This window comes from Cupressus sempervirens, chromosome 4, assembly GCF_028749045.1.
Source record: "Cupressus sempervirens isolate cs-2001-9-10 chromosome 4, ASM2874904v1, whole genome shotgun sequence".
Classification (NCBI taxonomy): Eukaryota; Viridiplantae; Streptophyta; class Pinopsida; order Cupressales; family Cupressaceae; genus Cupressus; species Cupressus sempervirens.
Window position 1 is genome coordinate 916341834 of NC_143121.1, and position 72089 is coordinate 916413922.

Below are 72089 nucleotides of genomic sequence, written 5' to 3' on the forward strand. Positions count from 1 at the left end.
GTTTTTCTGTTTCTCCTAACTTGCTATTTCACATTGAGTCTTTGGATACACCAAATGAAGTATGGACAAAGCTAGAAACATTATTTGGCACACAAGATTCAATGAGGGGTCATATGTTGGAAAATGAATTAATTAGTTTGAGTCCAGGAAATTTCAACACAATCCAAGATTTCTTCACCAAATTGAAATCACTAAGGTTGCAGTTAAAACAATGTGGAATTGGAAAGAAAGATGAATAACTGATTCTCAATATTCTCTCTAAGCTAAGTTCAAAATATTTTGTGTTTGTCTCTACCTTCTATGCTACTAAGGGTGCACTTGGTACTCAATTCACCATGCCATCTCTAGATGATTTTGCTGTCAATCTCACTCGAGAACAAGACAAGCTAATCCAGATGGGCACTCTTAAGTCCTCTAAGTCACATGCCTGAGCAACCAACCAAGGCACAAAAGAACAAAAAGGACAAAGTAGTAACAACAATAGTAAGGATGAGAAACAGAATAATAGTGAGGAAAAGAAGGATCAGATACCAATTGTTTCAAAAGCAACTATTGATACCTCATCCTCTAAGGGCAATAAGCCTAAGAAAGAAAAGGTTAAATGTGCCTATTGTAAAAGACTCGGTCATGATGAACATAAATGTTTGAAGAAACAAACTGATCACTTGACATACATTCTTAAGAAGAATAATATTAGTATTCCTGAGTATATCAAACAAAGTTCTAATGAAGATTCTAACAAGGCAAAAGAAAACAACAAGGGGAAAGGAAAGGGCAAAGCTCTTGTTGCAGTTGCTTCCTCACCATCCACTTGGGTTCTTGATTTGGGTGCTTCGCACCATATGGCTTCATCTAAGGAAGAACTTGCATCCTTGGAGCCATGTACTATGCCTTCTATTTTGATGGGTGATGACACTCCTATTGAGGTGTATGGGAGAGGGTCTATTGATGTGGGGGATGGCACATTCCATGATGTTCTTTGTGTACCCTCATTATCAACTAATCTCCTATCAATATACCAAATCACTCACATAGGTTTAGGCAAGCAGGTTGAGTTCACTCCTGATTCAGTGGAGATACGTGAGTTGCATAGTGATTCTGTAGTTGCAGTTGGGAGAGCAGATCATCAGTCACGGCTCTATCTATTTTCTCACTTTGTTCCTGATCCTCCTTCATCTATTTTTCTCACTCACTCTAATGATGTGAGTAAATTATGGCATGAGTGGTTTGGCCATCTTAACTTCCACTATTTGCATCAACTCAACCAACAGAGCATGATCACAGGGTTGCGTTCAGTTCAATTCTCAGGAGGTGTTTGCCAAGGATGCATTCTTGGTAAGCATCCTAAGGAAAAGTTTGACAAACATAAGGCATGGAGAGCTTCACAGATACTAGAGTTAGTTCACAGTGATTTGGCTGGTCCATTTCAACATCCTTCTTTTAGCAGGGCCTGATATGTCCTCACATTCATTGATGACCTTTCTCGATATACATGGGTGTACTTTCTCAAATAGAATTCAGAGGTATTTGATCATTTTTAAGACATCAAAAATTTTGTAGAAAAGCAATCTGGGAAAACCATCAAGGTTTTGCGCATAGACAATGGTAGTGAGTATGTCAACCATCGGTTTGAAAGATTTTGCACTTTAGAGGGGATTGATTTACAGCATTTAGTTCCATACAATCCTCAGCAAAATAGTGTTGCAGAACAGAAGAATAGATCCTTGAAAGAAATGGCAAACTGTATGATTCACTCTAGATCTCCTGCACCACAGTATTGGGCAGAAGCCATTAACTGTGCTTGTTATATCCAGAACTGTGTTCCTCATCGAGCCTTGAAGGGAGTTACTCCTTTTGAAGCTTGGAGTGGTCGAAAACCATCAGTTAAGCACTTTCGAGTTTTTGGCTCCCCTACATGGGCCCACATTCCTATAGAGAAATGTAAGGCCTTGGATTTGCAAAGCATACCTTGCATATTTGTAGGTTATCCTGATGGTGTGAAGGGTTATCGGTTGCTCCACCCTACTACACATGAGTTATTCATTGAGAGGAGTGTTCAGTTTGAGGAGGGATCTTCAAGCTCACTTTCTATCACTTCTCCAACTCCTTATACCTTGACATTAGAGTCACTTGGAATACATGACAGATCTTCTGATGAGTCAAATTCACCTAAACAGTCTTCTACCTCTACTTCTGATGCAGAAAGTGATTCAGAGAACTCACCTCCTTCCTCTCCTAGTCATCATTCAAAGGTTAATGATTCCCCTCCAGATTCTCCATCTTCTTGCCCACTTTGGGCTAGATAGACCTTGCAGTCTGCAGGTGATTGGGTTGGAGATCCATCAGACATCAGGCGAACTTGTTCACAATTCTAGGATGCTCTACATGTCTTCATTGCTACTGCCTCAGATCCACAGTCCTTTCATGAGGCTTCTGGTATTTCTGAGTGGGATACAAATATGCAGGAAGAGTATAGTTCCTTGATGAGGAACCACACTTGGGATCTTGTCCCTCTTCCTAAAGGAAGAAAACTTGTTCGATATAAGTAGATCTATTGGACAAAATTTGCAGCAGATGGGTTAGTTGACAAACACAAGGCTCGCTTGGTTGCCAAAGGATTCTCCCAGGTTCCTGGGATTGACTACTCTGAGACTTTTGCACCAGTTGCTCGAATGAATTCCATTCAAATTGTTCTTGCCATTGCTGCAGCTAATCGTTGGGAAGTACATCAGATGGATGTGAAGAGTGCTTTTCTTCATGGTGACCTTCATGAGGAGATCTACATGGAGCAGCCACAGGGCTTCCTTTGGGATTCTTCACTTGTGTGTCATCTTCGAAAGTCTCTCTATGGCCTCAAACAAGCTCCTCAGGCCTGGTATGCCAAGATGGACTCCTTCCTTCTATCAGTTGGGTTCACTCGATGCCATTCTGATCCTAATGTGTACATTTTTCAACAGGGTGATTCACTTCTATTTTTGGTTTTGTATGTTGATGACTTGCTGATCACAGGAAGTTCTTCACCCACCATTAAGGCTGTCAAAGTGGCCCTTTAGGACATTTTTTTGATGACTGACTTGGGCTTATTGCATTACTTTCTCGGGATTGAGATCCTTCAGTCTCCTTCTGGGATCACCATCACACAATCCAAGTATGCTCTAGATTTACTCTCGAGGTTTCATATGGCTGACTGTAAGCTTGCTCTGACTCCCTTCCTTTCTGGAGTCAAACTTGAGGCTCAATGTTCTTATCCACTTATTGATGGGACTTTGTACTGCCAACTTGTTGGGAGTCTCATTTATCTGACTCATATGAGACCTGACATCTCCTATGTTGTAGGCATGGTCTCTCGATTCATGCAGGAGCCCCATGAGTTACACTGGAAAGCAGCCAAGCGGATCCTTCACTAAATTCAAGGTTCTCATAGTTGTGGGATTCACTACGCAGCAGGTATTGAGCTTGATTTGGTGGGCTACATAGATTTAGATTGGGTAGGTGATTCTGAGGATCGCAAGTCTACTTCAGGGTATAGCTTCTCACTTGGGTTAGGTCCTGTTTGTTGGTCGAGAAAAAAGAAGTCTGCTATTGCTCTGTCTTCTACTGAGGCTGAGTATCGGGGGGCTATAAATGCCGCCACTGAGGCCATTTGGATTCAACATCTTCTCACTGAGTTTGGTATCCAGATCAGATGGCCACCAGTCATATTTTGTGACAACCAGAGTGCCATTCAGATCTCACAGAATCCAGTTCATCATCAACGGACCAAACACATAGAGGTCCACATGCACTACATCCAGGAGCTCATCCATGGTCATGTCATTGACCTTCGCTATTGTTCAACTTTTGAGAAAGTTGCTGATATCTTCACCAAACCCTTCACTGAGAGAAAGTTCCTTCATTTGCGAGCTTTGCTGGGGGTGCAAGATGCTTCATCTTTTGGGGGGGCCTCTTCCTCTCATTCGGAGTCCTGACTTTTTGTGGGGGGGTCTCTTTTCTCTCTCTTTTGAGAAATATTATGTACATGGGTACCTCATCAGGCTTGACTTTTCGGGACCCATTTCTACATCCACCTAAGCTTCGCTTATGGGGGGGTGTTAGTGTAGTTTTTTATTTTTCCTATTTTGCTAGGTTTTTCCTACACTTTTTAATAATCTTGCTTAGGTTAATAAAGCATGTCTTATTAGGTGAATGGTTGTGAGGTGTCACCTTCCTACATGTGAGCATCCATTAGCTATCTTGGGAAGATACTTTGCTATCTTTAGTCTGATAGATGGTTGCTCCTCATTGGTTGGTGTTGCCACCTCCTCCCTCTTCCTAGCCTATATAAGCATGCTACCTGGCTTGCATTTGCATCTCTTGTTTCTGCATCCTCTTAATGTTATTTTTCTTCCAGCATTTGCATTAATCTCTTAGAGACTAACTCTATGATGCTATTTTGATTTTGTATCATTTGCATTCATAGTTTAGATATTTACTCTTTGCACTAGTTTTCTGGGTTGTTAATCTTTTTAGATTCTAACATTATAGACTTGAGCCTTCTATTTTCTAGTAGAAGCATGTCTGAAGCCTTGGATTTCATCCTTTCTTTCTAATGATCCTAAGTTAGAGATTCTGTTGGGTAGCTCTCATGTTCCAATGCTCTAAGATTCTTGTTCTTTATTGCTCTCATCCACAGGAATGTGCTTCTAAAATCTGAGGAAAGGGGAAGGATTTTGGGCATAATTTTATGATATTCATCAAATCTTAATATGTCCACTATTCTCCCTTTATATATCTAAAATTTAACATCATAGGTTACTTTGTTGGTTATACATTTTTTGTTAAATTTAGATGGATGATAAAATCTAACATTGATTAGCATCTTTACATTATTAAAGCAATAGAAGGATGCATCAATACCCCTGACCTCTCCTACATCGGATCTGATAGATTTGATAATATCTTCATGACAAAGCTCCAAAGGTAGAGATGGCAAAACAAACCAGGAAGGAAAAAAATAATCTAGGTGCTCTATCTTAAAGTTATGAATCCAACCTAAAAATTTAACACAGTAGCCATGGGAAAAACATTCAGAGACTAAAAGAAACTCCTTTTTAATGGACTCATCAGAACATTGTAAAAATAAGTTATTATCTGAGAAAGAGGTGATACCTAGTCTTCACAATTCTCCTCCAGCCAGTCAGGTAATAGAGGGAAATTTTCCTGTAGTCCATTCCATATGGCAAAGATTCCTCCTTTAAGACATTTATTCTAGATGACTTCGATTTCTTTACTCGAGATTGTGGCCAATTCATTCTCCTTTTGGTGAGATAAGGACCTTCAGGGCAAGCTAGGGTTGAGATGAGGGGATCTGATCTATCCCCTTCGATGTGGAGGGATATAGGAACCTGGGCAATCCGACCTTGATGGTAACCTTCCTACCTGAGGTGTAGTTGGATGAGTGGGATCTAGAGACAAAGACATAGAATTGGAGTTCTCTAAGCGAGCATATTTCGTTAGGTTAAAGATGCAGATCTAGTTGTCTAATTGATCTACGGAGAAGATCTAAAAATTTGGATACTTAATATCTTCAGTGTGGAAACTAGGAATCCTCAAGGTAGGTATCCGAGCATGATTTGTCCTCATTTGATCTTCATTCCCTCTGATGCATTGCTGGTTGTGAGGCTCATCATCGATATCATTAAAAACTTCAAATTTATTTGTTGTATTAACTGCGAATCTGCCATCATATATAGATTGGGAACACTTTTGATGCCTTTTCTGAGCATTGGTTGACCTAGAGTTTTGCTAGTTCAAGCCCTAATCATAGGAATTCCTATTCCACTTCTTTTGCAAGAATTTTCATCGTGACTTTTTCGCAGGCTAAGTGGAAATCAACATTTTTCGTAGAGCTTTTTTTTTATTGCCAATTTTTCCTCAATTAGAACTTTTAATATTTTAATCAATAATAAATTATATTATTATATGTTTTATAATGATAATTGTATTAATAAAAAAATGTTATAATTATATAAATAATTATTAATTATTAATTATTAAATTTATTATAGTTATATTAATAATTCTTAATTATTAAATTTTATTAATCATGTATAATTAATTCAAATCTACAATTTTATTTTATTTATAAATATAATTATTGATATATATTTTATGTTTATATCATATGATAATATTATATTATAAATAAATTATAATATCAATATAATAATAAGTAATAATTTTTTATAAAAGATTATATAATATAAATATATATTATTTTTAAAAATATTTTCATTGGATAATAGAAATTACTTTTTTTTAAATAGAAAAAATAATGATCAATTAAAATAATATTTTATAATATAATATTAAAAAGTATAGAAGACTCATAAATATAATTTGAAATATAACTAACATAACTAAAATGAAATGTTTGTCTTGAATTTAGATGAAAAGACATCAGAAAATTGTGAGAGGATAGATATTCAAATTTTGAAAATCAATGTTACACATATATTAAGATATAATTAGAAATATTAGAATAAAATATTGTTACTTAAAATATGAAATCTTATATAGAACTAATATAATTCTCTTTAGTAAAATTTGCAATTGAATAATTTATATCAAACTTGTACATGTGAAATAAGAAATTTTTAATATTGTTTAATAATTGTTTAATATATACTATGTCATAGAATATTAAACAAAAGAAAAATAAATTATAATAATCATAATAAGTAATTTATAAAAATTCTATAACATGATTTATAATTAATATATTTTATTTTATTTTACAAAAGATTATTCAAAATAAAGATGATTGAATGATACATGAAATACCCAATAACCCAAACACCTAGACTTAATTAATTTGATTCATCTAAATATGAAATCTCTTTCATCTTAATAATAGGTTAATAAAAATTCAATAAACTAGATGATTAATCTAGCATGAAATCATAAATAACTCAAACTTCTAAAGAAAATTATCGATTATATTCACAAAGCAAGCATCTAAGCCTCAATAATCTAGATAATGATTGATCCAAAAATAAAATCAATTTCATTTTGATAATAGATTATTAAAAACCCAATAAACTACACAAATATGAAATCATTTTTGGCCATTATAATTTCAATGATTGCTTCATATTAGTTAGCTAGTTGAAGTATGAGATTTCTTGATTATAATTATTGACAATCTAAAGATCTAAATCTAAATAAACTAGATGATTAATTTAAATATGAAATATCTCTCAAAACATCAATCTCTATGCAATTTTGTGCTCTCTTAGGCCCTATTTTAGCATTCCTTCCCTTTCATGTCTTATATGCTTGATGTAGTTCAATTTTGTATATAATTTTGATTTATCCTTCCTATGTTGGACCTCATATCCCAATTTAGAACAACATTGGAAGGAGAAAGATAACTTGGATGCCCTACCCTTGGCAACAATCCAAATTAGGGCATCATTTTCCTTTATGTTTGCACCTAAATTCAAAGCATGCAATACTATGTTATTTAGTTGATCATATTGCATGATGATGTCATTTTGAGATGACAGTGTGTTTTATGATGATATCTAGTTATCTAGTATTTGGATATATCTCTGATTATGTTATGTGATGGATTTAATGTTATGGGTACTTACTTCATTCCTATGTTGTTAGTCTTTATGTGAACATGAGTGATGTAAATAGATTATTTTGATATAATTAAATAAATGATTAAATTAGTCATTTAATACATTTATTGCTTCGGCTATGTTATTTATATGCAATTGCACTTGATCGTGTTGTTCAGTGTATAGGGTTTATATCCCTGGCAGTGGCACATGGAGTTAGTGGTTCAACCATTCATATTTTACCAATGTCACCCTTGTATGGTCAATGTATCCTTATTTTAATTGTTTAATTAATCCTTTTGGTGATTATTAAATTTGAACTCATTTGCATTATGTGATTAGACCAATTTTTTGTAGCCATTTGTTAGGAGGCTGAGAACTAGTGTTCCCCTCCATTTTTGTTTGTGGGTTCTGCCCAGTTAGTCGAGCATGAGCATTTCCCTATTTTTCAGGATGAGGGTTTGGGGTTTTGTGTTGTCATGCTGGCCATTTTTGCATACAATGCCAAAACTTAATTATTTTTGGATTTTTTAGGTTTTTGTACCCAAAGGCAAAATGGGTTTTAATTTTGAAGTTTTCAAGAATTTGGGAGTTTTCACCTCGTTTTGTGTGCTACCTTGCTCTTGGGTTGTGGACCTGGATTATCCATTTTGATATCAGTCAAACCATTGTTGCACCTTTATGTTTGCATTGGAATGCATGTCGCATCCGTACTCCCAACCTTGTGTTCGGTTGAGTAATTTTACACCTGTTATTATGGTTTCTTTTGGACCTTTGTTCTTGTTTCATGGACACTAGGATTCGTGTAGAATCCATACTCCTAGATTGAGGCCGATTGAGTGAGTTCACATGATGTTTGGTCTTGTTGCATCATTGGAATTTGTGTAGAATCCATACTCCTAGATTGAGGTGGGTTGAGTGATTTCATGATGCATGGCTTTATTGGTTCTTGGGATTCATGTAGAATCCACACTCTTGAGTTGTTTTTGGTTGAGTGTCGTTTTGCACTATGTTCTCATCCTATCCCTATGTTATGATCTTCATGATGGTGGTGTGCCACACATGAGTATATGTGTGTACATTTGTTAGGTTACTTGTGAGGCCCAATCATCCGTGGTACTTTTAGAAGTTATGATCATTAGGGTTGGGTTGGGAATATGTATGCCCTCAGGCACTTGTCATAGGATGAGAATGGGTAGGGTAGGGTAACATATGGAGGGGGATCCTATCTCATAGCCTAAAAATCATGGTGCCATGGGTTGGCAGAGGGAGTTTTAATTAAGTGATAACTAAATAAAATGTGTGAGTGGTAATAAAACTTAAGATAATAAAATTTCATGTGATGGTTCCTAGGGAGTACCTTGAGAGGGAAGTACCTTGTGAGAGTTTCCCAATTCCAAGTGACTCTTCATGATGTTAGCCCCTACTTAGTAGCCCTTTGAGTGTTTGACCAGAACCTATACTACTTGCATTGTCTTAGGTTCTAGGTTATAGCCATCATACTACCTAGCATGAGTATGTATTTGTGGTTGGATCTTTATCCCCATCAGCAGAATGGGTGTGGACTTATGGGTTCCATGTGGTTGAGAGGCGTAGCTATCTATACCACTACTAGGGACCAATGTATAGAGATGCTCTTTTGTCGTAGTGCAATCATTGATGGATGTTTTCTCTTGATACTTCGGGTTCCAGAGTATTCTTTCTTGTGATTTTTTCTTTCATTGGAATGCTTGGATATTATGTTTAGATGATGCTAGTTTATTTGATGGTTTCCTATATTATGATATTTAGCATATGATTAGATGATGTGAATTGCTTTATTAGCATATCTATTGTTTATTGGTTTAGCATGTTAGATTTCTTATTCGTATGATGTTAGCATTTGATAGATGATATGGTTGGCTTGTTAGATTATATAATACTTTACTATTAGCATGTTAGATTTCCTTAATCTTAGGTTGTAGCACATTTTAGTAGAGACGTCCTCATAAGATAACATCAACGATCTACTTGGTAGTTTGGAATATTATGCGTGGGGGATGGCTAGGATCCATGATGGTCTTATGATGCTATTGACAGTTAGGAGGAACCACGTACTTAGTTTGGTTGTTCAGTTATTGTGATGCTATTTTTGTACATTGCAATGTTATTTATGTACATTGTGATGTTACTTCTGTTCGTAGTGATGCTTCTTTTAGTACATTCTTTAGTGCTATGGTTTAGATGGATAGATGTTCCTCTTTCTTGTTGTTTATGCCCTCGAGTGTTCGTTCATCAATTTACATGGATCCAGTACTCCCCAGTGTGGAGGTTTTCATGTTATAATTTTTAGTCTTGTCCTTTTGTTGCATTGTTGTGTTTCCTCACATAGAGAAACAAGGTCTTGTGTGGTATGTTGTGAATCGTCGCATGGTTTGGTGCAAATCCTCATGCAAAGTCATGCACATGCACTTTTTCGTGTGTAATGACGTAAAATCACATGTGAAACTCGAGACCAGTGCACTTCCTCATGTGAGAAATAGGGAGCAGTTAGGCTTGGTCAAGGAAGTTTTGAAAGTTGGTTTTGGACACCTTATTGGATTTCACACCTTTCCAATTCAAAATAGTCTTTCTTAGGGATTTAAAATATATCATTTAAGTATAAGAATTCCTTACTTAAGATATATTTTAATATATGTGACGAGTCTTTTGAGATAGGTTTTAGACCTCTCCAAAATAATATAAAGATTCTAGGAAATTTCAGAGTTTCAAAAATTTCTTCGAGCCCTCATCATGTGCATGGTCATTTTTGGCCTATGTTTGTGTGTGTTAGTTTGGTAGTGGCGTTCAAAGATTGATTGGTTGATGAGATTGTCGTGAAGTCTTCCATTGTGATCTTTGTGACCCCTATATGATGTTGTCATGTGCATTCATACTTGTAAAAAAAAAGTATCTTGGCTTGAATTGAATCTTTGTTCCAAGGATTTCGGGCAGGGCATTACATATTAATTAAGCTAATAGGCTTATTGTGAGAGCTTTGCTCCCAAAATTATTTTTTAACCAAAATTTTGTAAGAATTCATCGATTTTTTCAAATTTCTTATTTCTTTTTTAGTCAAATTTATTCTCAACTAATGAAATCCCACTTTCCTTATGGTTTTCTTTATCCCTCTCCATAATTGCAACTTTCTCATTTTTGTTTAGTGAAAATGTTAGATAGAAGTTTTTTTTGGTTTGCAATCAGCCTTTAGGGACCTCTACTCATTGGGATTTTTAGTTTCCTTATAATAATGGCACTTCATGACTAGGATACACCAACACTGAAGAAGGAGAGTCATCTAAGACTGTAGAAGAAAGAAGTTACAAAGGTAAGAACACAAAACCCACTTGTCAATTTTTTGGTAAAAGGGGAAATACCTCTAATGTGTGCAGGAGCAAGAATGCCAATCAACATGACAAACCTAAAAACATGGCTCACTATCACAAGTGCAACAAGAAAGGTCATCAAGCACATGATTGTAGGACGAGAACCATCAAGACACCAAGATTTGAAGGTCACGGCTACAATTGCAAGAAGTATGGATATAGAGCCTTTGAATTCAGATCCAAGCCTATGTGGACACCAAACCAGCAAGCAAAGAAAAATAGTCATGGACATCACTACAATTGGGACTACAACACTAGGTAGAGCTGTCACTACTATCAAGAATATGGACACATTCCTAAGAACTACATAAGAAAACACTTTAGTAGCAACTACAATAAGTAGTTGAGTCAAACCACTTGTTTTAGTTTCCTAAAGATATGACACATCACCAAGTATTGCCCAACAAGATCAAAGGCACCCAACTCTGAGTTCAACAAAGGAAAAGGGAAAGTTGATCTTGAACACATCAAAGGAGAGATGAATAAGATATGGAAGAAAAGAGATGGAAGTGGCACATTCAATGGAGGGATCACTTCTCCTAAAAGGTCAAGTGGTCACACTTCATCCAACTAAGAAAAAGAAGGTATGAGGAACTGATATACAATGTTTTATCATACATCAGTTCCAAGACAAGTCAATACTACAAAGGATATAAATAGCATGGATAAAGATGCAAGTTTATCCTCAAAAGCTTTCATATTGTTGTCAATTATGAAAAGTTACCTTCAGTTGCCAAGTGAAATCATATTATGTGCCAAGTTATTGGATAGAAGTAGTGGAAGCCAAGTGATTAGTTGATGCCGAGTAAAACTATGCTAGTTGATGCTGAGTAAGGGTAAATCCTTCAGCTATCGAGTAAAAGGAAAATTGCATTAATGTCGAGTAACACATGAAAATACATACAAGCTAAGTTAATAGTTGTATGAGCACTAAGCATTTAATGCTAGGTATTGAAGGGTATTTGTTTGATTTTTTGACCATTTTTCATCATTTGAATGTAGAGCAAAGAACGAGTAGAGCGAAAAAAGTGATTTCAAGCAAAGACAAAATGTTCAAACAAATTTGAGTAGAGATTTAGAGAAATTTCATCGATCTAAAGGTATTTATTTGAGTGTTGAGCTATGCAATGTTTGAATTCGTTAAACCCTAGTTTACAAAAATGGCATCTAGCTCTAGAAACCCCAAGGATAAGGAGTTGTTTGAAATTCAATTAGTTACTAGGGAGGTAAAATAGCTAGAATTCAAACCAATCCCTAAGGTAGCCTACAAGAACGATCCAGCCAGTGCCCTCTCCATCTTTCCCCCTAAAGTAGTCATGGTTCAAGATGTTCGAAAATGCTATAATTGCAAAGTATGTTGGATAGGAGACATGGAGATTAGGGAAGCATATAATAAATTATGTGACAATAGAGTGTTAAAGGAATACAACATAGTTGAGAAAAAGGGACTTACCTGTGCCCTAGACTTCCTTGTAGTCTTTAAAACGGAATGGATTAGACTTGTTCTAAGTAGAATTCATGATGGTTGCTTATGGTTAGAAGGAGGACCAATAAAGATAACCAAGATAATCATTCACCAAGCCATAGGGTATCCAACCCTAGATCGGCCTAAAACCTTAAGAAAAGACTCAAAGGAGATCATTGAAAAGAACACTGGTGCCCAATGGAATAAGAGGGTATGACAATTGAAACAATTAAAGACCCTCTCATAGAATTTTCAATTAGAGTTATCTCTCACAAATTGTATCAATCAAGCAGATTGAATAGTGTGTCCTACATTGCAGTTGATGTAGGATATAAGATTGTGAAGAAGGATCATACATATGACCTAGCTAAGATGCAACTACAATAAATCATGGAGAACTTGGGAGCCATAAGAAGGTCCAAGAGTGCCCAATGCGAATTTGGATCAATTTTGATATGCATATTCTTTTATGTTCAAAATGAATTTCCTTCCTTTGGCAAGATAAGCTGGAAAACAAATAGATCAGCTACTATAAAGATTAATGAATACATAGAGTAGATGGGGGAAAATTTTAAAACAATTTTGACAAGATATTTTGAAGACTTTAAGAAGTCTATGAAACAAAGGCTTAGGATACATGTTTCCTTAGTTGAGAAGCACATCAATGACATCTTTTTTCTAATTGACATTGATTATACATATATTCAAGTTGCAGCACCAAGAGTTAAATGAATAAGGTGACTTGGATATGAAATCAATATTGATGAAGCTTCAGTGGCAATAATAGCTTTACTTGCAAAGGAAGTAGATAAATGTGTTGAACCCTTTCACACTTATGATGTTGTCAAATCCAACATGGAGATGGAATTGAAAACAACATCAGTTTTGAAAAAGAAAGACAAATTAGTAAAGAACCTAAATGCCAGATTTGGTGAAGGAATAGTAGAAGGTGAAGAGGATGATGAAGAAGAAGATGAGGAAGAAGGAGAGCAGGATCAAGGGCCACTTTCATTGACACAAGGCATGGGAGAAGACATAGAAGGTGGTGTCAAGGAAGCACCTACTAAACCTCAGCCAAAGAAAATAAAAGCCTCCACCAAACCAACTACAAAGCCTAAGAAAGTTGCCAAGCCAAGCCCTGCCAAGCCCACAACAAGCAGAAGCACTAGGGCAACCACTTAGCAACTCAAAAAATAAGCCAAGGAGAAGAAGACAATAGAGCAACAAGAGCTAGCAAAGAAAAAGTTGAGAAGAATATATGTTTCTCAACATAACTCTGATGAAGAGAAGATTGAGTCAGAGGACATAAGCCAATTTTGAGGGATAAGTCATTCATCTAAATCTAATTTAGAGAACATTTGTGATAATATTAAGGATAATGTTGACTTTACTAGCTTGAAAAGTGTTGATTTTGGTAAGTTAAGTAGAGAAGAGAAAAACATGGTAGAAGAATATGTCTACACCATGATGTCCAAGTTCAAGACAACTCCACTTGAACTTGACAACTGAATACCAAAAGATCTGTATTCAACTATTGAAAATAAATGGCATTACTGCCTGAGCATGGAAAATGAAATAAGAGAATCTACCTTAGCCAGGGTAATGCTTGAGCTAATGAAAGGTCAGATCATTAAGGCAAGAAAAAAGCATGGGAGTAAATTCTATCCCAAGTATAGAGCCTTCAAAATTCTATAGAATAACATTGCAGATGTTGTAAATAAATCAACAAAGATATGGAAGTTGATATATGGATCAACAATAGTAAAACCAAGAGAAGAGGATCCCCTTGAAGATAAAGACAATGAAGAAGAAGAAGAGAATGAAAAGGAGGAGGAAGTAGAGAAAGGATTAAGGGAAAACACAATGGAGGAGACACAATAAAGGATATATAAAGTGGCAACTACTGAGGAGCAGCAACAAGAATAGAGTGTGCAAGACACACAACTACCACCCTTGAGCCCTCCACAAGATACCACCACATCTACAAATACAATAACTGTAAAGGATGTACCTGAAAACTCTAATCAGAACATCAATTCACTAATTGTAGAGGATCTCAAAAAGATTCTTGAACAAACTACATTGCAAGCACAATTGTATACAAATCCAGTTTTGGTCAGTGTGGAAGAACTACAAAAGGCTATAGCAGATATAACAAAGGATAAGGTGAATCCACAAGAACCACCTTCTCACATCCCTACAACCACAAGTGGACAACCAATAGTGCAAATAGTAGAAGACACATCCGCAAAGGTTGACTCCACAGTTTAAGTCTTGATGATTGAATAAAAGACACAGAGTACAGAGGAGAAAGAGCCTACAAGGGAGAAAATACGACAGATAGATACATCTATCTCTACAACACAAGCACAAGGTGTAGCCCCATAGATCATAGTAATTGATAAGGAAATATCTAAAGAGGACAAGGAAATTCCTAAGGAGAAAGAGCAAGAGGCAATACAAACATTGGTAAATTTGCATACAACAGGGACTCCAACAATGCTTTAGAAGTTGAGCACTATTGGCATGCCACTATAATATCTGCACCAAGCTCAAGCTCAACAAGAGTAGCAAGGGTACTTCACTATGCAGACCCTGCATTATATGAGGACATAATCATCCCCAAGTATGACCATTTTTCATCATTCGAATGCAAAGCAAAGAACGAGTAGAGAGAACAAAGTGATTTCAAGCAAAGACAAAATATTCAAACAAATTTGAGTAGAGATTTAGAGAAATTTCATCGATCTAAAGGTATTTATTTGAGTGTTGAGCTATGCAATGTTTGAATTTGTTAAACCCTAGTTTATGAAAATGGAATCTAGCTCTAGAAACCCCAAGGATAAGGAGTTGTTTGAAGTTCAATTGGTTAGTAGGGAGGTAAAATAGCTAGAATTCAAACCAATTCCTAAGGTAGCCTACAAGAACGATCTAACTAGTTCCCTCTCCATCATTCCCCCTAAAGTAGTCATGGTTCAAGATGGTCAAAAATGCTATAATTTCAAAGTAGATGGGATAGGAGACATGGAGATTAGGGAAGCATATAATAAATTATGTGACAACAAACTGTTGAAGGAAGAATACAACATAGTTGAGAAAAAGGGACTTACCTGTGCCCTAGACTTCCTTGTAGTCTTTAAAATGAAATGGGTTAGACTTGTTCTAAGTAGAATTCATGATGGTTGCTTATGGTTAGAAGGAGGACCAATAAAGATAACCAAGATAATCATTCACCGAGCCATAGGGTATCCAACCCTAGATCGGCCTAAAACCTTAAGAAAAGACTCAAAGGAGATCATTGAAAAGAACACTGGTGCTCAATGGAATAAGAGGGTATGACAATTGAAACAATTAAAGACCCTCTCATAGAATTTTCTATCAGAGTTATCTCTCACAAATTCTATCAATCAAGCAGATTGAATAGTGTGCCCTGCATTGCAGTTGATGTAGGATATAAGATTGTGAAGAAGGATCATACATATGACCTAGCTAAGATGCAACTACAATAAATCATGGAGAACTTGGGAGCCATAAGAAGGTCCAAGAGTGCCCAATGCGAATTTGGATCAATCTTGATATGCATATTCTTTTATGTTCAAAATGAATTTCCTTCCTTTGGAAAGATAGGCTGGAAAGCAAATAGATCAGCTATTATACAAATTAATGAATACATAGAGTAGATGGGGGAAAATTTTGAAACAATTTTGACAAGATATTTTGAATACTTTAAGAATTCTATGAAACAAAGGCTTAGGATACATGTTTCCTTAGTTGAGTAGCACATCAATGACATCTTTTTTCTAATTGACATTGATTATACATATATTCAAATTGCAATGCCAAGAGTTAGATGGCTAAGGTCACTTGGATATGAAATCAATATTGATGAAGCTTCAGTGGCCATAACAGCTTTACTTGCAAAGGAAGTAGATAAACATGTTGAACCCTTTCACACTTATGATGTTGTCAAATCCAACATGGAGATGGAATTGAAAACAACATCAGCTTTGAAAAAGAAAGGCAAATTAGTAAAGAACCCAAAGGCTAGATTTGGTGAAGGAATAGTAGAAGGTGGAGAGGATGATGAAGAAGAAGATGAGGAAGAAGGAGAGTAGGATCAAGGGCCACTTTCCTTGACACAAGGCATGGGAGAAGACATAGAAGGTGGTGCCAAGGAAACACCTACTAAACCTTAGCCAAAGAAAATAAAACCCTCCACCAAACCAACTGCAAAGCCTAAGAAAGTTGCCAAGCCAAACCTTGCCAAGCCCACAACAAGAGCAAGCACTAGGGTGACCACTTAGCAAGTCAAAAAATAGGCCAAGGAGAAGAAGGCAACAAAGAAACAAGAGCTACCAAAGAAAAAATTGAGAAGAATATATGTTTCTCAACATAACTCTAATGAAGAGAAGATTGAGTTAGAGGACATAAGCCAATTCAGAGTGGTAAGTCATGCATCTAAATCTAATTAAGAGAACATTTGTGATAATATTAAGGATAATGTTGACTATACTAGCTTGAAAAGTGTTGATTTTGGTAGGTTGAGTAGAGAAGAGAAAAACATGGTAGAAGAATCTGTCTACACCATGATGTCCAAGTTCAAGACAACTCCACTTGAACTTGACAACTGAATACCAAAAGATTTGTATTCAACTATCGAAAATAAATGGCATTACTACCTGACCATGGAAAAGGAAATAAGAGAATCTACCTTAGCCAGGGTAATTCTTGAGCTAATGAAAGGTTGGATCATTAAGGCAAGCAAAAAGCATGGGAGTAAATTCTGTTCCAAGTATAGAGCCTTCAACATTCTACAGAATAACATTGAAGATGTAAATAAATCAACAAAGATATGGAAGTTGATATATGGATCGATAATAGTAAAACCAAGAAAAGAGGATCTCCTTGAAGATAAAGACAATGAATAAGAAGAAGAGAATGAAAAGGAGGAGGAAGCAGAGAAAGAGTTAAGGGAAAACATAGTGGAGGAGACACAATAAAGGATATATAAAGTGGCAACTACAGAGGAGCCGCAACAAGAATAGAGTTTGCAAGACACACAACTACCACCCTTGAGCCCTCCAAAGGATACCACCACATATACAAATACAATAATTGTAAAGGATGTACCTGACAACTCTAATCAGAACATCAATCCACTAATTGCAAAGGATCTCAAAATGATTCTTGACCAAACTACATTGCAAGCACAATTGTATACAAATCCAGTTTTGGTCAGTGTGGAAGAACTACAAAAGGCTATAGCAGATATAACAAAGGATAAGGTGAATCCACAATAACCACCTTCTCACATCCCTACAACCACGAGTGGACCAACAATAGTGCAAATAGTAGAAGACACATCCACAAAGGTTGACTCCATAGTTCAAGTCTTGATGATTGAATAAAAGACATAGAGTACAGAGGAGAAAGAGCCTACAAGGGAGAAAATAGGATAGATAGATACATCTATCTCTACAACAGAAGTACAAGGTGTAGCCCCATAGATCATAGTAATTGATAAGGAAAGATCTGAAGAGGACAAGGAAATTCCTAAGGAGAAAGAGCAAGAGGCAATACAAACATTGGTAAATTTTCCCACAACAGGGACTCCAACAAGGCTTTAGAAGCTGAGCACTATTGGCATGCCACTATAATATCTACACCAAGCTCATGCTCAACAAAAGTAGCAAGGGTACTTCACTATGGAGACCTTGCATTAGATGAGGACATAGTCATCACCAAGTATGACCATGAAACTATGGACATTGATCAAATCAATGAAGTGCAAGAGGCACTAGAGAGGGAAAAGAAGCAGGAGATACTTAGAAATGAGTCCAAGAACAGGCAAGCTTTACATGAAATTAAGGACATCTTTCTAGATGCCTTCAACTTTCAAACACCTAATGAAACAAGGCCAATTATGGAACAACTTTCAAATATAGTGGACTAGGTGCATAATGAAGACCTTGATACAAATGTCAAACTACTAGAATGGTCAGAAAGGAAATTTCAAAAGAAGGTAAATGAGAAAATCTATACTAAAATTTCACTTTCACAAGTTGAACTAGCTAAGAAAATTGAAAAATTGAAGGAAGTACTTGACAACATTTTCTTGTTGTACACAAAGTAATGTGATCCTTCCATCTTCATACAAGAAACTAGCCAAAGGATTATGAGCTTGGAAAGAGACTTGAAGTTATCTACTATGGAAATACCAAGAGATCTAGCTCAGAGTGAGAAGCATTTTCATACTATGCTTCACACTCAGAAGGAACTAGCTATGTTAACAGAACAGATAGAGAAAGAATGATAGGGCAAGGCATAGATAAAGAGATTCCAGCATGAGAAGTTTTGGATACAGTAGAGGCACATCAACTCAGGGGGAGTTACAAATTTTGAGGTATAAAGTCCTTCACAAAATTTTGAACAAATTTGAAGTTTTGTATATATGCCAAAAAGAATGTATATTATACTCAAAAAGATTAGATTCATCATGTATAGTTAAGTGTTTTTGACACTCATGTCAAAGGGGGAGATTGTTGATCTTAGATTGTATTCAACAATTGAGTGTCAACACACTTAAGAAACTTTCTAAGTTGATGTCAAGTATAATATAGATGTCGAGTAGATAGACAGTGAAAATTCATTGAAATGTTGAATGACTAATAGATGTCAAGAAAGTTTTAACTATTGAGTAAACTATAGGTGCCGAGCAAGATAGAATTTTTATATGTGTCGAGCATCAATAATCAGTAAGTGTCAAGTAATACAGAATCAGCATAAGAGTTTGTGCCCTCACAAACTAATATGTAAACCATTTTTGAGCCGACATATGATAAATCTTGAAGGATTAAAAGATAAGATGAAATCTATTTGATTCCCTATGCAATCAACATGCAATCAATCAGAAAAATGGAAAGATTTGAGCTAGAAAGATGGATGAATCTTAATCGTAGATTCATACCTAACCCTAAGTCATGAAATCGTTTTAAGGAGGTCAAAACCCCATAATTTAGTAATGTATGAGAGAGTATGAGAGAAAGAATAGGAAAGGAGAGGAATAATAGATTGAAAGAGAGTGAAGAACAGAAGGGTGAAGAGTACATTCAAGCTGACTTAGTAAAATAGGGGAATTGTCAGATTAGTTAACAATAGAATAGAGTATCAATACTTCATACAAAATCATATCAGATCAAAGAGGATCATATCAGAATGGGCTGAACATCAATCTGAAATCAGCAATTGAAGATTGTAAGTGATTAGGTCAACACATTCTACTATACTTTCTAGCTATTGTATTAGGAGAATGAAAATCCTATGAAGATAGGTTGGTTTAATAGTCATTTTGTAAATCCTTTAATAGGGAGACATTCCAAGTGAATGTTTTGTAAATTCCACCTCCCCCACCTCCCCGCCTCAAAAGTATACTTCCTACTTGTAAATTCCAACAAGAAGTAGCATATTTTATTCATTTGTATCAATTTGCATTATACTAAGTATCATAGGTCAAGGAAACAATCATGAAGAACACAATGAAATATAGTATTTCACTATTGAGGCCTAAATATTTAAATGAAACAACTATTTTATTATAAAATTTTCTATCATTTACTTTGACATTTTATTGGTGAAACTTATTTAAAATCTAGGAGCTACATGTTGTTTGTCTATCATTAAGTCTAACTCATAGAAACAAGCTGAGAATTTTGGCACACCCATTTTTCTTCAAATTATATTCTTTCTAAATCTATAATATGTGGTATAATGATCATGAGAGATCTATTTATTTTGCATTGGGATCAACAAAACTATTGAAGTGTATTCTTATAGGTAGTGGTGCAATGTTGTACAAAAAACATCTTCAAGATGCTAAACTATAAACCCTCTAACATCATGCTCATTGTTGATATTATAATCAAGTATTAGCCTAAAAATTATAAAACTTACCTCAAAACTTTGATATAAATTAAGTCTCACCATCTTTGGGGAATCATTTACATGTTTAATATCACAATCTGTATATCCACAAAATTGACAATATTGAAGAATGGAAAGAAGATACATTGCACAAATGTCATTTTGGGATCCATTTTAAGTTCTTTGAAAAAAAATTGTTAAAAAAATTGAGACCACCAATTATATTGGTTCACCAAGAACCAACTAAAGGTGTAACTACTTAAGGCTATTATACTAGCAATGAGCTTTAATTTGCACTTCCATACTGATTTGCACCAACATTTGATATCATATAAATGGAATGATTAATAAAATAGCCTCCACATTAATAGGTTGGGTTTAGTATGAAATCGAATGAACTTAGTTTTAAAAAAAGAGGAAATTTTGAGAAAATAATTCAAATCTCTAAGGTAAAATATTACAAATCATTATTCTTTAAAGACAATGAATATAAAGTTCTACTTATTGTACCTATCCATTGTTTTCTCTTTTAATTTTTTTCTTGTTATTTATCTATTTTCTTAACTTTTGTCAATTATTTGTATGCAACATAGTAATTCTACAAATATGTGTCCTTTCTTATTCCTACCCTATATAAACTATTGTTTAAATGAGAGAAACAATGATACTTGTCTAATATCACACACTTTTATTTCACTCTTTAAGTCTTATTATTTCAAATAAATTTATCATATATCATACAAGAGCTGAATTCCTAATATGAAAATTATTTTGTGAATCAAAAGCTACATTTTCAAGATTTTCTACATTGATAAAAGAAATTGAAAATGTGTATTTATCCATCAATAAATTGAAAGGTGGTTAACAAAGATAATTTATAGAAAACATTTGACATATTTTGAAATCTTAGCTGTCATTGAAATAGATCCGATCACTTAATGTGAACCCAAAAGAAACCTCCTAAACTAAATAAACAAAAATATTTTAATGTGTGGTAATCCAACTGCTGCTATATTAGTCAAGTCCAATACAACAACAGAATTTGTTTACAATCGAAAAATCATTCTACAAATGTTAAGATTTCAATTTAATTTTTCTCAATCTAATTAATCATCCGACCAGGTTCTTCTTAGTTGCTAATTAATCCTCCAAAAATAGCGGTACTGAAAAGGAAGTTGTGGATTTTTCATCAACGACAGCAGTAGAAAAAGAAACTTTCCATTGCTGTGATCAAGAGAGGCAACTTACCATTGTTATGAAATGGTCATTTACAAAAAATGAATGTTTGAAATCAAGAACAAACCTTTATTGTAGCATCACATCCTAAAAAAAAAGATCAGGACCTTGTGCAAATTTTAGAATAGGGAAATGGCATTCGCTAAGGAGATAATGAGAAGAGTTGTGGATCTGGTCTGCCATCTTATGAAAGAATTTGTCATCAAATGCTTCAACTATACCTTCAAAAAGAAAATTTTTGAACAAGTTGAGGAAGAAAACAATCTGCAAAATGCAGAACAAGAACAGAGGGAAGAGGATAGGAGAGATTATGCCACCCCTCTTCCTATCAAATTAGCTAAAGAATACATGGCCAAGCAGTGGAATTTTGTAAAGAACCCAACAGAGTTTTGAATGATAGATGAGCCTAAGGTTAGAATTTGTATTTGACAAAAAAAAGATTTACCTCTTTTTTCTTATGATTTTCTCTTTGATTTTGGTTTTCAAGATAATATGTTGTTTATTAACAGGATACTATTTTGGAAAAGAACCCTACAGAGGCTCTAATTGCAAATGAACCAAAGGTAAGAATCTGTTTTCCACCAAACAAAAATTACCAAGTTTTTGATGGTTCTCTTTGATTTGGGTTTTCAAGATAAACTTTTGTTTATTAATGTGATATCATTTTAAGAAAAGAGTAGTTGGTTTTTCAGAGATCCCTTGAGGGGGAGGAATCGACAAAGGGCCAGCTTTTATATCTCATTGGGTAATGCTAATTTTATTTCATTTGATTCAATGAGTTAAAATAGTTAAACTCTGTTGATTCAATCTAATGAATTCGTTATCATTACATGCAGCTAAATCTAGATCTAAATCAGCAGCTCATTTTCAATTGCTATGCCAATCAATTCATAAATTGGAGCGATTGGAGTGGGAGCAGTCACTTTCGAAGAAGAGTGTCAAGCTACATCAAATTTGAATGATAGATCTTCAAATTTCATGTCATTAATGTTCAAAGGTGCTCCTACCTTGGAATTTTCAGACATGTAACTTCAATCTTCATATGATTTTAAATCTCCATTTTTATGAGATATTTCCTATGTATACAATTATAGAGACATGTTAAAAGGCTTGAATTAGCTGATAGAGCCTACTTAACAGACAAAAACTTCTTGTTTTGATCTTTTTCCCTAAATATGAACAATTATAGTATATTTATTTTTCTAATCTTACAATTATCTTGTCTTCTGTAATGGTGGTAATCGAAAAGCTTGGTGTTTAACATTGTTTTGAGTTTCAATAGATGAATTTCCCTGTCCAGCGTGTGTCATCTACTATGAAATTAGTAGCTATAGGTTCCATGTTCAAATCTTCACAATGCTTGTCACTTTTACAATCTTAAAACATATGCACGGGTCAAACACAAGTCGAAGATGATTTTTTTTTTTTTTTTTTTTCCCTTTCTCATTACAAATGAATGTACGTGTTTTTGAGTTTCAAATACTTATTGGGTGTATAAAGGATACAACAAAAGTAAAAAGGAAATCACATGTATAAAGGCTACAATAGAAGTAAAAGGAAATCAAACATTTCATATGTTAATATTGGGTCAAAAAAAATTATTCTAGATAAGAGAATTGGGTTCAAACATTTGTATTTAATGAAATTTGAAATAAAATAAAAAGTAATTAAATAAAATATTTATTTTGAGTTTAGACTTTAAAATTTTATTTTCATTTCTAATAATATTTTTTAATTTTATAATCTTTACATGTATGTATTCATTAAGCATAAATCTTTAAGAAGAGAAATTTTTGAAAATTTAAAAATAAATTTTTAATGCTTATTACACCTATAAACAAGTGTTACATAATGACTTATTCTCTTTAGTTTTTAGTATAAATATAGTTTTAACTGAATCTTATAATAATGGAAGGCAATCAAAATTTTGAGAGAACAAAGTTAACTGATAGAAAGGAATCCTAAGCCACTACCGGAGATCCGGAGGCAAAGGGTAACCGCAAACAGGACCCCAAAAGGGATAAAAAGTTTGCCTATTTGTTCAGAAATACATATCGTGAGAAAAATAGTTTAATTAATTCCTTGACGTGAATCTAATGCTCTAAAAGAATGTTAATTAGTTAACATTTCCAAAATTATCTATATTTTTATTATTTGTTATATATTTATTTATTGATTGATTATTATTTAATTTTTTTACTATTTTTATTTTTATTTTATTAATTTATTTATTTTAATTTAAAAATATGTTGTTTTAATTTGGATTTATTTTATTTTATTTATTAATTCTATAAATAAATGTGTTTCATATATATATATATATATATATATATATATATATATATATATATATATATATATATTCTCTAAATTATATATAAAAACAAATCTTTATATATATAACTATATTTAATAATTATAAAATATATTAATGTTATTAATCTCTAATTATTTGATTATTAAATAATAAAAATTATAAATAATGATTGTTTAGATACTTAATCATTGTAAACATTATAACTAAGAGGTTAGATAAGAAAAATAATTGGGACTTATTTAAAGCATTATAAATTTAAATTTAGCATTATTAGAAAAAAATTATTACTATTTGATAAATTATTTAAAATCTTTATAGGCCTTTTTATATTACATTTTTATATTCGATTATTGTCAAATTAGTTGTTAAAATATAAAATAAACAATAAAACAATTTTATTTTTAATCTAATCTTAAAATTTTATAAGAGAGATTTTTAGTTTTCTATAATTATAAATAGGTATTTAAAATAATATGCTATCTTAACAAATAATATATTGTGACTTGTAGCATTGTAAAGTTAATCTAAATTAAAAATCATGAGTGATTCTCTGTCTACGCCCCTGTTAGCAAGTCCATCAACCAACAAGTTGCCTTCTCAGAAGATGTGACCAATATGGGTTTCCTCAAAAAAATTCCAATAGTATTAGTACTTCATGGAGTTTTGAGTTCAGGACCCAATTAAGGGTCTTTTTTTGTCTAATAGCATTAAGGACGACCTTAGAATCGCCTTTGATGAAGACTCTGGGAAGTCCTAATTTATGATAAAGTTATAGACCTCTCTCAAGTGCTTCTAATTCAGCCATGTTATTAGACGTATGAGGAAGAGGGGAGGCTAATTGGGCTACCTAGTGACCATCCTCATCGTTAATAATGCATCCTACACCAGCTACTCCTGGGTTACCTCTAGCAGCACCATCAAAGTTCAATTTATGCCATCCTAGCGGAGGAGGGGTCCATTTACAATTAGCCCTTGCCTCCTTATTACTAGTTGAATATGCCAAAGGTGGATTGATGAGGCTAGACCAATGTTTTTTCATGAGTCCATCCCAAAATGAGAAGGAACCTTCTTCATGAGGAGTTTTCCTAAGATTAGCGTTTAAAACTTCCACTATTGAAGTTTCTAATTTGAGCAAGAATTTGTCCAAATTTAGCTTCTTATCTTTAAAAATGCAATGGTTTCTTTCCTTCCATAACTCCCAGACTACTATGGACAGGCAAATATTCCATAGTTTGCAATAGACCCCATGGGCCAGGTTCGTAGGCCAAGAGCAAAGGAACCCCTTAAGGAAGTTTGGGAGAGGAGTTGACCACTCAAGACATGTCCTGAGCCATTCCTAGCACTTAAGAGTGAAAGGGCAATTAAGAAAAAGATGATCAACATCTTCACTGTTGTGATTACACATGACACACCAATCGGGGCAAACAATGCCAAATCTCAACAATCTGTCCGCAATCAGTACTCTATTTTGAAGTACTAGCCATAAGAAGAAACCAACCTTGGGGAGGGAGGCGGCATCCCAACATAACATTAAAGGTATCTCTACTGAATTCCATTGCTGAGAGTGGATAATGGCCTTATCTCCCTCATCCAACCATTTCTCCCTAGATTTCTGTCTCCAAAATGTCTCTCCTTTGGAAAGGATAAATTCTTGTTTCATGAGAAGATCTTTTTCCAAGAGATATTTCTCGTAGTTCATACCATACTTTATAATATTCTGATTTAGATTTTTAAGCTTTTCTTCAGTCTCCAATTTCTCTCTAAAAATATTGTTGAAGTGCTCTCTATTCCACTTTAAAATGTTTTCTTTTTCAACTTGAGTTTAGAGATAAAAACAAACATTTTAGAGCCCTCAAAGTTCACTTGGGACCACCATGTCTTAACAAGTTCAAGAAATTTTGGATCATGAAACCACATCTTTTCACACTTGAAGGGGTTTCTGGTGGGTTTAGATGGCTCAAAAATTTCCATACATACCAGGAAATGATCTGATCTTGTGAAAGGTAGAATAGAGGACTTGACGTCCTTATTAAATGTAGAGAGATTGCCTACTAAAAAGAATATGTCAAGCTTTTCTGCAATATAAGCAGTATCTTTTCTTTTGTTGTTCCACGTAAATATACCATTATTAGATAGGATTTCCAGTAGACTATGTTTATCAATCCATAATTTGAAATCTAAAGATGAGGTCGCAAGATGCTATGAACCACCTACTTTTTCATCCAAACTTAAAATAGTGTTGAAATCACCTCCTAATATAATCGAATTATCTTTTTACTCTAATAGAACCGTACTTAATTCTTCCCAAATAGCCTTTTCCCTTTATAAGCTATTAGGCCCGTACACATTGATAAGAGCAAATTTTGTATCTAATTTTAAAATCTGAACACTAGCACACATCCAATTACCGCTATTCACTAGAAACTTCAAAGATACTTTCTTTGAGTTCCATATGATTCCTAAGCCCCCAAAAGCAGCAATTGCTTCTAGGAAGACCGAATTCCAAAAGCCTAACATCTTACTCAATTTAATGCCTTCTATCTTATTTAATTTTGTTTCTTGAATTAAAATTATTTATGAATTAAAACTTTTAAGGTGTTGTTTGATTAATCTTTTTTTGCTAGGGGCATTTAGTCCCCTAGCATTCCAAGTTGTAATCCTCATGGTGCCTTGGGAAGGCACTTCCCCTTCCCCGTATTCAGAAGCTCATCAATTTTTCTCTGTTCCCTAGCAAGACCCTCAGTCTCTCGTAGCTCCTTCAGAGATTTCCTACCCCTTTTTCCTTTAGGCTTGCCATAATTTGGAGAGGTTAGGCCTTTCTAATTCATATGAAGTCCGAGCTCTTGCTGATATACATCCAGATCTTGTGTTGTAGGCGAAGTGCAATCCTCTGTACTTTCAAACTCTTCAAACTTTAATTCCCTGCAAATCTTGTCCCCGAGATCATCCTTCTCTGGATTGTTATGTTCTAATCCTAAAAAAATTCCCTTGCTTGGCCTATCCTTTCCCTAACATATTTTTATCTTGGTCCCAATCTGTATGTCATGTTTCCTTAAACTATCTTCCATCTCAATTTTTAAAATGTCCCTTCTGAGGTCCTCAACCATGTAATCCTCTCCTCCCAATTTGATAATTTTTTGTATCAATTCCTCTTTTTGAGAAGAAATGTTGTTGTCCAAGTTGTCAAAGCCAAAGACTTGTATAAGTTCCTCGGATATTTGATCAAGCTTCTTATCTCTAATCTCTAACATTTTTTGGCTCTAGAGTAGAGTATAAATCCTTGTTTATAAATTGCTGGAAAATTTTGACAATTGATCCTTCTAGATTTCTGTCCTCGAGCTATATTTCTGGCTGATCCTCCATTGTGGTGAAAGCCAAGATGGGATATCCATCAAGTGTCTGCCAGAATTTGGAAGCTCCTCTTATGCCATTATTTTTTATTGTAAGTATCTCTGCCTCGGGGTTTATATCAATTGCTGACTTTTGATGATCTTGGTTTCCTCTTCTTGAGATTGATTCTTTCATCCTCATCTTGGGTGAGGGAAAGAGGAGTTGATTTTCAGCCTCACCTAGATCACAAATATATGTTGCTCTTGAAGCTCTGAGTTGTGACTCTCCTTGTGTATCAAATTGCTTAATCCTATCAAATTCCTTTTGATTCACTTGTATTAAGGAACCAACTATAGAGTCATTTCCAGATTGGTTCTTTCCTTTTCCATCACCAGATTTTTTGCATCTTTTTTTGTGAGCTGAAGGGTCCTTATGTATCATTAATTCCTGCTCTGAATTTATGGAAGCTGAAATACTTACTTTTGAGCCAATGTAAACTTTGTCACTGATTGTTTGCTGCTTTTGCGAGATATCAAGTTTTTCGATCTCATTTCCTCTATTCTCCTTACCCCATCTATCTACGACCTTTTTTCTTCTTTATTTTTTGCCTTTTTGGGGGTATTCCATCCAAGCCCAACTATTATAGACCCGAGCCTTCTATTTTCTAGAAGAACCATGTCTAAAGCCTTAGATTTCATCCTTTCTTTCTGATGATCATGAGTTAGAGGTTTTTTTGGGTAGCTTTGATGTTCCAATGCTCTAAGATTCTTGTTCTTTATTGCTCTCATCCAAGGGAATGTGCTTCTGAAATCTGAAGAAAGGGGAAGGATTTTGGGCATAATTTTATGATATTCATCAAATCTTAATATGTCCACTATTCTCCCTTTATATATCTAAAATTTAATATCATAGGTTGCTTTGCTAGTTATACATTTTTTGTTAAATTTAGATGGATGATTAAATCTAACATTGATCAACACCTTTACATTATTACAGCAATAGAAGGACGCATCAATACCTCTGACCTCTCCTACATCAGATCTGATAGATTTAATAATATCTTCATGACAAAGCTCCAGAGGTAGAGACGGCAAAACAAACCAGGAAGGCAAAAAATAATCTAGCTGTTCTATCTTAAAATTATGAATCCAATCTAAACATTTAACATAGTGGCCATGGAAAAAACATTCAGAGACTGAAAGAAATTCCTTTTTAATGGACTCATCAGAACATTGTAAAAATAAGGTATTATCTAAGAAAGAGGTGATACTTACCTGGTCTTCACAATTCTCCTCCAGCCAATCAAGTAACAGAGGGAAATCGTCCAGTGGTCCATTCCATATGGCAAAGATTCCTCCTTTAAGACATTTATTCCAAACGACTTTGATTTCTTTACTCAAGATTCTAGCCAATTCATTCTCCTTTTGGTGGGATAAGGACCTCTGAGGCGAGCTAGGGTTGAGATGAGGGGATCTGATCTGTCCCCTTTGATGCGGAGGGATATAGGAACCTGGGCAATCTGACCTTGAAGGTAAACTTCCTACCTGAGGTGTAGTCAGATGAGTGGGATCTAGAGATAAAGACACAGAATTGGAGTTCTCCAAGTTAGCATTTTTTGTTAGGTTGAAGATGCGGACCTGGTTGTCAAATTGATTTACAGAGAAGATCTGAAAATTTGGATACTTAATATCTTCAGTGTGGAAACTAGGAATCTTCAAGGTAGGGATTTGAGCATGATTTGTCCTCATTTGATCTTCATTCCCTCTGATGCATTGCTGGCTATGAGGCTCATCATCGATATCATTAAAAACTTCAAATTTATTTATTGTATTAACTACGAATCTGCCATCATATATAGATTGGGAACTCTTTTGATAGCTTTTCTGAGCATTGGTTGACCTAGAGTTTTGCCAGGTCAAGCCCTGATCACAGGAATTCCTATTCCACTTCTTTTGCAAGAATTTTCATCGTGACTTTTTCGTAGACTAAGTGGAAATTGACATTTTTCGCAGAGCTTTTTTTTTTATTGCCAATTTTTCCTAAATTAGAACTTTTAATATTTTAATCAATAATAAATTATATTATTATATGTTTTATAATGATAATTGTATTAATAAAAAAATATTATAATTATATAAATAATTATTAATTATTAATTATTAAATTTATTATAATTATATTAATAATTGTTAATTATTAAATTTTATTAATCATGTATAATTAATTCAAATCTACAGTTTTATTTTATTTATAAATATAATTATTGATATATATTTTCTATTTATATCATATGATAATATTATATTATAAATAAATTATAATATCAATATAATAATAAGTAGTAATATTTCATAAAAGATTATATAATATAAATATATATTATTTTTAAAAATATTTTCTTTAGATAATAGAAATTACTTTTTTTTAAATAGAAAAAATAATGATCAATTAAAATAATATTTTATAATATAATAATAAAAAGTATAGAAGGCTCATAAATATAATTTGAAATATAACTAACATAACTAAAATGAAATTTTTGTCTTGAATTTAGATAAAAAGACATTAGAAAATTGTGAGAGGATAGATATTCAAATTTTGAAAATCAATGTTACACATATATTAAGATATAATTAGAAATATTAGAATAAAATATTGTTACTTAAAATATGAAATCTTATATAGAACTAATATAATTCTCTTTAGTAAAATTTACAATTGAATAATTTATATCAAACTTGTACATGTGAAATAAGAAATTTTTAATATTGTATAATAATTGTTTAATATATACTATGTCATAGAATATTAAACAAAATAAAATAAAATTATAATAATTATAATAAGTAATTTATAAAAAGTCTATAACATGATTTATAATTAATATATTTTATTTTATTTTACAAAAGATTATTCAAAATAAAGATGATTGAATGATACATGAAATACCCAATAACCCAAACACCTAGACTTAATTAATTTGATTCATCTAAATATGAAATCTCTTTCATCTTAATAATAGGTTAATAAAAATTCAATAAACTAGATGATTAATCTAGCATGAAATCATAAATAACTCAAACATCTAAAGAAAATTATCGATTATATTCACAAAGCAAGCATCTAAGCCTCGATAATCTAGATAATGATTGATCCAAATATAAAATCAATTTCATTTTGATAATGGATTATTAAAAACCCAATAAACTACACCACTGATTCAAATATGAAATCATTTTTGGCCATGATCATTTCAATGATTGCTTCATATTAGTTAGCTAGTTGAAGTATGAGATTTCTTGATTATAATTATTGACAATCTAAAGATCTAAATCTAAATAAACTAGATGATTATTTTAAATATGAAATATCTCTCAAAACATCAATCTCTATGCAATTTTGTGCTCTCTTAGGCCCTATTTTAGCATTCCTTCCCTTTCATGTCTTATATGCTTGATGTAGTTCAATTTTGTATATAATTTTGATTTATCCTTCCTATATTGGACCTCATATCCCAATTTAGAACAACATTGGAAGGAGAAAGATAACTTGGATGCCCTACCCTTGGCAACAATCCAATTAGGGCATCATTTTCCTTGATGTTTGCACGTAAATTCAAAACATGCAATACTAAGTTCGTTTGAGTGAGAATTTTAAGCCCTTTGAATCTTTCTCTAATTTTTGCACACCAAAATTCTTGGAGATGTATAAAAGGAACTCTTCTTTACTCATTTTGATATGCACACATAAGAATTAAATCTCTTAACTATAATTTTGCATCTAGCTATTCAAGAGAAAGTTATAAATCATCTAAGGCATTGAAGAAAAACCTAGTAAGTGTAAAGTATATTCCTCTTTCAAATGCACACATGAACTTGTGGATCCTATTTCACCTTGTACCACATACCTCACAAATCTTAATATTAATTGTGAAATATTGTTTGTGAAAAGAAATGGGATATAATATATAATTATAATTTATTACATTTTTTTCATAATATATTATGAATCAAACAAACATGTGAGTATAAGTTTTAATGAAAGCTTAATGAGATCCAAAAAAGAAATTTCTAGATTGATCCAAAAAAAGAGTTTAAATGATGATAGCTTAATCTAAACCTAAATAAATTAGATGATTGATTTGTATATAAAATTTATGTCAAAGATTAAATTTAAAAAAACCTAGACAATTGATCCAAATAAAAATCCTCTATTATAAATATTTAAAAAAATATAACGTATGAGTCTAAATATATTATATGATTATTTTTGTCGAGGGTAAAATTTAAATGATTGATAAAAAAGAAATGTGTTATGATAGATTGTTAAAATTCTAGATATAGGAATAGATTGGTTCAAATATGAAACTTAAGTCAACTTTAATTTTACTAAAATCTAAATGCTTTATCCAAATTTAAAAAATTCTACATGGAAAGCCCAAACATATAAACCTAAATAAATTAGATGGTTGATTCAAATATGACTAATTTTATATTTTAGGAAAAAAGTAATCCCAGAAGAGCAGTGGAAACAGCCTAGGTTTTACTTTCGCAACTGCATTGAAAACATTAATTCTAATAAAATCTTTAGAATTTTTACCTATTCAGTCCAATACAGCATTTAGCAATGAGACTGATTTATCACAAAACCAATTGTATCTATCAAAGAGTTCTCTAACAATTAGTATAGTGATACTGATCTATCATAGAAGTTTCATGAATCAACTTGTTCAAAAATGCAGTGGAAACCTGTGTTTTTAGTTTCACAACAGCATAGAACACAGTCAGATTAAGTTCTAACATGATTCTTTTCTTCGTTATTACATGGAAATGTAATCCCTTAAATGCGAAGGAAAACAAGGAGAGTTACACCAGCTCTTTGCATGCAATTTAAGTACCTCTTTGGCCTTTTGCTTGGTCTTCACACCCCCATCCATCTGCAACACCATGCAAAGCTTTTTCGCACCTCCAAACTGAATCATGTCATGAACAAGAGAAGCACTTGGTGAAAAACTAGAGACCAGCCAGAGGACTCGAACCGCTCTCCTAGTCCCACATTCAGAAACCCTCATTATCTTCTTCGAAACAGCAGCAATACCCATGGCATGCTCAACCATGGCAGCTCTCCCTTCAGCACACTCAACCAATTTATCCAAAACATCCAAGATTTTCTCAGCCTTTCTCCCCTTGGCCTCTGGCAAAAGCTCTATCAGTACAAAAACAAAACCGGCTTCAACTGTCTTGAGTTTATTCTTTCTCGACTCACCACAGATGGCTTTGACAACATCCAAGGCCGCCATTGTTGCCAGGTTAGAGAGCTCATCCCTCAAAATCTCCACCAACCCATGTAAAACACAAATATTCTGCCTAACAATCATTTCCCAATCAACAGTCTGCAATGCAACGTTCTGCAGTAGCATGGCAGCATGCAATCTTGCATGGCTGTTTCCACGTTGCATGATCAAGCCCAATGATCTCATAACCCTAGGATCAGATACCAACCTTGCAGAATCCACTGTTAGAGGGATCAGATGGAGAATCCCCAAAGCTTCTTCACAGATTCTAGGGTTTTCATCACTAGGGTTTTTAGGGTTTTCATCATCTCTTGTATGGAGAAGAGATACAAGAATGGGCCAAGGCCTAGCCGCCAAAATGCATCTTTTGTTCCTCTCACTCTCCCTTGCAAGAAACTGAAGCTTCTTGAGAGCTTGGATTGCCTCCAATGGCGGCTGATCAGATGTGGAGGCTGCCTTTTGGAGGAGATGTGTGAGTTGGAGAGAATCAAGAGGTGGTCTTGGAGTTGGAATCCTGTCCACCCCTTTTGAGCCATTTGCCACACACCAGCCCTGGATAAGGCGGCGCAGGGTATGATTGGCTACGATTTCCTGATTATTATCCACTTCTTGCATGGTTGCAGGGCACGTTCTCTTCTTGCATGTGTAAAGCCAGTGCTCAATGCTCTCCCTGTCGTATGTCATCCCTGTAGATATCGTTACAGGGTCTCTCATCAACTCCATTGATATTGGGCATCTGAAGTAGGAAGGAACTTCTACATTCGGATCCATTCAAACACACCCACCACTCAATATTTCTTCTGTTTGCTTAGAACTTAAAAATTTAATCCTTCCTTGATATAAACCCTAGGAAGAAACCTTCATGTTTGGATCTATCAAAACACACCCACCACTCAAATTTTCTTCTTTTTGCTCAGAACTTGAACAAATTCCTTGCTTGCTATAAACCCTATAAACATTAACTATCAACATTAATTTCTACAAAGCTTAAGAAGGAATTTCCTTTGTTTGACTCCATTAAACACACTTACCACTCAAATTTTCTTCTTTTTGAGTAAAACTTTAAAAAATTCCTTGCTATTTCTGGTTAGAGCTCAAATCTCTTCTAAGCATGATGATAATAAATACACAAATTTTCGATACACTGAATCTGATTTGATGGATCTCAAACATTGCACATCAACTCTGACCTTTCTTTTGAAACACTAGAAGAATCCCATAATCCAAATTGCAGTACGTCTGATAAACGATGGCCCGACTTATTTATATTGTTACTCGAACATTTACATGTCAAGAAAGTAATTATAGAAGCTTGACTTTGGTGGCCACATTGAAGTTATTATAAAGGAATTGGGTTTAAATAAGGAAAAAGTTTTTTTTAAATCTTGTAAAAAACTATATAAATGTGACTTTAGTGGGGACATTGAAGTTCGTATATGGGAATTGGGTTTAATAAGAATAAAGTAAAGGATGCTACGTACAAGAGAATGGCGCCATTTGAATTCCAAATAAATCCAAGTTGACAAAATTGAATTGGCACGTCTTAAATGATATCCACAACATCTCCATTACCCTGCATAAATGGCGGGCGCCATTTGACCTTGAAAGACTCGCTCGTGGCTGACAATTTCACATCCACCCACATGTCATCCACCACTTTTTGACTCAACTAATCTTTCTCTTGCCATTCCATTATTTCAAATTAGGTTGGAATAAATATAAATTTAGTGAGATAAACATAAATTGTCATTTTTATCATCTTTAATTTAAGAATGATTTGTAAAAATTTCATAAATATATTTTATAAAATAATATAAAATTTTAGAAAAATAAATAAATTATTAATATATGTGATTTTGCATATTCGGTATCTTAAATTGATAAAACAAGTTTGAATAATATGTTTTAAAATTCTTGTCTATAATAAACTTTAGAAATTTATTAATAAACTTTAGAAATTTATTAATAAATTTAAGTATCAATAGTTTTATATAAATTTAAGTTAAAGAGAACAAATTTCCACAATCTATTATATTGTACTGATATGTTTCTGGATTCGATTGTGTTAAGATTTTTACCATCAACGTTTCGAATCACACTACGTAGTGTGATTCGAAACGTTGATGGTAAAAATCTTAACACAATCGAATCCAGAAACATATCAGTACAATAAATTTAAGTTGTGAATTCAGAATAATCTAACAAATTTATCATATGAATGGAAAAATGACCAATACAACCATCAAATTCCAAACTTGGTTGAAGTTCAATGATGTGATGGGGCCTTAGTCAAAGAGAACGTTTTGTTAGGGGCAACGTCTTGTTTGAATGGGCATGCAAAATGCAAAATTCTGTGTGGACTTGGACTCCACAAATAATTCATGATTTATGCATGTATCAGCTCAGCCGTATAAATTCCTGTCAAACAACGAGTCAACCCTAACTAGAGTCTTACATACGACAAAATCATTCAGTTTTTGTTGTCTGTATACGCATATGAGTTTGACGTGCAAATATAAAAAGACGCATTATCAAGATTTAGGTTTGACATGCAAATATAATACGACGACGTATTATCGGTATGTGCGTTTAACATGCAAAATATAAAACGACGCATGCTTTGGGTACAGTGAGGGGTGAGCTCCATAATTACGACTGATAACGAAACAAAGGATGCCAAAGTCAAATGTTTTTAACGCTACCTAAGCTTTTTGTAGTTACTATTATTTTTTATATGCTGAGTAGGCCTGCAATTTAATGGTTGGATCATTTCATTTTTTAAGTTTTTATGTATGGACGTAAGGTATGAGGCTTGGAATTTGTCCAACCCTACCTGTCATATGATTTTTTTAATGAGGAGTATATTATTTTTCACATTTACGGTTTGTTACCTATCATTTCAGATGGTCTATCGAATTCAAGGCTTGGGTATGACAACAGGATTTTTAGGTTGAAACTACTTTTGTTTGAGTTGAAGAATGAGAGGCATCTATTTTGACAAACAACAATACTTGATTTTTATAGGTTCATTAAAATCCATTCAGTTTCACCAAATAGACCAAGGATTCATGGACTATTATGCAATTTTAAAGTTAATTACATCTCATATCTTTGTATTGTAATTTGTATAGTATTCCAAATTACTAACATATAAATGAATTTTCCTTTCTAGGAAGTTTCTAACTTTTAGATATAAGGATTTGTTTACAATTGAATAAGTTTGTTCAACTTTGAAACTATTGAAACAATTAGTAGTATAGTGCTCAAAGAAAAATGTGTGGTTGAAAGATGTTCTTCAAAGTCTATTCCATTGTTGACCAAGTTCAAATCAAAGAGGATAGTTCAAACAATTGAGCTTATAACATTACATACAAAAAACTAGGCCTCTAATGTAATGGCTATAGCAAAGAGGCCTTTACAATTAGGCTTCCCAAAATATTGTTGAGGCCAAAATCATTATCAACTAACTCTCAAATAGTGAGAGCATTCTCTTCCTCAACATTTCCATTTGAAGGTTGTTGAGCATGGACTAGATCTAGATGGAAACTAGTAGTCAAGGGACCCTACCAAAATTGGCTAACCAAGAGCACCGTCAAGAGTTAGGAGGTGGCCATGACATTGAGACCAACCATGTGTAGCAGTATCTATGTTTCTCATGAGTTAAGAGCGATGCAACTATAGACCATAAACACTTTTGAAAATCTGGTAATGACCTCCCTAAAATCCTTTAAAAGGATTTTAGAAGATGGAATTTAGCCACAATGCAAGGAGTATGACCCTAGTTATTAAAATATTCATATAAATTTGCTACTTCAAGTGTGAATTTGTAGCTTAGATACCTAAATTCATGGCTTTACAATAGATTAAAAAAGGAAAATTTATTGAATATCATGAAAAATAAACTTTTACCTATCTTTTTGAATGTTAAAGAGAAATTCTCACCTTAGGGAACTTGAGACATAAAGTGATTATTGTATCATGTATGTTCCCCAAGTAAAATAAATAACTAGCATCCAAAGGACCTAGGTGACGAACCAATAAGGTAATAACTACCCCATTCACACAAACAATTGATATAACATCAATAATCATTCAAAAAGTATGTTGATTTTGATTAGATAACTTGACCTTTTTTTTAAATGAAAAGAAACAAAAGTCATGATTTCTCTACTAGTGAGATTTGACAACACTCTAATGCTTTTTTTTAATAAATTAAAGGCTCTAGGTACTTTGGCTAGATAGTGATCTTGACAAGAAAGATAAGAGACCACTAAATATATTTTTATTTGATTGAAGGACCATAACAAAAATCTTTCCCTGTCTAAAGAAACTAAGGTCCAATAGCCTCTCAATAATATCAAATTACTTTATTAAAAAATGTCTAGAATTGGAATTCAATCCCTTGTGGTGAAGAGAGAGCCAAGATCTAGCCCCTTTGAAGCTAATACTCTAGAAAGCGCACATGAGTTGATATAATGTAAAATGAGAGAATTTTTAAGTTTCATTCCCTCTAGAACCTTGGGATTCAATTTAGAACATAGGCATATGCATTATTGTGATGTTGCTATCAGGACTCAATTGTGTAGTTTTTTACTCAAACTCATTTACCCATATTTAATGAGTAGTGGTTTGCATAAACTCGTCTCTCATTAAATATGGGTCAATAAGTTTGGCTCAAAAACTAGACATTTGAATACTGATAGCAATATCACAATTGACTTGCTGTGAAAAAAAATCCTACTTAGATCAATATACATTATTGATTTATTGAAATTAATTTTAAGCATTTGAAATCCTTGTAATGTTAATAAAATTATCAAAAAACATGATTAAATCCTTGATACCCATCACTAAAGCCCTAGACAATGTCTTAGAGTAATTTTTTGATCTTTTAATAAGAGTATTTTGAAAGAACTAAATAAGTAGCATAAACTACTTCAAAAAAAATCTAGAGTTAACTAGCCAAAGAAAAAGCTCCACTAATCTGGCAATTGAGAAAGAGAAAATTGAAAAGAAAATAGAATGGCATGAAAATGGAAGATTTCTCACAATAAATCTATTGAACTAGGAAAATTTATCTTGGATTGGGAAGAATTATTTTCCATTATATGAAAGCTTGAAAGTAATCATTGTTATTAATTATTTCATAATTTTCATTTTGTTTTATTATTATTATTATTTTACAACTAGTATTAGCATAAATGCAAAATTATAAACAGGTTATGAAAGACTATTATTGATTATAAATTGTTAATAATATAACCAAGAATTTATTTATTTAAATTATACATTAAATTTGATTATAATAAATTATATATTTGCTATAAATTTTATTTCATTTTAAATATCTATGAGAAATACTTAATCAAAATATCAAAAAAAATTCAGTAATAGATAAGAGAAGGCATCATATTTCAAATGTATCTATAACTATTGTTCTTCTATATTCTAAAATTACTTATTAATTTGCATGCTTAGACAAATCATTTGAGTCAATATTCATACTATCTTTGACTTTTGAACCTCTCATTATACATTTCTTAATTTATTAGGGATTTTAAAACCATGTCAAAGACAAAAAAATTATGTTATTTTTATACTCAAAGTTATTTATTACATTTATTAATTAAAAAAATAGTTATGATATTTTTAGTTGTATATTGTCATTTATCTTGGTTAAATATACTAGCAGTTGTGTGTTTATGTAAGTGCAATGATTAGCCAATTGTGGTGATGTGCCAACAAAGAAGAGGTATTATGTTGCTTTAGAGAGGAATAGGTAGAAATTAATTCTTAATTATTGACTATATACATGTACATGTGATACATGATGTTGAGTTTACATATTAAGAACCATTAGAAAATAAGCAATGATTCTAGAAACAGAACAAGTAAAGTCAATTTTGTGAGGATAACATAGTATTCTTAAAAATGCAAATATGATATTTAAGAAGTACAATTATAAATAATCTTGTTATTAGACATGATATAACATAACAATAAGTTGTGTAAATCTTCTTTAGTGTTGTAGTTTTTATTGTTGAAAACTGTGATTTGTAGCACATGAGATCGTATGTAAAAACTTGTAGTATCAAGTGGATGTGGTATACTATGATATGCATAAGTACATTAAAATTATGTTATGTAAATAGAAGGTTTTGTAGAAATGTTTATATGTATGAAGAAAACATACATGGGTGAATGCACCAAGTTGTGGTGCCAAAAAGATGACACCCTATTATTTTTTCAAAATTTCCTATAGCGTGCATGCACTATGGCCTAGCTTGTGGAGCCCAGGAGCATGCACACACTATGTGAAGTTTGATAAAAGGCCTGCAAACCTATGACCCATATCATTTTCTCCCATTTATTTTGTTGGTTTCCTTCTCTTACCCCAACAACACACACACACATTTTATACAAGGTGAAGGCTTTGCTTGTTGTCCTCCTCAAAATACCTCCTCATCACCAGAGATCAAGGTTGAGTTCATCGAGTATGTCGTTTAACCTTATTTTTGTATTGTTTTGTATGTTTTAGCAGTATTTTATATGATTTTTTAGTTTTGTTCAAATTTGTTTAGTTTTTTAAAAATGCAATTGGTTTCTTACTAGGAAATATGAATAATCAACCACCAAATCCCCATCCTTGTCAACAAAATCCTCCACAAAATCAAAATGAAAACCCTCCACAAGATCAAAATGAAAACTCTCCACAAGATCAAAATTAAAACCCTCGTGAGGAAGAGAAAGAACCTTTGCAACCTCCACTGATTGAAAGACCTCCTTCTGGAACCCAAGACAATATATGAATGAGATAGAAAGAGGGAAAACTCAATTGGAAGCAATCATTTTTTGGTTAAAAGCTTGCAGAAAAATAATCCTACAAGAGAACAATCGGCATCCTCCCTTGAGCCATTGTGAGTTAGGTAGCTTTTATTAGTGGTCAATCAAATATTTGGCATGTTAGGAGAGAAGAAAAGAGAAGATATTATGCAAAATATGAAGATGTAAAAAATAAGGAAGTAACAAAATATGATATATGTACATTGTTTAAAAAGTCAAGATAAGGAGAAATTGCTAAAGCTACAACTAAAAGGTTCCCCATCCACTGGTGCATCCATGATGATACTAGAAATAAATTTTGGGATAGATAGTGGATATTCTTTGATGTCCATCCCTACAAAAATCATGAGGTTTCAATATATTTCTTAAGGAAATTGCATTGTGAATGTGTCCTTGGGTAGATCCTCAATTACTTGGACATGTTGGATTCTCATGGTAGAGGTGGGGGATCATTATTTGAGAGGCCAAGGGCACATTGTGACCCTAATGGCATAGTTAGGGCACTTTTTGTCAAGCCATAGGGTGAGCATGTCATTATTCCTTTAGTTGTGAAGGAACATGCAAAGGCCGGTACTCTAGGTACTATCAATGCTTTGACATAGACCTTCATTCATTTCTCTAGTCCATTAGTTGAGGAGGAGCCTTCTTTGTGTCGTGGTCACATGTGCACATTGATGAGCCTCTAAAAGACCATTATTTTGAGAACCTTTTATCTTGGTTTTAGACAATTATCTTGCAGAAACATTTTATGACTCTATGGTTTAAGCAAAGGAACTTATATTTTCATGAATATATTATCTATATGTTAAGACATGAAGATTGAAGTATAGATAGTTAAGATATGCTATGTTTGCTTGAATCTATGGACTTCTATGGTATAATGAAGCAATAATACATGTTGATAAATGTTTCCTCATCCATGCTATGTTTGGGTAGATTTCTTCCTATAGCCATAGGATTTGTAAAGAGTGATAGTTTGAAAATTATACCTTTTCTAAAATTGATGATGAAATAAATATATATGTATGTGAAAGTCATATGCATTCAATATTTTGTAGGTACGTGTCGTGCATATTCAAAGTCAGCATTTCAATGCTAAGTCAAAGCTGACCAAATTGATGAATCACTACAACAAGCAGATTATTGTGTGATTTATGTTATGGCAGTGCACAAATATAACTCCCTCAACCTGCTATATTCTTGGAGGAGTTAAATCATAGTTAATGATATTTCTATTGTAAAATTTATGAATCTATAATTAATCCTCATTGATGGAGTGATTGTAAAAGTAGGAAGTTGTTGTAGTTTTCCTTTAAATAATGCTTGTTGTAGCTTTGAAAGAAGTTATGTTAGGAGAAAGATAGAATAGATCATTTTTCATAACAACAGTGTGTGATCTTGTTTTAAATTAGATGTAATATCTTACCATGAATGAATAGAATAAAATGTTCAAGTTTCCATCTTCTATCTTGATTGTCTTGTTTGTTCACTCATCTAAGGGGGCCCACTTGGTGAGTGAACTACTTTGTTAGAATAGATTTCATTTCCTTGTTTATTTCTTTGCAAGATAGACTTATGTTGTTCCTATAGCCATTGATAATGGAATCATTGAACTATTCCTGTAACATAGGTGCATAGATAGATTTACTGTTTGCAACATTACTCTAAGATCTCAGATAAGATGTCATTTTAGTTCCTAGCTTAATTCTCCTTCAGCATTCCCTTTCTATTTTAGTTGTAATGACTTAAAGAGGAATCAATGCATATACTTTGCAACCACCCTCTCAAGGTTATACTCCCAGTTTGAAAAAATAAAATGAAGTCAGTATGTTATTCTTAGGAAAACACATGATTCTATCTAATCATGTAGTCAATATGAAAGGATGTCCAATCCTTTGTTACTGAGGTATTAAGCTGATCAACCATTTTTAATGCCATTTTCAAGGAAGGTGTCAATCTAATTCAACCCTAAAGTTATTATGTTAGTTTAGATTTTACACTATTTTGCATGCATAGAAGAAGAGACCTTCTTGGGAGATATCTTCCTTGTAATATTTAGGAAGACATTTTTAATCCTAACCCTGAAGAACCTCACAATGAGAACAAAGAAGAACATTTTGAAAATCCATTCACTGTTGCTCAAGAATGAATACCCTCATCCTTTGATGAATCCTTTCATTTTAATGATCTCTTTGCTGAATCTAAATACCAAGATAATCCACTTTCCCTTTCATCTATCAAGCACAACTACTAGTACCTCCTCCAAGAATGGCTCAACCTCAACCTCAACCAACACTTCCTTTTCCTATCCCTCCTTAGTAGGGTGAGCAAAATTTGAAGAACATGCTGCTATGCTTCCCAAGTTTTATGGCCTAATCATTGAAGACCCTGAAACCTTTCTCTTTGAGTTTGTCATACCATGTAGAAGTTATGAATATAAAACTTATGCCCACAAACTAAAGTTGTTTCCTTCTACCCTCAAAGAATCTACTCTGAGATGGTTCATGGGGTTGGGTGCCAATGTTGTAACAAATTGGCCTGCAATGAGCAACTTGTTTCTCACAAAGTATAAGGAATACTACAGAGGTTGAGATTTATAAGCGAATAACATTTTCAAAATGTCCCAAAAGGATGATGAAACTTTGGAAGATTATCTTTCTTGGTTCATGTTCAAATTGCAACATAATACACAACATCAATTGAATGAGAAATCAAAGAAACATCTTCTTCTAAGAGGTGTAAATGATGAAAGGATTAAAGCACTATATCTTATGGCAGGAGGAGATATGACTCAAAAGACTTAGACTAATAGATAGAGTATATGCCTAAATTTTTCTAGAGCTACTATGAAGAAAGGTAGGGGACTTAGAGATCTACCACATAAGTCCAAAGGTAGCTTAGGATATCCAAGATGGAATTATCCAATTTACTGTCAAATTTAAAGCAAGAAATCATTAATGATGTAGCCACTTAGCTAGACACCATGCAAGCCAAAATAAAGAAGGATGAAGCCAATGCCACTTAGCTAGACACCATGTTCTATAAGTATAGTGGTTGTATCAGCTATTAATAGGTCAATCTTTTGGTGCAATGACAACTCTAGCTTGTAACATTATGTTCTATACTAGATCGGGTCGAGTCATGCATTAGTGTCTAAGAGAGGATGAAACATATGATGTCTTGAAGGCATGTCATGATGAGCCCTATAGAGGTCACTTTATAGCCAAAAGAACAACCTTCAAAATCTTGACAACTAGGTATTATTGGCCAAGCTTGCACAAGGATGCAACCAAATATACGAAGAAATGTGACAAGTGTCAATGAATGGGAAGACCCACTAAATCAAATGAAATATCCTTGTAGCCTCAAGTAGTTGTCACACCCTTTAACAAATGGGGGTTTGAATTTCTAGGACCTATTGAACCTACTTCACAAGGTAAATCCTACATTATGGTTTGCATTAACTATGTAACCAAATAGGTAGAGGCTAAACCCATGAAAGACCCAAGGGATATCAACATGAATTTTTTTTTGTATGAATCCATCTTTGCATAGTTTGACATTCCTAAGGAATTGACATCTGATCAGGGGGCTCAGTTTACATCAAATTTGATTACGATTCTTATGAAGGAGTATACTATCAGGCATGGTAAATCATTGCCTTATCATCCCTAGGCTAATGGTCAAGTAGCAGTTTCTAGTAGAGACCTTGAATCCATTCTCACCAAGACTATAGCACTCCATAGGAAGGATTGGGCCACACGCCTTCCTAAAACTCTTTGGGCTTATAGAACCACCTGGAAGTCCGCAACTAGTTTTACTCCCTTTGAGCTTGTTTATGGTAAGTCCATAGTAATGCCTGTAGAATTTGAATATAAAATATTGAGGACTACCTTGGAGCTCAGGATAGAACTCACTATTGCACAACATGATCAAATCCTGAGTTTAAACAGTCTTGATGAATGAAGGAAATCTACATTGAACAATATTGAGCTCATTCAACACTAGAGAAAATAGTGGCATGATAGGTTTATCATATAGAAAATGTTTGTTTTAGGAGATTGGGCAGTCCTTTATGACTCAAAGTACTAGCATATTCCAGAAAAGTTCTAAACACGTTGGTTAGGACCGTATGAGATTGTTGCCATATTTCCAAATAGTGTAGTTTAGCTATCTACCATTGATCATGTCTACTTCAAGTTACTTTTCAATAGCCATCACCTCAAGATTTACAACAAACTAGTTAGCTGTGAAGAGTTCCTACAACAATTCTAGCACAATGAGGATACTTTAGTTCTTATAGCCAAAGAGTCTGGGTCTCCTACCCTGACTCCTGATACTTCTTGACTCCTTTCAGGGCAGTAATAATAAACACTTTCTTCGCATCCACTCCACTTCACCTTCTCTCTCTCCCCATCTTACCATTCCATCCCATCACTTTGTCAATTCCAATGATCTTTTCTAGAACATCTTTCTTGCAGTAGCTGCCAGCTACCTACCGCATAACTTTGCATGCATTATATGTTATTTTATTTATGTTTTGTTAGGATTTGGTATTGTTTATAATTATTCACTCTTGCATATCCTAGTATACTGGGACCCATGCCTTTTCTTAGTTGGGAGGAGGGAAATATTTTATATTTTCTTTCAAATCAATTTCAAATCGCATGTAACTTCAAAAGTTCATTAAGATGACTAGAAATAATTGCATGCTTAATGTCAGATGTTGATAAATTTTCCTTATGTGATTGTATCATTATGAAATTAAGGACATTAAAAGTAGTTACTTAACTTTTAATGATAATTTGCAATGTGTTCAGGTGACAGCCTATAAACAACCAAAAAATAATGAAATTTGATGCAAGAAGGATATTATGAGATATTGTGCATAAAACTCTCCAAGTACATGTCATTTTTCTAAATTAACCATTTCCAATGTCATAATATTGAAAATTTTGATTCACCAAGCTCTGAAAAATCACATTTTTTGTCACAATTTAGTTGGAATCAACCATGGGTGGAGATCTCCAAAGGAATGAGCCAATTGACCACCGAGTTCTTTTGGGTGATGTAGTCAGTTGTAAAATGTTTAGAAGAAGGGGATGGTTGGATTATTGTCTTAGTTTAAAAGGATTTGATGAAGAGGTCACTCTTCAATTAATGAGCCCCTTAAAGGATGGCATTGCCATAGTTAAAGGCCTAAAAATTGAGTTCATAGAGGAGGTGATAGTCGAGGTCACTAGGTCGCCCTGTGAAGGAAAAAATTAGGAGAAAGAGATTGACCTAAGGATAGCTAGGGCACAATCTAGTGTTCACCAAGACCCTCCACTGGATGTTGATATAAAACAAGATACTACAAGATTATCCTTGCCAATGAATTTTATTCATCTAGAAGTGTTCATCATCCAATACTTAACATGTGAAGGATGCTACACATACCTGCATGCCCTATATTTCAAGATTTTGGCTCACCTATGGCATGAATGTAGATAGGTAAACCTTCCAAATTTCCTATTTAACATTGTTAAGAAGCAAGATAATTTAGTTCAATTAGGAAAGGATCGGTTTGCCTCTCACCATTTCTTAATAAAATTAATCATAGAAAGGGAATTGAATAAGCAAGTAATTAGGTCATGGGAGGAGTTCTTATAGTTAAAAGAAGTAGACACTAGGTTGGTCAGCCCTAAAGACCAGGTTGTTGGATGTAGGGAAAGAACATCCACTAGTTTCTATAAAGTTGTTCCCAGAGCTGAAAATGCTCCTAAAGCCTCTCCCTCTAGTTCCAAACTGACTAAGAAGAGGATTTAGAAAGCTAAATCCTCCATTGCTAGCAAAAACAGAAGCAAAAATGTAGAAATTGCTATTGCTCCTAAGGCCTCATCATCTACTAATAATAGGTCCCCCATTGAGAAAGATAAAGCTAAAATTGTGGAACCTAAAGTAGAAACATTAGAACAACAACTAGATGACGAGAGTAACCTTAATGAAACCTTGCACTCTCAAGAGGAGGAAGAACTAGAAAAACCTCCTAAAGCACCTACAATAGAAATACTTGTAAGCAAGAGGAAACAAAATAATCATCCATGCTTATCAATACCACCCATGAGGTGAAGTATGAGACTCTATGAGTAGGGTTCCTAAAGCCTTTGTTCCCATAGTTACCCCTAAGTTTTTTGAATGTGAAAAGGAATCCTCTCTAGAGGAAAAATTGTGGGAAAATGAACCCAGTGAAAAAGAATGTAGTTTCCAAGAATCTAAAACCTGAAGTTGACTATAGTGTCAACTATGTACTTATTGATAGTGATAAGGAGTCTAGTGAGCTTGAAAGATTTGAGGAGTTTGAGGAAAACCATAATATGCAAGATATTGGTGAAAATTCTACAGAGTTCCCTTTGGAGGATTATCTAGAATTTAGACCCAAAATTAGATCAAGAAGGGTTAGACACATTAGCTACAACAGCCACTAAATCCAGTAGGGAAGAAAATGTGGTGACAAGAGTTGTCATAAGAAAAGAAGAATGCTTCACACCATAGAGTGTCAACAAAACTCCCCATTTGGCACTTGATTGGATAGACCTCTTTAATCAAGAGCCATTACTGCCACCCACTTTGTCTACACCTTTTTCAATAGGAATTAATTTGTTTCAAGAGTTGTTACAAGAAAGAGCTCAATGGAAATTAGAGAAAGAAAAATTAAAATATGTTATCAATGAGCAGAGTTACCAATTGAAACAAAGTTCAAATCAGAATGAAGTCCTTGTTGGATACAATTGGTTAATTGAGTGTTGTCTTTAATGTTACACAAATGTCATATCAGTCATCAAATAGAGTCTACCGAGCTCAGAAGGTAAGCATAGTAGTTTACAGAGTCTATCGAGCGTTGTTGTATATTACACTGTAAAGATAGCTTATACCGAGCTAACTTGGTTAACAAAGGAAGTATAGTACTTACCGAGCTCACTCGATGATCGAAGGAAACTGTGATAGAGTATTTACCGAGTTGGGAAGGTAAGCAAAGAAAAGCTAGTATTTACCGAGTCAGGAAGGTAAACGAAGGATTTAGTATTTACTGAGTCAGGAAGGTAAACGAAGGATTTAGTATTTACTAAGTCAAGAAGGTAAACGAAGGATTTAGTATTTACCGAATCAGGAAGGTAAACGAAGGATTTAGTGTTTACCGAGTCAGGAAGGTAAATGAAGGTTTCAGTGATTACCAAGACAATTTCCATCGAGCTCACTCAGTTATCAATGGAAACTCAGTACTTACCGAGTTCTTCCGGCGATTGAAGGGTTGTCACAGAGTTCACTGTATTAACCAAGCTCAGTCGGTTAACACAGGAATTATTTTCTGAACAGTATTAACCGAGCAGGGTCGGCCAGTAAAGGGATTTGTTAGTTTGTAATGTTAATTATTTCTAGCCGACTATTGTATATTGTTTGATTATTGGTCGGTGATTTGAGCTGACTAAGATAATCTAGAAGGTATATATGGTCACTCAAGTTGCAAATCAAAAAAAAAAAAGAGTGATTATGAAAAAGTTATGAATGCGAATTATAGTATGAAGAAGCAAATGTTGAGAAAAGTCTGATGGAGGATCAGATGTGTTAAAGGAGCTGCAAAGTTGTATTTGATCAATAAGGATCCAGTCAAGCATAACAGAGATATGCAATTAGCAAAGATAAGTTGCACACTATATCAGGTCATTTCATTGTTGCTTTCTAACCATTGTAACAATGAACTCAAAATCTCTTAATAGAGTTGGTTTAACAGCCATTCTATAAATCCTCTAACAAGGTGACAGTTCAGTTGAATTGTTCCAAAGACCTCTAGCAAGGCCACTCCTAACAGGGTGATTAAATCCTCTAACAGGGTCACACCTAACAATGTGTTTTAACCTTTAACAGGGTTGGCTCCTAACAGGGCTCACTTTAGAAGAGTGAAAAACAGTAACTAGTTACATTGGTGGTTTTTCCCATATTGGGTTTCCACGTTAAATCTGGTGTCTCTAGTGTTCATGATTGCTGAATTGTTTTGGTTATCAGTTCTTAATAATTATTAGTATTTGCTGCATTATCAAGTTTCAGTAATCTATAAATAAGATCAAAATTTTAGACATCTAAGGGACTGTGAAATTTTTTTCTGGTAACTGATTCACCCCCTCCCCCTCTCAGTTACTCCATTCTCATTTCCAACAATTGGTATCAGAGCTTTTTGGTGCTTGCAGGAAAGGATTTCAAGGTTCTAAGCCAAAGATCAAGATGTCTTACAAAAGAGAAATTCCAAAACTTAACAGACATAACTTCTCAGCATGGCAAGAATTGATGAAACTTCATCTGGCTACTGTTGGTGATACTGGACTGAAATACCTTGAAGAAAAATATGAAGAACCTTCTGGCACATTGTCAGTTAATGATATTGCTGAAAAGAAGACTCACAACAATATGATGATAGACATAGCATCTGCTCTCAGCTATGAAGAATTTGATGACATTAAGGACTGCAAAACTGCCTTTGACATGTGGAACAAGCTAAAGGAGATCTATGGAGGGGATGATAATGTGAGAAGAGAAAAAGCAGAAAGTCTAAGAGGACAATTTGATCAAATGAGGATGAGAGAGGATGAAAACATTGCAAAGTATGTTGAAAGAGTTAAAGCATGTGTAAGTGCAATCAGGGCAGTTGGAGGTGACATCAAAGGAGAAACAGTTGTAAGCAAAGTTCTCAGAACCTTGCTTCCCATTTATGCAATCAGAGTCTCTGCAATATAGGAAAGAAGGTTTGAAGCAAATCATAAGATAAATCTTGAGGCCATAGTCGGAAGACTAACTGCATTTGAACTAGATAACTTTGACAACTATGTTCCAACCTCCAAAAACATTGAATCAGCATTTCAAGCCAAGCTCTCACTCAAAGAGAAAAGCAAAAAGAAGATAGAATCACAGTCAAAAAGTGAAAATGAATCAAGCCAAAGTTCAGACAGTGATCTCGTAGTGATTGAAGCTCTACTAGCCAAGAAATATTCTAGAGGCAGAGGAAAATACAAAGGTAAAGTTCCTCTAATCTGTTTTTCTTGTGATGAAATTGGTCATATTGCAGCAAGGTGCCCAAACAAGCAAAACAATGATGAAAAGAAAGATCACAAATGGAATGGCAAGAAATACTTTAAATCATCCAAGAACAAAGGTAAGAAATCATGTTTTATGGCTGAAAATTCTAAGGATTCTGATAATAGTGAGGATGAAATTGTTTATATTGTTGTTAAAGATGACTCTGATAGTGATGACGAAGATAAAATGGCTCTTATCTCTCATGTAAGTAAGAATGATACATGGATTATAGATAGCGGTTGCTCACATCATATGACTGGTGATAAAACTAAGTTTGATCAGTTTGAAGACTATGATGGTGGCAGTGTGAGGTTTGGTAATAATGAACCTCATTTCATAAAAGGAAGAGGAAGAATCTATCTATCCAAAGAACTTATATGTAATAATGCCTATTGGGTTGAAGGTCTCAAATATAATTTGCTAAGTGTTGCACAGTTACTAAATACTAGATTCAAGGTAGAATTCATGCATGGAAAGGCGAGACTGTTGAATAAGCAAGGAAAACTGATAGGATCTGGCACCCAAACTAAAGGTAACTTGTTCTATCTAGAACTTGGTGAATGCTCATGTTTTATTTCTCAAATTGAAGAGAGTTGGTTATGGCATAAAAGGTTGTGTCATGTCAATTTTGATAATTTGGTAAAAATAAGAAAATTCAAGAAAGTAAGAGGCATTCCTAACATTAAGAAACCTGAGGTTGGTCTATGCAAGAATTGTCAGATTGGTAAAATGGGAAAAACTAGTTTTAAAGGTAAAAACTATCAGTCTGAAAATATATTAGAAATTGTGCATACTGATTTATGTGGACTCATTGGAATAGAAAGCTATACTAGAGAAAAAAAATTCATTCTTTTTGTTGATGACTATTCAAGAATGATGACTGTCATGTATCTAAGGAATAAATTAGAAGCATTTGAGAAATTCAAATGGTATTTGGAAAGAGTTGAAAAAGAAACAGGGAAAAGGCTGAAATGTTTAAGGTCAGACAGAGGTGGTGAATTCATTTCACATGAATTCAATAACTTCTGCATTGAAAGAGGTATTAAAAGATAGGTTTCAGCACCAGGAACTCCAGAACAAAATGGAATAATTGAAAAAAGAAACAGATCCATTATGGATTGTGCAAGAACCCTGATGATAGAAAAAAACATTGCTATCAAATACTGGAAGGAAGCCATCAGCACTGCAGTTCATACCTTAAATCGAGTACAGTTGAAGAAGGACTCATTCAAGACTCCCTATGAATTATGGCATGGCTACAAACCCAATGTAAGTTATCTGAAAGTATTTGGAAGCAAATTTTATATTTTGTAAGAATCTAGAAAAGGAAAATTTGATGTAAAAGGTGATGAAGGAATATTTTTGGGTTATTCCTGCAAAAGCAAAGCATATAGATGTTTAAATCTATCCACTCACAAAGTCATAGAAAGTGCACATGTGAAAGTTGATGAGTTTGTAGACAAATCAGAAGAAGAAAGAAAAAAGGTACCTAAAGACTACAAGAGATTTGTTTACATTGAGCCTAATACTATACCAAGTATACCATTCACTCAAGAATCTTCAGCTCCTGAGTCTTCAGTAATCGAGTTGCAAATAGTTCAAACCGAGCCACAGCAACATTCAAACACTACCGAGCAAGTGTCTACCAAGTCTGAAGCAACCAAGCCAGAATAGCCTGAATATGAAATTGAAGCACAAGCAGATATCAATGAAACTCATTCAAGAGTTAAAGAACTTGTATTAGCTAAATATGTCAGAAGACATCATACACTAGATCAGATCATTGGAGACAAAGATGAAGGAACCCTCACAAGAAGTAAGTTGAAAAATACTTGTTTACTTACTAATTTTGAACCTAGAAGTACTAAAGATGCATTGGCAAATGATAGTTGGATTGAGGCAATGAATGAGGAAATAGAACAGATAGAGAAGAACAAGACATGGACTCTTGTACGCAGGCCTAAAGATAAGAATATAATAGGAACCAAGTGGGTATTCAGAAACAAGTTGACTGAAGATGGTAAGGTATCCAGAAACAAAGCTAGATTGGTATGCAAAGGATACTCTCAAGAAGAAGGCATAGATTATGGGGAAACTTTTGCTCCTGTTGTAAGATTGGAAGGAGTCTGAACCTTACTTGCATATGCTGCTCACAAAGGATTCAAAGTTTATCAGATGGATGTCAAGTCAGCATTCCTCAATGGAATACTGGATGAAGAGGTTTACATTGAACAACCTGAAGGTTTTGTTGATCCAGATAAAAGGAACATGGTCTGAAAATTACACAAGGCACTGTATGGTCTGAAACAAGCCCCTAGAGCATGGTATGAGAGATTGCATAACTATCTTATTCAGATTGGTTTTCAAAGAACTAATGATAATAGTAGCTTGTATATAAAGGAAGGACTAGATAATAAGATTGTCTTGGCAGAAATATTTGTAGATGATACTGTTTTCATAGGAAATGATGATCTTTGCAAAGAATTTTCAGAACAAATGAACAAAGAATTTGAAATGTCTATGTTTGGTGAAATAAAATTCTTTGTTGGTCTTCAAATTCAACAAAATAAGAATGGAATCTTCATTACTCAATCAAAATACATCAAGGAGATATTGAAAAATTTTGGTATGGAGGACTGCAAACCTATTGGAACTCCTATGTGTACTGGATTGAAACTTACCAAAGATGATGAATCCAAAGAAGTAGACCAAACATTGTATAGATCTATGATTGGAAAGTTGCAGTATATAGTTCATACCAGGCTAGATATTGCTCTTGCAGTTGGTATTGTTGCAAGATTTTCAGCAAAACCAAGAGAAACTCACCTAATGGCAATTAAAAGAATAATGAGATATTTGAAAGGAACTGAAGACTATGGACTATGGTACAAATTTGGAAGTAATTTGGATCTGAAAGTTTTTACTGATGTTGATTGGGCAAGGAATCTTGATGACATAAAAAGCACAAGTGGAGGAGCATTCTTTCTTGGAAAGAGATTGGTTTCTTGGACAAGCAAAAAGTAGAATTGTACATCCCAATCTACAGCAGAGGCAGAGTATGTTGCTGCAGCAGTAAACTATTCCAACATTGTTTGGTTTAAGCAGTTATTACAAGGAATGAAGATGGAAATCAAAGAACCAGTTGTTATGTTCTATGACAATACTAGTGCAATCAATATATCTAAGAATCCAGTGATGCATTCCAAAACCAAGCACATAGCAATAAAATATCATTTTGTCAGAGAATTGGTGCAGGACAAGGAGATTAGACTGGAATATGTGCATACAAAGGAACAAATTGCTGACATATTCACAAAGCCACTACCTAAGGATACATTCTTGTATCTCAGAGGTAAGTTAGGGGTCACTCCCCTATCTGAAGTTCACTAAAATAAAGTTTTAAGTGATGCATCAACCTATGAAAAGTTGAAAATCTATCAAGTTGATGCAGCAGAGTATTGAAGTCATTGCATATGAATCTGTACATAAGGTACATTGTAATCTAGTTGAGAGTACTTTTGGCATACAAGAAGAGCTTTTACTGTGTTGTATTGTCGTTGGCATGTGTTGTCAAAGAGGGAGAGTAAAACTGTAATATCTATTCTGAAATTTGTAAGCATTTGTAGAGGGAGAATAAACTGTCATATCTTTCTGTTATACAATTCCTTCATAGAGGGAGATTACTAAAAGAGGGAGAAGTTTCTATCTAAGAGGGAGAAGTATTATGTTGACATATTGTGCTGCACTATAAGAGAAAGACTTGTTTTCAAATTTCATTCTGCTATGACATGTTGTGTTGCCATCAATGCCAAAGAGGGAGATTGTTGGATACAATTGGTTAATTGAGTGTTGTTTTTAATGTTACACAAATGTCATATCAGTCATCAGACAGAGTCTACCTAGCTTAGAAGGTAAGCATAGTAGTTTACAGAGTCTACCGAGTGTTGTTGTATATTACACTATAAAGATAGCTTCTACCGAGCTAACTTGGTTAACGAAGGAAGTTCAGTACTTACTGAGCTCACTCGGTGATCGAAGGAAACTGTGACAGAGTATTTATCGAGCTGGGAAGGTAAGAAAAGAAAAGCTAGTATTTACCGAGTCAGGAAGGTAAACAAAGGATTTAGTATTTACCAAGTCAGGAAGGTAAACAAAGGATTTAGTATTTACTGAGTCAAGAAGGTAAATGAAGGATTTAGTATTTACCAAATCAGGAAGGTAAACGAAGGATTTAGTGTTTACCGAGTCAGGAAGGTAAATGAAGGTTTCAATGATTACCAAGACAATTTCCACCGAGCTCACTCGGTCATCTATGGAAACTCAGTACTTACCAAATTCTCCCGGCAATTGAAGGGTTGTCACGGAGTTTGTTGTATTAACCGAGCTTAGTCGGTTAACATAGGAATTATTTTCTGAACAATATTAACCGAGCAAGGTCAGCCAGTAAAGGGATTTGCTAGTTTGTAATGTTAATTATTTCTAGCCGACTATTGTATATTGTTTGATTATTGGTCAGTGATTTGAGCCGACTAAGATAATATGGAAGGTATATATGGTAACTCAAGTTGGAAATCAAAAAAAAAAGAGTGATTATGAAAAATTTATGAATGCGAATTATAGTATGAAGAAGCGAATGTTGAGAAAAGTCTGATGGAGGATCAGATGTGTTAAAGGAGCTGCAAAGTTGTATTTGATCAATAAGGATCCAGTCAAGCATAACAAAGATCTGCAATCAGAAAAGATAAGTTGCACACTATATCAGGTCATTTCATTGTTGCTTTCTAACCATTGTAAAAATGAACTCAAAATCTCTTAATAGAGTTGGTTTAACAGCCATTCTATAAATCCTCTAACAAGGTGACAGTTCAGTTGAATTGTTCCAAAGACCTCTAGCAAGGCCACTCCTAACAGGGTGATTAAATCCTCTAACAAGGTCACACCTAACAGTGTGTTTTAACCTTTAACAGGGTTGGCTCCTAACAGGGCTCACTTCAGAAGAGTGAAAAATAGTAACTAGTTACATTGGTGGTTTTTCCCATATTGGGTTTCCACGTTAAATTTGCTGTCTCTAGTGTTCATGATTGCTGAATTTTTTTGGTTATCAGTTCTTAATAATTATTAGTATTTGCTGCATTATCAAGTTTCAGTAATCTGTAACTAAGATCAAAATTTTAGACATCTAAGGGACTGTGAAATGTTTTTGTGGTAACTGATTCACCCCCTCCCCCTCTCAGTTACTCCATTCTCATTTCCAACAGTCCTAAATAGAAGAATTGAGCAGATCACATGATTGATTCCTAAATTAATGAAATGTAGGCCGCCATTGCCACTATATGCCTTATTTCTTAAAGAAAAAATTGAAAATTATAAATTGACTAGAATTATGGAAGGTATTAATCCCTCTATTTCTACCTCACATGAGTTTTATGATGTGTTTCAATCTATTCCCATGGCTTTGAAAAAATTATTGTGTGAATTGTATCTTCATAATCTAGTAGTACCTAATGACATAGAGTGGAACCTAGTCCTGTATGTAGGGGATGTGTAGTTAAGAGCAATGTTGGCATTGATACAAAATGAAATAAGTAGAGAATATTAAGTTGCACCTTACAAGGAGAGTGAAATGACAGTATCATTATTCATGATAGTAGAAGTTCAACAATCTAGATGGACATATAAGGATTGGATTTTTATTTTGGGTAATCTTATAGGACTTGGTAAGGTGTGTTCAGTCAGAGAGTGGACCTTTATAGACTAGGAACAACACTCATCCCAAGATGTTGAGATAGCAATTTGTGCCTCAAGGTAGTGATGGATTATAATGCCACATGATCTAAAAATAAGAGAACTCCGCTCTCACAAAACTTGACTCTTACTACAATTAGGATTCCTTAGTATATTGACTTGGGGAGAAATCAATGCAAACATTGGTTGCTATTAAGGTATCAACCCCTAGTTCTCCTACAACCTCTACTAGTAGAAAATGACAATGCAAAAGATTATAACATGAATGTTGAAGTTTAGAGTTGGAAGAGGCTCAAGAAAAATTATGGTTACTCTGGTTATGTGAAGAATGAGCCAAGAGAAAGGACACCTAGTGACTGGAGAGTGTGGGCCCCGATAAGGAATTTCATGATTATTGAAGATCAACAATAGATCAGTTGGGGGGAATGATAAGCCTCTTAAAATCCATTACTTTGAGAACCTTTTATCTTATTTTTAGACAATTATCTTGCAAAAACATTTTATGACTCTATGGTTTAAGCAAAGGAACTTATGTTTTTATGAATATATTATCTATATGTTAAGACATGAAGATTGAAGTATAGATAGTTCAAATATTCTATGTTTTCTTGAATCTGTGGACTTCTATGGTATAATGAAGGAATAATACATACTGATAAATATTTCATCATCCATGTTATGTTTGGGTAGATTCCTTCTTGTAGCCATAGGATTTGCAAAGAGTGATAGTTTGAACATTATACATTTTCTAACATTGATGATGAAATAAATATATATGTCTATGGAAGTTGTATACATTCAATATTTTATAAGTACTTGTTGTGCATATTCAAAGTTAGCATTTCAATGCTAAGTCAAAGCTGACCACCACAAGAAGAAGATTATTGTGTGATTTTTTTCATGGTAGTGCATTAATACAGCTCCCTCAACTTGTTCTATTCTTGGAGGAGTTAAATTGCAGTTAATGATATTTTTGTTGTAAACTTTATGAATTTGTAATTGATCCTCATTGATGGAGTGATCGTAGAAGTAGGAAGTTGTTGTAGTTTTCCTTTAAATAATGCCCATTGTAGCTTTTAAAGAAGTCTTGTCAAGAAAAAGATAGAATAGGTCATTTTTCATAACAGCAATGTGTGATCTTGTTTCTAATCAAATGTAATCTCTTACTATGAATGAATAGAATACAAAGTTCAAGTTTCCATCTTCTGTATTGAATGTCTTTTCTATTCACTCATCCAAGGGGGTTCGTTTGGTGAGTGAACTACTTTTTTAGAATAGATTTCATTTCCTTATTTGTTTCTTTGCAAGATAAACTTTAGTTGTTCTCATAGCCATTGATAATAGAATCATTGAATTGTTCCTAAAACATAGGTGCATAGATAGATTTATTATTTGCAGCATTACTCTAAGCTCTGAGATAAGATGTCATTTTAGTTCGTAGCTTAAGTCTCCTTTAGAATTCACTTTTTGTTTTAGATGTAATGAATTAAAGAGGAATTAAAGCATATACTTTGCAGCCACCCTCTCAATGTTACACTCCCTAGTTGACAAAATAAAATGAAGTTAGTATGTTATTCTTAGGAAAAAAAATGATTCTATCTTATCATGGAGTCAATGTGAAAGGATGTCCAATCCTTTGTTACTAAGGTATTAAGCTGACCGGCCACACATCATCTAGATCCTTATGCATGTTTGGCAATCACAATGGAGACACTATGGATGATGGGTTAGTCACTGATGACTTCCTAAGCAAGACATTTGGCATCGACACATAGGTAAATTACAATTATAATAAACAAATTTGATCACATTTTTTTATATACATTGAATGACTAATAAATTGGCATGTCTTGAAATTGTTCAAAATTCAAGATAAGAGTGTTGATGGCCCTAGTATAGATTCCTTGGCTCCATTTTATGTCCCATCGATGAGTCGACAAGTATGTATTTATTTAATCATTTTAATTAATACATATATTTGTTAAGTAATCATATGAAGGATTGAGAAAAAATTATCCATGTGCATTAGTTCTCTACTAAACCATCGACATTCACAAGAGACTCTGAGCCTGGGCATGATACGAGCTTCGTAGAGGTACATTTGTTTCATGTTAATTTAATTCATTTAATTTTATTATATTCAATAAAGAAAATGTAAATTGTATTATATGATTTGCAATTTTTGATGTCAAAGACTCCTCCACATCTTCATCAATCCATCGATCATGGAGTTGTTGTCATGATGGCTAGTTCAAAGCCATTGACTGAGGTATGAAAGAGATTTCATAGTTTTAATTTTTATTTATACTAGTTAGTATTAAAATTTGAAATCGTATAAATAAGTATGATTGAGTGGTTATATTGATTGAATTTTTGTACGGCATTGTTACTCCCAATCATCTGCAAGCCTTTGAGGTGGATGTACAAAGTGACTATTTGATGGCTATAAGAAAATAATTAATTTTGTGTGTATATATATTTTATTTCAATGTATAATAATTACTTATTCATATATGATTTTTTTGTATCAACTCTAGTTAGAGAAGGGCCTAAACAAGAGAATGAGTGAGCTTGTGAGGAAGGCCCCATCATCTTCCTCCATGCAACAACCAAAGACCTCTGGGGTTATTTTCCTTCCCCTTGTGGGAAGGAGAAGATATAGGGATGGACACACATATAGGCATTAGTAGATATATATCTTGTATTCTATGTTAGTAGACATATTTAACATATATTTGATGTATACATGACATTATATATTGATGCAGGAGCATCCAGAGGTATAAGGGCAATCCTGTGTCACCCAAAAAAACATGTACTTAGACTTAGTTTCTGTTTCATGTCTTTACATTTTTGGATACCCATTTGGCTCAAATAAAGGTTCCAACTCTCATAGTTCAACTATCAGTGCATTTGAAAATCCTAAAAAAATAGGAGCATGTATTTGGGCCATCATTTCGGTAAACTAGAAGGTGTGAATTGGCCAGATGAATGTAATCATGATTTAGAGCATTCCAAAAAAAGAATCAGGTCAATAGGCCCCACGGTTTGAAAGTTATTGCAGTTTTTCGAGTTTTGGAGACCTCCTAAGAATGCTTCAAAGTCAGGTTTGGGGCATTAAATGACCTTGAAAAGGGTTGAAAAATGGGGTATGAGCAAAGCTTGTCCATAGGGCTATAGAGCGCTTCAGGAGCTTTCCAAAAATGTAAACGGTTCGTCAATCGGAGCTACGGTTCAAAAGTTATGCCTCCCGAAAGTTCGGCTACCGTTTCTGGATTCTTCTAGATTTGCACCGACTTCTAACACAGCTTCTGGAACCTTCTATTTTGTTGGTGGATGCCTACTAGCACTTTCTAGAATGTACTCCTAGTCCTTAACCCTCCGGGGTCTATTTAAGGAGATTTCTAGCATTGTAAAAGGCAGTTGGGAGTGGAGTTTGAGAGGAGGTGCTAAAAGGAGAAATATTCTCCAGATTTATGCTATTGTAAGCCCTTAGGGCATGTTTTGAAGTTTATTTTCTCTGTACTATTTGTACTAGCTTATTTTCTCATCTAATATAATTTTTCCTTTCTGTTGGTTCCATTCTGTTCTTGGGTTGTGTCCCTATCATATATTTGATGTATGACATATATTTGATGCATGACATTATCAGACTTACAACTTTGATGCATTGGTTTGTTCATGTATGACATTACTAGTTATCATAATATATATCTCTTTTTTCTTGTTTATATTTTAAGTATTTCATGTATTTTATTTTAATGTAATTTACATCCGAAATAAGGGTAGGAATCATTATAATAAGCTTTAATAGTATCTTTTGACATGTGAAAATAGTTTGGAGTTTTTGTTGGGTTGAAAATAGTGAAACTTGAATTCTTATTACTATTATACAATTAAAACTAAAATTTGAATCTTCAGTTGGTTGCATTATGTGCAAATGTCTAAGCTTTGTTGGGAGGTCAGTGCCTCTACCCCTCTAGGTTAGTGCCTTTATCCAACATAGACTGGCAGATTTGTGAGATGTGCTTAACCACCTCTCGTGGATCCTTATCTTTGGCTGTTGTAACATTCATTGACAACTCAAGATTTTGGTGTAATGGCAGTAGTGATTCCACCAAGTGGTATCAGAGCATTACATTATAGGTTCAAATCCCTTGGTCAAGCTAAGAGGGGGATTGTTGGGAGGTCAATGCCTCCATCTCCTCTAGGTTGGTGCCTCTGTCTAGCATAGACTGACAGATTTATGACATGTGCTTAACTACCTCTCATGGATCCTTGTCTCTAGCTATTGTAATGTTCATTGATAGCTCAAGCTTTGGTGTAATGGCAACAATCATTCCAACAAGCTTGAATCTTAGTGTCATCATAAACATGTTAAGAGTTTAAATACACTTTATCTTCACAACACGAGAAGACTTGAAATAATGTTTTTAATTTATTCATGGAATTTGATATCAAGATTTATTGATTATCCATCTCTTCGATAGCTTCATTCATTGAAACATATTATATATGCTCTATTAAAAACTTACAATTGGAACAATTGTTGTTTATTCATTGATGTCAAATCTATGGATGAGACATATTGCTACTTAATCTAAATGTCATATCTATTTGGTTTAACAAATAATTCTCTCTACTCTAACAAAATAATTAGAAAAATAATCATTTACTAAATAATCACATATGAACAAATAGTTGCCCAATCTTAGCTCAACTAAAATGTACTTCTAATGGGTAAAAGTACAAACTTGTGTCACCCTTTTGTAAAGGAAAAGGCTAACAAAAGTATAACTGTTTATCTTCAGTGACATAAAACTTGTAGTATTATTCTGAATTTTAAAATGAAGTAAACTAATGAAATTTGTAGAAATATTTGAAGTCTAAAATTATAATTTTTTAATAATTATTTGAAATAAGAAATTATATATTTTCCTAATTTTTATAGATAATTTTTAAGTTGTTGAAAAACGTTGAAATCTAGGGGTTTAGTTCCCACCACAAAACTATATGGAAATAAAATTATTATCATTTAAACTTAGACTATGTTATAGGTAACATATATAGCTAGAATAGTCAAAAATAAAAATTGACTTCAAACATATATTTTCTCTTTTATTGTGATTCAAATTTCAACTCACATGAAATCGATAGTTTTCATCTCCCACCTCATTTTTCAAAACAAATCTATTCTAACTTGAAAAAAAATTATACATTTTAAAAGAGGACTCTCTCCTCTAGAACTTCATATAATTTTTAATTTTTTTTAATATTCTTGTAGAATTTTTTTAATTACAATATACTATATCTAATTAAAACACTTTAAACTCTATATGAAAATATTCTTGACTTTGAGATCTATAAAATGTTGCTTATATTTTACTATAAAAAAAATCATTAAAAATAGTAAGAGTTATTGAAATGCCAAATTTCTGAAATAATTTTATTTCTTTAGTAATTGGATACAAACTAGTACAAAACATGCATTTAATAGACATTTCCAATTGAAAAACTGTGAGACCATATATAACTTAGCTAGAATTAATTTATCTAGATCATATGTTTGAGAAAAAAAAAATTTAGAAAGAAATACTCAAATTTAGTCATTCTGATAAGTCAACCTGAAAGGTGACACAACTTTGTACTTTTACCCTAATATAAAAATTTGAATATTGAAAATTTAGAGAAAATGTAATTAATAGTTATTAATTTAATCTCTACATACTTTGTCTACAATTTTTTAATTTACATACACTAGTTTATACATATAACAAAATCATTTAGTTCATAAATCTACATTTCCTTGAATTGCTTCATAAAATAATTCTCATATTCTATATACTGTTACATTTCACAAACACTTTTTCACCAAGAAATTTCTAATTACAATATTGACAAAAATTTCAACTTGATTATGCTATGATAAAAAAACTTTTAAATAATAAAAGGGAGATTTTCTACAAAATGCAAAAGCATAGACAATACATTTGAGCTACCTAGTCAAATGAATCTCATTATCACCTAGCCACCTCATATTTTGTCATGAATAATTGAATTATTTTATCCACATGTTCACTAGTATTTTTCATAATATGGACTTCGTATTTAAATGTAACCTTAGCTTTCATAGGTCACATACATAGTTCCTTCTAAATAAGTATCATGCCTTTTAGCATTGCTGATTTTGTAATTAATGGTGGTGTAAATAGGGATATTGTGTTATATGTTAAGTTTCAATCAACAAGTATGGTACAACTCTATTTTAATTCCACAATTACAAACCATTTATTCTCACCTCTTAAGGCAATAACTATCCAGCCAGTTAGTTCAACATGGTTGGATGCCATGTCCATACAAACATGCCATCATCGTACTAGTACCGTTCAAGGACAGAAATGAGGGAAAGTACATAACATTTTTTTTAAATTTCAAACTTTTTATGCTTAAGTTTTTGTTCATTCGATGAAAAAAACCATTTCTAATAATTGATACTCATTTTCACATTTGTGTGTATATATATATATATATATTATAAATTAAATAAATGATCATTCTTGAATTTATTCATTTATTTATAGAGAAATATATGTATATCTAATAGTAAAATATGTTATTTTTTCTACAATTTAAATTTTTAAATTAAAAATGTGCGAATTTATAATTAAAAAAATTAATATTATTTCAGTATGAAGGTGAAGGTGAAATGAAGAGTTGAATAGTTAAATTATAGAGAAGTAAGAAAAATATATAATATAAATCTATGATTATTAAAATATATCTACTAATTCATCTATTCTATATTTAATTTTTTTAAATAAAATTAAAATCCATTAAAGAAATACAAGTATAATCTATTGATTATGCATGTGTCATTAGATTATACTTGAAAGGCTTATACATTATACTTAAAATATCAAAATAGATTATAGTTAAATAATAATAATGTAACTTTTTTATAATTGATTTTATTTAATTAGAAAATGTGAAAATTAACTTTTTCAATTATACAAAAGTTTTAAAAAATAATTTGTTTCACTATGAAGGTGAACGTGAAATGAAGAGTTTATGAATTAAAAACTTCAATATTTAAATTATAGAAAAGTAATAAAAAATATATGATATAAATTTGTGCTTGTTAAAATGTATAAAATAAAAAATTACAAATATAATAAATATATCTCGAAAAGTAGTAGCAAAGGAATAACTCGTGGACTAATGTATTTATTCCATATTTATTTTTTATTTGGAAATATTTTTATAGATTATATTTAAAATATAAAAATAGATGCATAATCAAATAGATTATAATATAATGGTAAAAAAAATTATTTTTCTATAATTAAAACATTTTAAATTAGAAAATGTGATATTGACTATTTCAATTATTAAAAAATTTATAACTGAAATGTTCAATTTTCACATTTTCTAATATAAAAATTTGTAATTATAGAAAAAATAACATTTTTTACCATCAAACATAAATATATTTTTCTATACTTTAGCTTATATATTACAAATTAGTTTATATATTACTAGTAGGAAATAATACAGAAGAAAACCTCCAGTCTTGCTCGGGATATATGACCTATATTATAAAATAAAATGGGTATACCCTAGTTTACATGTTTGATTGAAGGGTATTTCCTTCTTGATTGCATGCTATTTTCTTGTCATTCATTGGAACCTTGATGCACTTTGCAATTCTCATATTTTCTCTTCCTTTTGTGATCTAGTTTGCTAGTTTTCTCAAATCCCTGTTATAATCAAAATCTCCAAACTCATGAAAAATGTTAGTTTATTTCATAAATAGGTAGTAACGTTGTTAAATATATCTATTCCAAATTATAACATTAATACTGATTTTTGGTCTTCTTTTCTTAAGAAAGTTTTTTATTTTGAGTTATGAAGGTGATAAAGAGGAAATAAGTGCTAGGTGGACTAAATTTATTGCCCTTTTTAGTTTTGACTTGGATAACTTTCCTTTAATTGTTTATCCTAACCAGTCTTCCCCATCTACTCTTGAATTTTCTTGGGAGTCTACTAGTTTATTTCCTTCTATATATATCTAAGAGTGTGAGTGTGAATTCTAATTTTAAGTTGGTGTTCTAGTTAGGCCTGATTGCATTTAAGATTAGTTGGGAGTCTCCTTCAATTATCAATTTTTTAACTTCCAATCCTAAGCTCATATTTAAGCCTTCTATGAAAGCTTTAGTTTCTGCTATATTGTTGGTCACTTATTTAAGTGTTCTATCTCTCTTAAGAATCCATTCCCTTATGTCTATGGATATGATACAACCTACGCCTTCTTTCCTTGGGTTGCCACAGGAAGCCCCATCGAAGTTCAGTTTGGTCCATCCTGTCAAGGGTCTAATTTGCATTCTTCTCTTGCTTGTTTGTTCTTTTGAGTTATATCAATGGGAGATTAATTAATTTTCTCCAACTTTTGCACATATCTACATCCAAATCCATGAATATTCCTTCTTCTTTAGTTGTGTTCCTAAGATTACTATGCATATCTTATGTGATACTTGCTTCTATTTTATTTAAGAGGGAAAGGATTGTAAGTTTTTCATAGGTAAATAGTCTCATGTTTATTTATTTCCAACATTCTCATAGCAAAATTGAGGGTGACATATATTCTAGAGTTTATTGTATATTCTTTTCTTGCCAAAGTTGGGCCCTATCTTGTGAGAAGCTCCCCTAGGTTGCTTGGTCATGCCATAGCCCAATTTAACTTTTGGCTTAACCATTGCCAACATTTTTCAATGAAGGGACATTGGTATAACAAATGCTCTAATGTTTTAGAGGCATTTTCTTAGAGTGGGCATCTTGTCAGGCCTTCAGAGCCCATTTTAGTGAATTTGTCTACTATGTCTACTATTAATATTTTGTGTTGAGATGTTGGCCAAAGAAATATACCTACCTTTTGGAGACATGTTGGATCCTACCATAGGTTCAGGGGGATGTTTGTATCTTCCTTATTGTTAGGAGCTAATAATCTTGTTGTAACCTTCCTTGACACTATATTGTCCACTCTTAGATGTTCCCTATATCAATTTATCTTCCCTACCTTTATGATTAACTTTGTTAAGGTTAATGAAGTTTCAATAGGATTGTATCTCTTTTCCTCATAGGTTGGTGTCTTCCATTGACTTCCATTCCTATATCACCTCTCCCCCTATTACATTAATTTGTTTATAGTTGTAGACATGTTCACCCCATAGTGAAAATAATTTGTTTTTAGTGTCTGAAGAATGGTTGTAATTCTCAGGTGCTAGTAGACCATCCCATGAGTCTCTCCAAAAGAGGGCTTCATTTCCCTCCCCAATATCCCATGTTAGACTATCATTGATGATTTGGTAGCATTGAATCATGAAGTTCTAGGTTCTAGATCCTTTGGAAGGGTTCCTAGTTATGAAAATGGACAATGGGTCAGAGCTATTTAGGTATTTCTCATATAGAATCTTTTCCTACTTGCTTTCTTTTTCTTAGTGCATTCTCCAAATTAATTTGGCACCCAAGGCTTCATTTTTCCAACTGAGTTTCTTGATTCCAAGACCACCCATCTCCTTTGGTTTGCAAATGTTTTCCAATTTAATTTAGACTTGCTTCTTCTTTTCTTCATCTATCCCTTTCTAGGAGATGTTTCTAAATTTTCAATCTAGTTTCTTCTTCACCCCTTTCGAAAGTGGCATGTAGGACATTTGATAAGTTGGGATTGCTGAGAGTACTGCCTTGATCTTTTTTATTCTACCTAGTTTGGTCAACCTTCTTCCTTTCTAGTTTTATGTTTGTTTCTCTATTCTATCTATGATGGGATTCCAGGATTTTTATTTTATTTTCTTTTGCTCCTTTTTCAAGATAGACTCCTTGATATTTACATGGGAAGGTACCTTGTCCATAACCCATTATGTTGCAGATCTTTCTTTCTAATTCTACGAGTGTGTTTAGGAAGAAGATTTCTTTACCTATTGTCCTGATGCTTCCATACAATTTTGAATAATTTATTTAAGATTTTGGGCTTCCTCTTCTAAGTTTTCCCTCAGGAGGATTGTGTCATCTACAAATTGTTGGTGTGTAATTTTTTGGATGTCTTATGTTACTATTATTCCTTTTATTTTCCCTTCTTCTTGTGCTTTCTTTATTGATCTTCTAAAAGCTTCTACCAAGATAATAAATAAGAAGGGTGATATAGGGTCTCCTTGCCTTATTCCTCTTGATATATTAAAGAAGCCTTCCGAGGTTACATTGATGAGTAGTGAGATTTTAGGGGTGACAATGTAGGTGAAGATTAGGTTTATCCATTGTCAGAAGAAACCAAATGCCTCTAGTGTTTTACATAGGAATCTCCATCTACCTTGTTGCAAGCCTTTTGCATGTCTATTCTCATTAGCATATAGTGATTCTTGTTGATTCGTGTCAAATGAATTTTTTATTGAATAATTATAATCCCATCTAGAATGGATCTTTCTAGTATAAAGCCTTTTTGTTCTTCTGATATTAATTTTGGGAGGACTTTTTAAAGCCTATTTGCAATAGCTTTTATTGTGTTGTACACGACTATCGATCAAAAGTCTCCGAGTTCCTCGTGATTTATTTTTGGGGATTAATGTTATGAAGGTTTTCTTGGTATTAGTTAAAAGAGAACCAACATTCTTAGAAGCTTCTAGTACTTTCCATAGGTCTTTTCCTAGAATATCCCAATATTTTTGGAAAAAGAAGTCTTGAAAGCCATCTGGGCCAAGAGATTTGTCTGGGTTTATGTTGAAGAGGGTTTTTTTGACCTCCTCTTCTGTGAAGGGTTTGTTAAGCCATTTATTCTCTTGTAGTGTAATTATTTTGGTATAGATTTCTCCATTATTTTTTGGGCTTTTAAATTTGAGTTGTTGTAGTTATTAAATTTATTGTTGTAATAGTTTACAATCACTTCTATAATTTTTTGGGGGTCTTCTTCTAGGGTTCCTTCGTTATTATTATTTTTTATTTATTTTTTCGTTTCTATTATTGATGGTATTGTTGTAAAAGAAGTTAGTGTTGCAATCCCCATCTTCTAGCCAAGTTTCTCTAGATTTTTTATGCCAATAAATTTATTCTTTTGCTAGAATGGTTTCTTGTTTTGTTGATAGTTCTTTTTCTTTGTTGTAGCTTTCATTGTTCATTCCATATTAAATAATTTCTTCATTTAATTTCTTTAGTTCTTATTCATTTTCCATTTTTCTTTAAAAATATTGTGGAAATGTTCTTTATTCCATGTTAGAATGTTGTCCTTGAGTAGTTTGAGCTTAGACACAAAACAAAACATTTTGGATCCTTTGAACTTACTTTCTTGCCACCATTTCCTTATACTATCCATGAATTATTTATCCATAAACCAAATCTTTTCACACTTGAATGGGTTTATTGTAGGCTTACGAGCTTCCTCAAAGTCAATTCTAACTAGGAAATGATCTAATTCAGCAGAGGGGAGAATAGATGCATGGACAATTGTGTTGATAGTGCTTGGATCTCCTCTAAAATAAAATCGGTTTAGCCTCTCTACAATGTGGTTGAAAAATTTTCTTTTTTTATTCCATGTAAATTTACCATTGGTTTGTGGGATATCTAGTAAACTCTCCTTGTTTATCCATTCTCTAAAATCAGCTATTACTTGTGTGGTAGATTGGGAGCCCCCATATTGTTCTTCTAAAATAAGTATTGCGTTGAAATCTTCTCCTATGTAGAAATTATCTATAGGGTTTAGTTCCAAATAAGTTTGGATCTCATTCCATAATGATTTCTTGTATGTTGTTTGTACTAGTCTAGATACATTTATAAGTGTTAGTTGTAGGTCACTCTTGAAGCTTTGTATCCTTACCCCCATCTAGTTTTTATTTGAGACCATTCTTACAAAGTTTATCTTCCTCAGGTTCCAAATGATTCATGTCCCTCCTAAAGCTTTCTTGGATTCTACTAGTTCTAATTTCCAATAGCCTGGTTTTTGTTTTATCTTTTTTCCATCTTCTTTATTTAGTTTTGTCTCTTGAATGAAGGTTAACTATAAATTGAATAGGGTTAAATTACACTTTAGCACACTTTTATCATTCAGTCCCTTAGTGTTCCATGTAGTAATCCTCATTGTCCTTTGGGAAGAATCTTCCCCTTACTAATATTTAGGATATCGTTTATCTTCCTTTGGTTTTCTTCTTTCCCTATTACTGCCCTTAATTCTACCAAGGACTTCCCCCCCTCTTCTTTTTTGTTTCCTACATTTTGGGCCTTTTAGTCATTCTTGATTAATTGAGATACCAATTTTGTTTCAAATATTTTTGTCTATGTTTTATTCTTTTTTTCTGCTACATCCTCCAAAGCTTCTTCCTCTTCTCTAATTTCTTGAAAGATCTTCTCCCCTAAATGTATTTTGTTAGAATCTATTTCCTCTTCCCCTATGACCTTTGTCTTATCTAATTTTTGCATTTCTTTGATGAATTTTGTCATGTGTACTATTCCAAATTTTTCCCAAAAGTGTTTTTCCTCTTGTTTATTCTGGTTAGATTTGGTGCTTGTTGGTGAGGTTTCTTCTAATTCTTACAAGAGGAAATCTACCTCTTTTGCAATTAATTTCATTTTTCCTAGTTCTCTTCTTTTATTTTATTTTTGTCTATCACTATCTTCTTTACCCATCCTTTCTTCATTGTTTTGGTTCCCAAAATCCTTCCAAAAGTGCATGTCCTTTGATTCTTCCTCCAAGATTCCCTCTTCTACTAGCCTTCTATTGTTTATTTCCATTTCTAACCTATGAGCATTGGCTAATACCTTGAACGGGTCTTTCCCATTGTCTAGGGTTTGCCAAAATTTATGTGATCTTCTTCTCCTTTTTTTTTCTTTCTTTCTAATCGTAATGTTTCCCCACTATTCTGAAGAGGTTGTTTACATTAAATTGTTGAGATCCTTCTTGAGGTCAAGGTCTAGTGTTGACCTTAATAGTGCTTCACTTTCTTGGGCCAAGAGGATGCATATTAAGTTTTCTTTTGTTATGTTGTTTAATTGAATCCTTGTCTTTGTTACTCCCTTCTCTCTCTCTCTCTCTCTCTCTCTCTCTCTCTCTCTCTCTCTCTCTCTCTCTCTCTCTCTCTCTCTCTCTCTCTCTCTCTCTCTCTCTCTCTCTCTCTCTCTCCATGTCTCTTATTTTTCTCTTATTTTTTGTTGCCCCTTTTTGTGACTATTTCCCCCATTTCCTCTTCCTTCCCTTCCTTTTGTGCTCCTATTTTGGGGTTGATAGTCAATTGGCTTTACTTTCCATTATTTTTTACAATGGGATCTATGGTGGTTTAGTCCTCTACTATCTCTTCTTCCATGTCATAGTCAGAGTTGTTTCCATATGGTTTTACCATTTGTGTTGGAACTATTGATTCCTCTCTTGGTGCTTTTCTTCTTCCATTAAGCTCATTTTTTTCTTGATTTGGTTCTTGGATGTGAAGTTTGATTGTGCTTTGGTGGGTCTTATGGTATTGTTCACAAATCCCCAGTTGATCACTAATGTCAAATTGGGTTAATAGGATCTCATGATAGAGTTTTTTGTAAGCCTATATGTTGCTACTGATGTCTTCATAATATGAGTTCTCCATGCTACATCGATTGGATTATTGTAAACTACTAATCGTATTTCTTTATTTGTGATAATCTTTATTTCCTCTTGGTTTTTTATATCTTCCTTCTGGTGTATTGGAGATTTGTTTTGTCTCTATAATTTCCTCCTCCTCCACTACTTATTTTATGCCCTCCTCTTTGTCTTCCTCAATGCTATCTTTGTTTACGTAGAGATTGATTTCTATTGTGATCATGGAACTTATTTTCAGTAGTACTCCCCCCATATATTCTTTGAGGTTTGAGGTTTCGTTGATATGATTTACCTTAATTTTTGCATTTAGTTTTTTTTTTTTTGAAAAATTTCCCTTTCATTTTTTTCCAATGGTAAGGTGTATATCAATCTATTTTTTATGATCTTTAAGGATTTGGGGATATCTTTCCATATTTCCATATTTAGAAGGAATGTGACATCAAGAATTGAATTATCTACTCCAATTAGATTGCCTATTTTTGTTTCCTATTATTTTAATGATCTGTGGATGGTTAAGTTATGATAGAATAGATTTACATATTAACCAAGTTGGACAAGAGTTTTTTTTGCCTTTTGTTCATCAAAGTTGGGTTCCCATTTCAAGAACTTCAATGCAAATCCTTTGAATAAATAGTATGAAATGTTAATCTTAGATTGGTTTTGATATATGAGTGACAATACTAAGCCATTTACTTAGTTCATGCCAAACAAATAACACATGTTGATCATAAGTTATCAGATAATATATGTTGAGTGAGAGATATTCAGTATGTGTCAAGTAGATAGTAAGTACCAAGTCATTCATATGTTGAGTGATCAATGGATGATGAGTCATTTAGAGGCTGAGTTACAACATTGAAGTTATAGTTGATGCCAAGCATTAGGGACTTCAAGTGCCAAGTAACACAGTTTTGACATAATTGTTTGTAATGACACAAAATACTATGTAAACCATTTTTGAAGCCAGCTTGAGGATTGTTTTGCAATCCTAGATGATAAGGACAAATTTTTATTGAGAATCCCTATGTTATACATGTAGCCAATCAAAAAAAGATGAGGATTAAGGGACAATATGGGTGAATCACAATTGTTCATTCATACCTAACTCTAAGTCAACCAGGTCTTCCTAAAGAGGATAAAGCCTAACTCTTTTATATGTGTGTGGAAGGAGAAAAGAGAGATGTTTTACATGCAAAAATAGAGTATTCATGGTGACTGATGTATTGTGAATTGAGATTTCATTGTAAAATTAGTTAGAGGAGAACAGAGGAAAGAAAGTTAAAGGATAGAAGAGAGACATTTGATCAGTGAGGATCAAGTACACATTAGGAAAGTGATGATCTGGTATCTAGCACTAATTCACCCCCCCTCCCCCGCCCCCCCAAGTTTACTTTCCTATTATATTTTGAATATAGTATTTTTTCCTTTTGTTCATCAAAGTTTGGTTCCCATTTCAAGAATTTCAATGCAAATCCTTTGAATAAATAGTATGAAATTACTAGCAATTTATTTATAATTTGTTCATTAATAATGTAAATAGATTAAGCAATTGTAGTGTACAAAAATACTTACATGTGTGTTGTAGGCTTCCTCAAGCCATTTGATAAGATTTGGTATTTTTTTGCTAGAACCCTTCTAGTGGGGGAAAATCCCTAATCCCTCACATTCTATCCACCTTCTTTCATTGATTGAGTTACTGATAGTTAATATGTTCTCTGAGTCCTTTCCTTAGAGTCTTTTATCATTCAAATTTGTCTTTCAATGAGTATTTATGGATTATTCTTTACCTAGTGAGTTAAGTTTGTGGTGAAGGAAGTTTTTTCTTAGACTGAGATTTCTTAGGAGAGGTTGGGAATTGATCATTTTTTAATTTATGAAGGATTATTTTCTATAGGGAGGTAAATATTTATTTGGTTTGACAAGTGTGAGTGATGTCATTTTTTATCAGGTGATAGGGTCTTTGGCTAGGATTTTGGGAGGTTTTTTTCAACTAGGGGTAAACTATTTTGTTCCAAGATGTTGCTACGATGAGGATGAATCAGGCCTAGATTAACTATGGGAGTTGATTCTGGCTGAGGCATTTCTTGAAGGGAACTATATCCTCTTGGTGAGGGTGATTGCCTCTAGTGATTTCAAATTACTTCATTTGCTTTCCTCCATTTTATTATGATCTTCTAAGCATATTTGGTTTTGAGGAAGTAAACCTTTTGGTTTGAGATTGTTTCAGTGTCCTCTTTTGGGGCTCCTAGGGTTTTTACTCTATAATCTATCTTTCTTCTTCAAGATCTTTCTTTTCTTTTCTTTTTGCGAATGATTTCCCATCCATTGTCTATGCCTATGTGATTTCATAGCTCTGTGGTTATAGGTAGCTCTCCTATCTACTTCTTTTCAGTTAGCACAACATCCTTTTTGTGTAGGGCTTGTATGATTTCATATTTCCTATTTTTGTAGAGTGTCACCAATACGTTGAAGCTATTCTTGCATTTGAGTGGATGGGTGATTATTTTTATTTTTGTCGAGAATGGTTGTGGTGGATTAGAGTGTGCAGAGGGGTGTTTGGAAGGATTTTCATTCATGCTTGTTGCAGGGTTTGTTGTTCTCACTGACTTCATTTTTCTAATTTAGTTACTTGAACTATTCATTTATTATAATTTTTATTTCACAAACATTTCTATTGATTTTATTTTTATTCATATATTATTATTTTTCTCCATTAATCATATGAATTTTAATTTATAAAATTAAAAACAAATCAATAGATAAATCTTAGATAAGAAGTCAACTCTATTTTTTAATGGTTTAGAATAACCACTTATAAGATAGTGTTGATTCTTTTCTATGGAAAAATGGGGAGAGGTCACATTTCCATCCACCCCTAGTGGCTTATAGAGAAGTTACAAGCCTTCCTACTAGATTAGCATACACCTTTTATTTTCAATATACAAATGAGAGTATCAATATGTTCTTTCAAGTGATATGGTCATTCCTTTCTACAAGTATGACTTTTAACCTATCATATTGTAGATTTGTCTAGGATATTTTTTATTATCATTACATGTATCAAAATGTTACAGACATTTTTTCTAGCTTATTGTACAATTTCTTGCCTATATACCTACTATATTCCTAGACCTACATGACTATTCTCTTTGTCTAAATAAACATATATATATATATATATATATATATATATATATATATATATATATATATATATATATATATATATATATATATATATATATATATATATATATATATATAAGTTAAAAATTCCTTTAGAAACTATATTGAACTTTTATAAATTGTAATGTGTAATTGAGATCTTTCTTGTATAAAAGCTTGTAGTTTGATAAAGAAATAACATGCGTCTTAATTGAAAACATGATGTAGATTCAATGGAATATATTCTTAAGCATATATTAAACATTCTTTATAGTAATAAATTAAGTATTTGTAACATGCTCAACCTTAATGTTTATAGTAATCTAGACACTAGTCCCTATTAATTAGGGTGAAGGGTCATGTCCCTATTTATAAATATAGAAGAGAACTCTCCCGTATCAGAAATTAAATTCATATATTATTATCAAATTATTCGATATCACCCCTTGAAGTGATCTAGTTTATTTTTTATGTTTACATTTTTCTCTATGTAATATCATAATAAGTGATATCAAAGCCACTATTTGCTACAACATTTTTGTTTCCACCATAACTTCTAAACTAGTATGAATTTAAATATCTTTATTTTGTCATTTTAAGGAATATATTAGATAATCTCTCAAAATAGAATTTATACTTTTAAAATAAATTTATATTTTTTTAATATTTATTAATATATAATATTTTTGAATTAATTCTTACCTTGATAATATTCTAGATTTATTTTACAAAATACTCAATTGAAAATCTTATAAGAATGTAGATAAAAATAGTTATTTATAAAAAAAAATTAAAGATAAACTATATTATTTGATTTAGTGGTCAAAGTTCAATAGAATTTAGTTCCTTAAGTTTTCTCTATAACCTATATTTTTTAGATTTTTTTTTTAAATACATGTTTTTGAATAGATAATGAAAACTTGGGCAAGATTGGTTTTTTAATTTATCAAGAGATATATTGTGGAAATTCTATTGTAGTCATTTATTATTAATCTCCTATCTTATAAATATTATTTAAGTGTTGAAAACTAATTCATGCCTAATATTGAAAAATAC

The 72089-nt window shown here is 33.0% G+C and overlaps 1 pseudogene; it reads right to left on the reverse strand.

Moving 5' to 3' along the window:
• Positions 1-31819: 31819 nt before the first annotated feature.
• On the reverse strand, positions 31820-33880 carry LOC149564388 (E3 ubiquitin-protein ligase PUB23 pseudogene; annotated as a pseudogene).
• Between the last annotated feature and the right edge of the window lie 38209 nt (positions 33881-72089).